Below are 72,089 nucleotides of genomic sequence, written 5' to 3'. Positions count from 1 at the left end.
ACCTATGTATAGGTTCTATGTATATATGTAAGACTTTATTCCCTTTCCCTCTTTCCCTTTCCTTTTCTCAATATTCAACTTGCAACAGTTTCAATAAAAACATGTCGATAGTTTTCTATTTCTGCTCGTCTGTCTTTGCTCTCTGACCTTCCAGTGAAATTACTACACTACTTCATTGTACAAAGGGGAACACTTAAAACAATTATCTCAGAAATGCTTCTATTTATTTTCCCTTTTAAAATGTTCAGCCTTTCAATGTTACAATTATGTAGACAAATGTTTCTGTTGTACCAGAAGACAAAAAGGAATAAAGAGAGGAGGGGAAGCCCCAAGAACCACACAACCACTTAAAAACTACTTAAGGCATTATGTACACTCTATTCTAGATTCATTTTAGACATCGGACTACAGCCTGCTTTCAGGCACACATCAGTAGCTCTAACAAAGACTTTGACTTTGCTCAGATGTTAAGGGCAAAATTTGCTACTGTGAGTGAATTGTTTGGTATGTAACAGGCACAGTCATCAAGGAGGATAAGTGGTGTAATTGTAACCCTGACCCATACAACAGTGTTATGTTATTCATTTAGCTGCATTGTAGAACCCGCTGCAGACTGGTTATGTACCAGGAGAGCCGGGTACCACGCCTTGCTTCGTCTAAAATGGGTCAGACTCTTCCTGTAGCTATGCAAGAATGAAGAACATGTGTTTGTTTTGTTTTCTGATTATTGATTGTTTGGGTTGAGGGTTTTTTTCCTGTGGAAGGGCCCAACGAGCTTTTGTAACACGTTTGATGGATGACAAATTGGCATGCATGCAGTGTTTTCTAGTGAGAGCAAAAGCAAAAAGGCAGTGTAGGGAATGAAATTGTGGGTCATTTCTAGCATCCAGCCTTTGCTGTTGGTAAAATACAGGTCTGACCCCTCCGACAGTCATACTGTGACTACATTTGGGCCTGGGTGGGATAAAAGCTGTGAAGTGTGGCAGAAAAGAAACAGGGAGCCTAAATGCATCTAGTACTTGACAGTGTGGAGAAATAACAAGCTGCAGGCTTTTATGCTGGAAGTTACTGGCATGAGGATAGAAATACAGTTGGACTCGGTGATGCTTATGGATCTCTTCCAACTTGAGATATTCTATGATAAGAAAGGACCGTGTTTTCGCTGTATGGGTGATCTAATAGTGGAACAAGTTGCACAGGGATGCTGTGGTGTCTCCTTCCTTGGAGGTACTCTCAACCTGCCCTGAAATTGGCCCCACTTTGAGCAGTGGGTTGGAAGACATGACCTTCAGCCATCCCGTCCAAATTAGATTGTTTTGAAATTCCCCAAATGATGTAAAATGACCTCAAACTAAACTTCACTGTCATGGTAATGGAATTTTCTACTGTTTGTTTATGTTCCTGAAAAAGAGCATGTGGTAGTCAGATCTGATGCCATCCAGTCCATAACAGATCAGACATAATCAAGTTTTAGTCAGAGGTTAGAATAAACCCTTAATCAGAATGGAGTATTAAAAATTTATTTGCTCTTGGTTTTGGTTTTAGCTGAGGATTGAGTCCCTATGTGTATGTGGAGTTAAACGTTGTCATTTACTCTGCTGTTTCTTGCGGTCTGTGCGGTTATACTCAAAAGGTGTGTATAGTTTCATTTTCTGGGAGAATTCTGAACCCTAAAGGAGAAGTACATGCAGCTGCATATCAGGTGGAGGTAGTGACTTGTCAATAAAATACTTTATTGCAGTATTTCTATATTATAAAACGTCATTGACTTTGATATTGACCAACTATGTCCTAGTTTTGACAGACAGACAGTATTGCTATCGATTTTGTAATCAGAACAAAATTACAAAATCTCTGAAGCATTCTGAACCTGATTAACATGGGTATCTACAGACTAGAATTAGCACAAAAGGTTACTCTTAAGAGCTCTGAGATACTGAAACTACCTTGATTGCCTGAGATCATGGGAACTACCAATGCTGCTTTAAAATTCCATTTAACAATTTATAGAGAAATTCTATGGTTGCCTATGGAGTACAATAATAATAATTTAATTACATTTCTAGTATATTAGATTTGAAATGACTTCTCAGTCTTTTTGAATGTGCCCTGTAATAATTGGCAATAGTAATACAAACACTTTACTGTGTTCTGTTACAAGCCGCCGTCAGAGATTTTCTGTGTTCCTTGCAGAGGTAGCGAATTAAACTATCAAAGCACAAAAGGTACAGTTCAGACATAACATCAATAGCTGAGTTAAGTTTCTAGATATTAAACTGCTAAATTTTTTTTCTGCTAAAAGTGTGAGAGAATGGAAATACAGATGTTTAAAATAACATATGGCTTTTCCAGTGGAATATTCTGACTGATAGTCAGATTTTTTTTGCACGGGAAGATTTTTAGATTGAATGTGACTGTATTTTTAAAAAACACCCCACCAAGTGAAAAGTAAGATAGAAAAAAAAACCAGTAATGTTTCAAAACAAGGTGGTCTCAATAAGGGAAGACACCAGGATGAGGCTCATCAGTGCAGGATAATAAAATAAATTAAAAGGACAGGCTTAAGCTTAGGAAGAGTCTGAAGAATCACTATTTATGATTTGAATCCTTCACTCGATGATGATAGAGCTCCATTTATGACACCATATAGCTATTTTATTTGACAAAGTGTCTAAATGGCACTAGCTGAAGGAGAAATGGTTTTGAAAGCTCCAAGTTGCTGTGTGGTACCATTTGGCTTTGAAGCTGGCCCTTGCTTTGTGTGGGGGCTTGGAGCAGATGCCCTCCAGGGTTCTCTTCCAAACTAAATCGCTCTATAATTCTGTGTTTTCCATTCAGAAGGTATCTTGAAAGTGGCATTTCTGAGGGATATATCTCTTGGTCTGGATTGTTTATAGGAGGCTGTCCAAAAAGAAATGGATTTAAAGACCAAAATCTCTTGGAAATGTGCAGACAATTTCTACATTTGGGTTAAGCTTACTGTTGTTGTGATCATATCTGATGATCCAATGATTCTGTTTGCCTCTATTGATTATCTATTATCTTCTACATGGCCCTTTATGCATGGAAAAGGTCTCCCATCTTACCACTTCTCTTTCTTTTTATTGAAGTTCCTTGTAAAGAGCTATTTTCTCCACAGCCCCCATAGTGATAGGAAAAAGACTAATAGAAGAGAATAACAGGTTTGTGGTGTTTTTTCTTCCTTCCATTACACTTTGTAGTGTATCTTTTCTTCCTTTAGTCTGACTTTTCAAAACTGTCAGCTTAATGGAGAAGAATGTGGTCTTGTCTTGCTCAGCAATAAGACTTGGAACAATGCACTCACCAGCCTGACATCCTCTGCCCCAGCTCAGGTCTCTCAAATGCCTAAAATCCCCACTTTTCTTCAAAGCTTCTGCTGTTCTTACTACATACCAAACCCAAACATCTAATAATTAGGAGAGTCTTCTCACTCTCGTCAATGCTCCAAGGGCTGCATCTCTCCTGACTATTGATGAATTTGGGTACCAGGATTTCCTTCTTCAACAGCATGTCAAAGTGCTTTAAAACAGAAGCTTTCAACATCAGAATGACTTATATAAGTCTGTTTTGGAGGAATAAAGCTTATCTTGACACTTAAATAATAAAAAATAATTTTGATAAATGTACAGAGCAGAGAACTGTTATATATCCGGGCGGCAGCAGCCACTTCTTGGTCCACTGAGAACATGAACAGTATTTCCATGTTAATAACAAATCAGTGTTCTATAGGAATGTATTTTCCACATCAGCTATTACAATGTGTGTCTAGTAGTTCAATGGGGTAAAAATTGGGATAAATGGGACTAAAACAGAGAAAATGCACAGAGGAATTTGTTATTCTTGAACCAAATACCATATACTGTTAAACTGTTAGTTCTGGGAAGTATTTCTAGCTAGAATTACAGAGCTTGTCTTGCTATCTTTGGTGATTGTCAGATTGCAGGAAAAATTAATGCTCTGGTCTTTGTTGCCGGTAATGACTTCTGTTTGTTTCTTAGCTTCTTTTTTTTTTTGAGAAATAATAAATCTTTGAAAAAACTTTTTTTGTCAGTTATGCAGAAATCAGGGAAATAGGAAGGAAACTGAAGTCTTGAGACACAAAAGTTAGGAGTTGCCATAGCTGACTGGACGGTGGCTAACATATTAATAAAGTTAATTCTTAAAATCATGTCCTACTTTAAAACCAAAATAACCGAGTAACATTCAGTGAACCACCAGCATGTGATGAATCCTTTTTATAAGCGTTGCTGAAATGTGAAGAGAATGATTTCTCAGAGCTCATAAAGAAGGGATGTAAAAAGCAAACAACAATAAGTTAGCAGAGACACAGTAGATCTAAGGTGTCTACACCTGGAGGCAAAACCAAAAAGATGGACAGTCCTGCCACTCTCCCATCCTCTGCACAAAATGTTATTGCCTGGTTAGTTGTCCTACTCCTAGCTTTCCTATTTAAGCTACTCAAAGTGTTTTTCATCTCCCTTGTTTCAAACTACATTGAAAATAGCTCTGCTAAGTTATTGAATTTGAAAACAATTTCAGCCATATGTAGTTCCTGGATAAAAATTATTGAAAGGCAAAGTTTGTGGAAAATGGGCAATTTAAAAGAGTGTTATGGGTGCAAATAGGGATGAACCATCCTACTGACACTTCCAGTAGATGCTTCTGGAGGTTGCCGGTGTTTGCTTTGCTGCCTCTCTTGGAGTTTCCTCTAGCACGGATTCCTCTAGGACAGATGCTAGAAGAGCTCAAACCCAGAGAGCAGCAATCCAGGAAAGCCCCTCTCTCTTCCAGCATCAGCTTCTGAAACTGGCTCTAAGTCTGGAAAAGTTTTTGGAAGTGACTTCTGGTTTGACCTCTAGAGTAGCTTCAGGAGATGCAGCTTGATTTCTTTCTGGGGCCATTTCTAAAGCCACCTCCGGGCTGCCTCTGGAACAGTTTCTCATGTAATTCCTCAGATAATTTCTGGGCCTGGTTCAGGAGCTATGCCCAGAGCCACTACTTGCTTCTCATAAAACATGGAAGAATTTCTGTAACTGTTTCTAGACTAGTATCTAGAACCATTCTTCAAACATTATGTTAAAAGAATTGTTATTTAAAATTGCTGTTTTGGGAACAATTGTTTTTCTGCAGAAGCCCATGAAGTACAAATTACTTGTGTTATTTTACACATTTGAATTTCTATTATTTCATACGGTGAATTTCTGCTATTTCATATTACATCAGACCCAGGCATAGGCGGCCAAAGAACTGATGATGGGGGGGGGGCGGGGCAGAACTGGTGGCAAGCTGCTAAAGTGAATAGTAACCTGGAGTTCTCAAATTTAGGAATTTATCTAGGAATTTAACATATCGAAGATAAATGTTTTGATAATTAAACTCTTTTGCAAAAAAATTAGAAAATTATTGTTCTAGAATTGAATGACATTTTTCTTTACTTTTATAAAGATTAATTCTGACTGAAAGCAAAAAGCCTTGGTGCTGTCTGTACATTGAGAGTAGCATTCCACACTTTATGTTCTGCTGAGGTGGCTGCAAGTGGCTACAACTTACCATTGCAAATTCCATCAATTTTACGAAACTCCTGTTGTCAAAACAATTCAGACTCTCCTGTGGTCATCAGGTAATTGAGACTATAGTAAACTGGCAGCAATTGCTAAATTAATTTGTGAAACAGTTATAAGTAACAAATAGGTGGGAGAAAATCACAATCTGATTATAGATATTGCAGAAGTAAGAAACCAAATTAAATTCATTGGATAAATTATTCATTGCGAATCACTTTCTCGGTACTACAGCTAACACCCCAGGGGAAAATATACTGTAAAGCTTCAAAAAGGAGTTAGACCACCTTCCTTTGATTTCTAATAAAAAGTTTTAGATGACTGCAGGTGCCTTGGATACCTCCTTGAAACTATTCCAATTTCAGTTCAGCATGGCAAAGGCAGCAGAATTGAGGGTTAGGGAATGATATAGAAAGGTGTGTCTGGGAATCAGATCACTTGATTCTTCTGGCGCTCTACCACTGGCTTCACTTCTGATTTTTGGCAAATTTACAAATCTTATTGCTTAAATTGTCTTTTAAAAATCAGACTACAAAATAAACAGGAAATATTACTAAAGTTCTTAGAAAAGACAAGTCTTGGCTTCTTAGAGATGTGAAAATGGAAGAAATGTATTATGGGCTCCTTATCCAGACATGATTGTTAAAGTCGACCATGGACAGAGGAGGATGGAACAAAAAGTGAGATGTTTGTGCTTCCTCACACTGTTGTGCTGAAGCTTTTGGCTCAGCTTCACAGGCATTCATCACACAGATCGTTCTAATTCAGTTCACAGTTTCAGGATTGTGTATTTTATTTTTTGTTTCTTTAATTAAATGCTTAAGCAGCCTTCAGAATCAAGGCCACAAAGGGCTTCTAGGACTGGGGCCTTGATTTATTGTTTCTCATTGGAAATGTCAAGCATATATTTCAAATTAACATGGGGGAAAATAAATATGAAGACTCATTTTTAAAAATATGAAGACACATTTTAAAACATCCAGTTATAAACTCAGGTGCAATATGTTTCTTTAAAATTTGGTCCATTTTTTTCATAGCATAAGCTGCCCTTAATACTTCTGTCCTTCTGTCATATTTTGGTTTCATCTAAACAAAATAAAAGCAACTACATGCTGAAGTACAGACTGATTAATAAATTCACACCTTTTTTGAATTAGTCTCATCTGACAAGAAATCTAAGATGAATGTAAATTTCCCTAACAAATTTTTTTTTTTTTCCTGATCCTAAGTACAAATTCCTTTTAAAATCTACCCTGGGATTTTAGCACGGCAAGGTGGAGACAGCCATTGAGTAATTTTTCTGGAGAGTTACCTGATGATAAGAATTGTCTTTTAAAAGACATGTTGAATATGATAAGAATTAACATTGTGATTCACCTTACTTTAGTATCTTAGATCACTGGATTGAGGATGATACCAAGACGTGAGAATCAAGTTGTCAAAGGAACTTTTGCTTTCTTTCATTGCTTTCAACTACAGCTAGTAGAACAATTATCATCAAATAATGGATTAGCTGGACTTCTGTGGTATTTTTAAATACGTAGTTGAACAAATATTTAAGTTATTCATTTTGCTACAGAGATGAATTGATAAGTTAACAAATGTGCTTCTGAATAATGTATGTTTTAACGCAATGGGTTTGGGCGGAGTGGGGCGGGAGTACTGGACTGATTCATCCAAATAACTCAAGCAGCTATGCTAACAGGATATATAGGACAAGTTGGTAAACGTTTTATTAAAGTATCCGCTTGCAGAGTTTGCGCAAGGAATGCTATAATTACCCATGACAATTTTGGCATGACATCTGCAAAAGTCTGTCTCCTCTTGTTTCAGCTGAAGTATCAGCTGCAAAGTGTAAACTCAAAATAATTTCATACTGTAAAACAGTGAGTCAGTCTTCTCCAATATTGTATTCTGACTCCGTATATAACTCTGCTTATAGGAGGACTAGAATTTCCTCAGTTTTCTAGACTATCTGCCATACATGCAGCTTGCAGCAGCATGCCTCTCCTACAGACGTGTCCTTGGGCTGAAGAGCATTCTCAGCAATGACACCCAGTTCACCGTCTCCTGTGAGCCTTGCCTGTGGGTTGGATACTGTTTCCCTCTATATTTTGGACTTCTAGATTACTTAAGCTGTTTGTGATTTGAGTGTACATACTCCTAATTGCAGCAAATGGACCTTGTAATTTGTAATCAGGTTACTGTGGAAGTTCAATCTACCATATTTTTAAAACCACCTACCTGGAAGCTTATGATTAGCTTCTTAGGCCTCTTTTCTCATTTTTTTTCTTCCTCCCTGCATGCAGTTTGTTTCACACACTTACATATGGTAATTCTGTAATTTATGACACAGATAATGGGGTGAGACGTATGTAACTTGCTACCCCAGTTTTCCTCTGAAGATCATGCAGAGCTGTTGGCTACTCTTCAGAGATGCTCTGGTTGTAGGTGTGGAGTTGGTCTCGCACCAGACTGGACTGGACTTTCAATTGGTCTTATTTCTCATCCTGATGCCTTTGGACATGTTCATCTGCCCCATTCACCGCTCCTGCAGGGACAGTAGCAGTATCCTTAATCTTTTCTGTTAGCTTCTGATTTCCATGCTTGTCTTCGATGCACAGAGACGTAAGGAGTCAGTCTGCATGGAGCTGACCGGACTAAACACGTCTCGCATGTGGCTAGCGTGTGCAGAGGGTTATCACTGATGAATCAAGCAGCCATTTTAGGCCTGAGCTCTTTCTCCATATCATTTGCTTTCATTTTTAAACTTCTGTGTCTTTGCTCGTGGACAAGGCTCACTCAACTTAAGTTGGTGTGACTTGAAAGGCAAGGGCAGTGCTCAACTTTCCTCTTCCTCCTCGGAAAGGGAGAGAGGCCAGCTCCCTCGGGAGGATGCTGGCCTGATGTCAGCAAGCTGTTTTCACTTCTCTTTCCTACTGGTGAGATACGTGGTCAGCTTCTCAGCGGATGATAATCGGTGCACTTTCACAGATCTCTGAAAAACATGGCTTTTAATGGCATTTAGGCGCTTCTTGGAGTTTTCAAGTGTTGATTTTAGAAACTAAGCAGGAATTTTGTGTGAAGAACCTCCTTTCACCACCACAAACCTCCCATTAAACTCATGTTCAGGTCAAAGACCCCCAGTGCAATTCTGGGGTTTCTTGGCTGAGTTTTGTTAATTTCTCAACAATGGGGGAGAGGGTTGGGCCCCTTTTTCCTTTTTTTTTTTTTTTCTTTCTTTCTTTCTTTCTGGGCACCTCTGCGTACCTGCAGAATTTAAGTAGCTGTTGTGTGCACTGTCTGGCTAAATTACAGCAGCATTGTGGAGCTCCCTAGGGGTGAGCCCAGCCTGGGTCCCCAGTCCAGTCTGGTTCCAATCCCCATTTTATGTCCGACACTGGCTACGATACCTATTCACTCCCGTGTCTCTTCCCGATGCCAGCAGTTGCCAAAGACCTTTAGGAAGAAAACTGCATGTGTCTGCATCAGAGTCATCTAGCTGATTGATCATGGAGCTTTTTAAATCCTGTTATATCACTCTAGACCCTTGTAACTGGATTGGAATATAGATGGAAATTTCACAGAACCCTTTTAATAGAAAGTTGTCACATACTTCGTAGATCAGATTTTTCTGTTCATTCTCTATACCTCTTTTAAATGTTTAAGTAGCATTTATCTTTTTTTTAAAAAGTACGTTTACAACTGATTTATACAAGGCAAGTATTCTCACTTAAATCTAGGATTTAAGGAACAATTCTCAAAGCCTGTCAGAGACACTCAGGAATAATACTTTCAGTTGAAGGATCATGTGAAAACAAATTGCTCATGTCTGCTGTCCTGGACCCAAGGTTAATTACTGTAATGTAGAACAGACTGAGGAAAATGTTGTGAACAGATCTCCTCAATTAACCCCTTGTCTAGAAAGGAAGCATTCCGCAATAAGCGGTGGACCATCTAGTCATTTAAATAGCAGGTGTTTCATGGCAATGGAGCTTTGGGAGGGAGTGTGAAATAATGTTCCAAGGAATGCCATAAATAAATAGAGAAAATGGTGAAATTGAGGGTTAACCAAAATCCTGCAGCATAAGACAGATGGATAACAGAAAATAGCACAGGCCAGATATTTATAGGACAGCCTTTGATTTTCTGTGTACAGTTTTGCATACTCAAACACTATCCCTTGCATGTGATCGATTATCTGGGAGTGTATAAAGTTACCTGCCAGCAATAGTTGTCTAAAATGCATCTCGGAGCACCTTAGAGGAATATTCTATCACACAGAGTAATTAAACTGTGGAACTAACTGGCACAGAAATTCATTGAAGGCAAAAATTGGGGCAAATAAATGGATAACAGGACTGTCAGGAGTTATAACTGATGGTGAAGAAAGACTTTAGAAGGAATACTAAACTCTCAGTTTGAGAATTAAGCCTTCCCCTTCACAGCTGGAGATGTGATGTGGGGCAGACTATCAGACATCTATCTCTTCTTGAGGTTGGTTCTCTGACCACTGTTGGAGATGGGATGGTCAGAGGATTGTCACGTGTCATCCTGTGCAATGATCCCCGTGCATAACTAGAGGTGGTTCCCATCCACTTTGAAAACAGGCTATTTATTAAGGCCTGTCTAGGTACAGTATTTTTTCACTTTTTCCCTATCTTATGAGATGTCCCTTTCTGTACTTGCACAGCTATGGAGTATAAACTCTTCTCATTTTGCAACATTGCCAAAACCCAGACTGAAAATAAGGATAACATTCTTAGTTGCCTGCAGCGGAGGATATAAGGGAGAAGGAGTTATTATATCTGTTATTGTCAGAGTGACTCAATTGGCAACAATATTGCTTCCAAACTGGTAGGTTTTGGGTTTCTATGCCATATCACAGATGATGCTGAACTGCAGAATTGGGGATTGTTTCTGAGAAGAAACTGAGAGAGGGGAAGAGAGGAATTAACTGATCATGAAAAATGCATGTTTCCCTTAGTAGGTAGCACACGTCGTCTTCCTTAAGTCCAGAGTTGGTATTCCAGATGTGTATTCTTCTTCACTCATCTGTTTAGTCTTTTATTTAGAAACCTCCCTCATTTACACCACCCATATTCTTCCCTCCTCCATTCAGTTCAATACTGAAATTCAGGGAAAAGTACAGATTTAAAAGCGTTGGCCTTAAGCTACGCTTTTAAACCTTTGCAAGCGGAAATAACTGGGTCAGTTTTCAAACACAGGAACCTGCTGGTAAATTTGTATCATGTGTTTGCTTTGAAATCCTGAAATTAGACAGTGTAGTTAAAAACCTTAATGTTGGCCCAAAAGTCAGGTTTTGTCAGTCCTTTGTGGATTTTTTTTAACAACTTGACTTTAGGATATTAATTTATTTCAGCACATACACTGTAGAGAAAGGAAAAGCAGTCTTTTGAAATTTGAAAAGTGTATGCCAATCTACTTCTACAGTTTTGCATTGTCAAAACTCTGTATTTAAACCCCAGCAATCTTCTTTCAGAATTTCACATTTTTTTGTGTAATTATTTTAGCAGCACCAAGCACTTGCATATTGGGATGTGATGAACGGTGAATATTAGTGCCAAATATGCCAGCTTCAGGACCTGAAAGTCCGGGATTATTTTTGCTGCCTATCAATCAACTGACCAGGTGAATTGTGCATGCCTTATGAATCACGAGGAGGAATGTGTAGCAACTGGTTTAATTCATGCAAAGTCTAGTCTGGAAGACAGAAGCACGAGTGAAGTCTGTACTGGTTGGAACCACGGTGTGTATCATTGCCCATAAGCAAAAACTGGGAGATGACTTCCTAAACCCCTTTAAGACTTAAGCTTTTACCTTCAGCCTTGGAATATTATTATTTTTTCAGACTGACAGCCAAATAAATGCTAAGGATAAGCTTGCTGAGTTCAGAGCTCTACCTGCTGAGCTGCTCAGCACAGCCCCAGGCATAAGCTGGGCGGGTGTCGTGTGTCTCTGCTCCTTTAAACAAAAACAAATTTGTTGTCAACAGACCTGAGATTTGACAAGTGACATGTGTGACGTTTTGTCCACGCTCCTCCCAGGCGCCACATTATTTTCTCTCTGCTGTTCTCGCACCATTCCTTAGGGCTGGTGGTACCCATAGACTTTGCTGGGGAAAATAGTCTATTTTTTAGAGTAGCAAGAGTCACCCTAGGACCATTTCCTTCCTATTTTTCACGTATTTATAACCAAGCAAAGGATGCTTTAGCTTAGCCCTCTTTGGGCAAGCCCAGCCGGACGGCTCCTCTGCCAAGAGCAGTGCAATGTGAAAGTGCTCATCGTGGTCCTTCTGGAGGTCCTTCTTCATGTGCAGGGTGTCACCTTGAAGTGTGATGAGCTGCAAGCAGCACATGACCTGTGCCTCCTGGTGTTTTATTGACTATTCTTAAACTCTTTTTTGGTTCTGTTTTTTGATGTGAAAGTAACATGTTAAATGCTGAGGCAGTGATTTTGTTCATTAGTTTGGAGTTCCATCTGCTTGGGCTTGCTGCTTGGGGTGGTTTGGTTCTAACCAAAATCTGTGATAGTAACCAACTAAAGCATGATTGTTTTAAACTTCCTGAGGTCAAGGAAAATTATATTAGGTCAGGATATTCCATAACTTTTTAAACAAGACTTTTTTTTTTGTCTTGTTGAGACATCAGGTACAATTTCTTTAACTGAAAACCCTCCCAGTTAAGGAAGATAATGAGAATCAAGCACTATATGCTCATATGATGCTATAGCACAAGATGCTATAATGCCTTTTCAGTAACTGTTGGGTTCTGAGAGCTACTTCTATACAAATGATAATGGCAATTAAAGAACAGATACTTTTTGTCTTTCTCTCTTGGAAAAATTCCTATGGTAGTGCTCAGGAACAGATTTCAGGTTTTCTCTGAAAAATGTATGTATATTGTAAGGCAGCTGGTGTAGAAGGCAAGCCTGATACTTATACTGACGAAATTAATATTAATATGAGAGATGTTCATTTTCATCTTTGAAAATCTTGAAGATCTGGAGCAGGTAGTTTTTTCATATATATGCACACACACAGTTTGTTATGAGAAAAATCAGAATATTTTCAGAGGAAACTGTTATTATTTTCCTGGGGAAAAAAAAATCATTCTGCTGAAAAGCAATTATTTATTGGGAAAAGCAAACCAGTTTGATGGGGAATTGACCACCTATCAAAAATTGATCAGCTTTGCCAGCCTGGCTGAGAGAAAGAATTAGCTAGAGAAAGATAGGAAGCAGGAAAAGAAGGGGCATAGAGGCAAAGGAGAGATGCTTATCAACACATTTCATTCCTTATCAGAATCACTGCTTTGCAGCCACTTTACCTAAATAAGGATCAGTTTAGTTACAGACCCTTTCCTCCTCTTTGGGTGACTAAATTTGTGCTATAACTTGACTGCAGTGACACCTTGGCACCTGTACTCTGCTATGGCTTGCCATGTGTTTTCTCCACTGTGTTAGAGCCATGGGAAAACACTGAAGTAGGTCAGGGTTGGTGGGGTTTTTTGTTTTTCTTTTTTAACTTCACCTGTTTTAAAAGGTAGTGTAGCAAATGTTTGATTTGATTGAGTTTCTCAGAAAATTCTGCTTAGCTAAGTCATTTCTTTTAAGCCATTAACTACGGTTGTCATGTATACTTGCCACTAAACAAGGCTTCAGCTGCCAATCCCCAGCTAATTTATGGTACAGAAATTTCTTGTTCCAAGAAAGGCACATATTTCTTTGAAAGAAATGATTTGTATTACACGCTTTTCTGATTTCTCTCCTTGTTGCTTATATTTGGCTGGTGATTTTTATTTTTTTATATATCCAGTGAGACAAAATAATACTTGCCTTGGTGGGGAAAGGTCAGCAGATTTCCAAGAAGTGTGATATAGAAAACAAAGTTGCATTGTTCAGGGCTTTGAGAAAACGGTCTGTTTGCTCATGGGACCAAGCCTTGGCAGTTCGGGATGGCAGCCCTCCCCAGAGGGACGGAGATGGGGATCCCTGTCCTAGTGCAAAAAGCAGAAGGAGTCTGATGCCGCTTGACCTCTGGGAACAAAAACAATAGGCAGAAGTAACCAGCAGGAAATGTCACGTTCTTATTTCTCCACTTGAAGGGTGGAGGGGCTTCGGAGCAAAGAGCCTGCTCCTCCTGCCCGGGGTTGCCATCCCGCTGCCCTTTCTCCACCAGCACCCTCCTGCCGGTAGCGCCTAAATATGTCTGCAAACCCGTGAGGAACCCGAGCGCTCCCATTTGGGCAGACTGATTTCTAACTTTGCCAAGCACACAAGTCAGAGGCAAAACTAATTCACGTCACTATGTTGCAGAGTCTTCCCTAATGAATCCCCCTCCTCTTCAAATTAACCTTAAATGAAGCGAGTAACATATTTTGCAGATGGATCGTTAGCAGTGCTATTTGGCACGCAGGAGTCGGATACTGTATTGCCTCACCATTTCAATTGGAATTACCCAAAGCTGTAGCACAGAAAGAAAAATTAAGCCATTGGCACCAGCAGCTTCTCCGTATCACAGCCAGCGATTGAACCAGCGCCATTGATGTTGTTTTGCTTCGTGGCCGCGTCGCTGAAGCATCCCCTGTTCACTTCATACCTGCACGCTTAATAAAAGCAGAGGTTCTTGCACAGTAACGGAGGGACAGAAAGACTGACAGAGGTTTTGGCATTAACTCCACCTTTTCTTCCCTTCTGATTGTTTAGGACAAGCCATTGCAGCACACGGAGGTAATATTTCAGTCAGCCTGCATGGAGGTAGCTTGAATGCCGAGAAGCATGAAGACTCAGCAGCTTGGATTTCAGCATGTGGTTGCTGCCCAAAGAAATAGCCTGTGCTGCTCCTCTGTTTAAATATTAAGAAACTAATTTTGCTGCTGGCAGGCACAGTTCCTCAGGACGAGTTGTGGCAGGGACCTGTTGACACTTTGAGTGTTGTGAAGAAGTAAAGAGCTGTTCAGAGCTGGCAAGAGGTTTTCAAAAGAGCTCAGCTGCTGTTTAGAGATCCAAATACCACGGCTCGATTTGGGATAGCTCCTTCCTCCTCGGTGGGGAATCCACCCCTTGAGAAGACTGGCAAGTGTTGAGGACTTCTGAAGCTGTGAACACCGAGGAGGGGTATAAGCACACATAAGACAACGGGTGTTGTCTGAGCCAAGGCAGAGGGTGGGCACACGGCGCACAGTCACCTAGAGCAGCCCACCTCAGTATTGCGGGTGCTAGGTAGGAGGGCTTTTTTTAAAGCTGCTTTTCAGACTGCCTTTTGGTTTTAGCAGTGAAAACCAAAGTGTTACATGAGCAAGACAACTGTAAGGACTTCGTTCCCTGTGCTGCCTCTGTCCAAAGTCTGCTTGTGTTCTTTGCATCATCCAAAGTTACATGTTAAAAACAACAGCAAATAACAAAAACTGTACCCAAGAGAACAGTTTTGTTATTGCCAGGAAAAATGAAGTGCTTTTATCAATCTATTAAAAAAGATAAAAGGGTATTTTTTGAAATAATACAGTAAAAGACAAAAAAAGTCTCCTTTGTCCCTAAATGAAGAAGTGAACATTGTCAATAGGAACGTGCACGTTGTTCAGAAAAATAAAGTGGGATGTTGTTCCTTGTCTGGAAACAAAAATCAGTGTCTGGAGGCAGGAAAAGGGTGGGGGGAAAGACTTTGAACTGGGAGTGGGAGGACAAACTGATATGTCACAAAAATGAAATCAAAGGTATACTTGCAGGAAGGGAGAGGAGTGCAGGGAGGAGAGAAGCCGCAGAGTCGAAAGGCAAATAGCGTGGTACGGAAAGTCGGGGAGAGACATTGACACTTGTAGATGCATTTCTGGCCGGGAGTTGCACTAGTCTCTTCAAAATGTCAAAAGCAGGTGTTACCTTTTGAAACGCAAGCTAATGCAGGCACCCAGCACAACCTCTCCCGGGTGCTAGAACAGTACGGGGTTTGCTCTTCCCGAGGTCACTACTGCCGCACGCATTGTGTAGCCACGGCTCCTGCCAGGTAGAAGACCTATGTTTAAAACAGGAAGGACAGGTATATTGATAACATCAGGAGGAAATTTTCTGCTTCAGCTGGAACTTTTTAACGTCTTCAGTAATTTTTATTTATTATTTAATCAGTACTGCAGACCAAAAAAAAGTGTAGTGCCCAAATACAACTTTTTCCAAATATGGTTATGAATATACATACACATAGATGTGGAAAACCACGTTTTTAAAAAGAAATTAAAATGAACCTATGAAGAACATTGTCATGGTAGATGAAAAAGACATGCTCCCTTCTGAGCTAGATGCAAGAGAGTTCAAGTCCTTTATTGAAAAAGAGAGTGGAGATTGCCAATCCCTGCATGATACATACACAAAAATCTCATTTATGCTCCAGGCACCGGAACTTGGTTAGCTTTAAGATGTGTTAATCCTTTCTAAGTAAAAGGAGTTACACCCCTAAAACTGTTGCAGGGTCATCTTCCTCCCCATGCATACTGTAAGTCTGATTAGAAAATGCTGCTGGCTCAGAGCAGTATGTGCCCATTTTTCCTTGTGTGTAAGTGCCGTGTTGAACTTATTTTCCTCCAGTGAAAATGACTTGCCATAGAGCAGGAAAATGAAGAATTAGCTTGTAGGTGTTGCTCATTAGAGATGCCCTAATAAAACAGAAGGGCTTGAGAAGTAATTAAGCTAGACCTGTTTGGAAAGGGAAGTCTGAAAACTCCCCCAGAAGAAGGAAAGGTGAGAGATTTTTTTTTCTTTCTTTTGTCACTTGTTACTGTGGTCTACATTTATTGGGACCTTATTATTTTTGACGTTTGGAGCCCATACAGATTTGATTTGACCTTCTAGTTAGGTGAAAGTCCCATCTATATTCATGTAAGGAAAGATCTCATGTCTGTGGAAAAATCAAAATTGTTCTCACACTGCTGTTAACAGCAAAAGAATCTCTTGAGGAGGTTAATTTAGTGCTGAGAAGCAAAGAAAATTACAGAATATAGGGATGATTTTAGGCATTTTATCTGTTCTGCTGATAAGATTAAAAAATTACTATATGGAATCAGTTGTTTTAAGTACTGGGACTGTTTCAGAACCTCCTCCACTCCTGTATGAATAACTCCTAGCTTCCACATTTTTACCTCGTACGTTTTGAAGCGTTCCTAAAGTCTGATCAAGGGACTGTGAATAGGCACCACAGAAATTTGCAGACATAACCCAGGCGGATGAAGTATTTCTACAATTGGAAGCAAAAGAATGTCTAAGAATGGGCAACATTCCATACTCAAAATTAGCTAATTTAATTGAACTGAGCCTTAGTAATTATTACCATTAAGCCAAGTGCTTGTGGGAGATGCTACATTGTATAAAGTTAAAAATGATTACTGTACTTAGTTATTCATACATGTGAATCTGGTCCTCAGCACAGATGGGATACAAAGAGATACTTGCATTTGTGCCAAATTAGAAAAAGTGGCATTTACGCTGATGAAAGATAAGTTCCAGATACAGTGATTCTGTGGAATTTAAAATCCACTTATTCTACCCTGTGCACTGAGATTAAAATGGGAGTTGCAATTATGCGTCTCTGTTTTAATAACTGGAAAATATATACCGAAACAGATTGTTATTTAGCCCAGAAGAGGAGCATATACCAAAAGATATACCAAAGAGAGTCCTTCACTGTTTTAATTAAGAGTTTTTTAAATAGCAGGGCGGGAATTCTGAGCGTTAATGCGTCTGCCCTGCAAATACTTGTGCAGACAGGATTACTCTGTAAGATTCCCGACTTCGGCACACTTCTGTTAGATCTATGTCTAGGTGTAAGTAGAGAGCTACACGCAATATTTTCTGAGCTGTTTTTCAAAGCAGATTTGGTTTGGCTTCTGTGTCATTTTCTTTTCTGTTTAACTCCGTACAGCTTCAAGGATGATCTAGTCCTTTAGTTCCCTGCCTGATTTGAGTCTGTGGTATCTGCTCGCACCCATCGGTGGAGACCTTGGACCGTAGGGGTGATATTTGCTGGATGTCACTGTGCTGCACAAGAGGAATCATAGCAACCGTCAGAAAGTCCAACAGCCACGTTGCAGGCACCGCGATTTCCAGATTACAGATGGTGTAGGCATGCGACACAGTTTTAATTAGCAGTGTAGCAGCAACAGTATAGAGCTCAGGCTTCTTGGGTGACTCTGACGCACTCTCCCCGAAGATGGTTGCTGCTGTGGCCACTCTGCTAGCAGAACTCACGCTGGTGTTCTTTTAAAGTAACCTCAGGTCCGTCTATTTAATCTGCAGCCATAGCAGCTGGTGCAGTGCAGACACACACTTAGCCCAAAGCTATAGAGAGTTGTCCTTTGAAAATAATTACCAATTAAAAAAAAAAATTCTCTAAAATGCAATGATCTAGCAGCAAGTGTCATTCCACAAGAGCACCAAAAAGCCACTGTATGACACAAAGCAACAATGAAGTCTTTAGTGCAGTCTTACAAACAGAGAAAAATCTGGAAGCCAGGACACCTCTATTCTTCCTAACTTTGTTAATGATTTGTTTGACCTTGGATAATTCACTACATGTTTGTTACTGTGGTTGGCTGTCTCTAAATAATAATATATACAGGAATATTTACTTCTGATATAGATTTCAAGGCCTGATTAAGCATTTTAAAGCTATACATAATCTTCCAAATAAGGTAATATAGCTTTTGTTATTATTACATCTCTGGTTGTGATTAACGCTTGATTAGCATTGCTCCCGTTCAACCTTATTTAGAGTTTTCATCTGTTTTACTCTGCTCATTATTTTGGATATTTTCCTAGCATTAGACATCTGATATGATTTTTAACGGCTTTAGTAAGCAAACTCTTACCCTGCTTGTATTTTCATACCATTCGTATAACTATCAGCACAAGTTAAACTATTCTCCCACCCACAAGAGAATAGACCAAATAATCCACACAATTCAGATTTATTTAATAATCACAAATAGTTTAGCTTATGAATATTTCATACTGCCTCACTTTCACCAAGAATACAGTCGTGCTGAATGGCTACATCATCAGATTATGCAGAGAACAATGGAAAACATATGCTCTATGTAGCTTTTCTTAGCAATTTGTTGAAGTGAGAACACCTGGCATGGTTAGAAATAGGATGCAAAGTTTCCATTTGTTATTTGCACTCTTGAAATTTAAAGTTGCATCCCAACTATAGTAATGTTTTTAACTTTGGAAAAATATATTTTAAAAAATATCTCAAAGACTTATTTTTTTAATTAATGAAAATGTATTAATTTCCACTTGTGGTAAAAATGCACTTTGCATTCCTTAATGAGCTGTGTGGGTAGCATTCAGAAAAGAAAACAAAAGCAATATCTTGCTTTTGCAATATTTTGCTGCCTTTCAAGTCTTTTTAGTTGCTATTTATATTGCCTAAATCATGGATGAGAGAGTGGCAACACACTGAAAGCAGTACTCCATTAACTGATAGATAGGAAAATCTGCCTATAGTTCTCCCCAAGCACGGGGTTGTGCATCGATACTGCATGTGATACAGGCTCCCTGTTTTCATGGAAATGGAAGTGGGTCCACTTCTAAATGGCACCAATAATCTCAATTTCTAGCGGTAAACTAAACATAAATAAAAGCTCTGCCAGTGATATCAGTAAGACTCAGCATGCACGTGGAAGTTATGCAGACAACTGATGAACCAGGACCAAAATTAATCATTTGCTAAAATAAGATTAAGTATTCAGAGCAGATTTTACTTAAGGAGGGTAGGTGGTAAATTGTCAGGCTGATCTAGCGTTGTGAGAAATAGTTTACAAAAGCATGGTCAAGTACAATAGCTAGTAAGAAACCCATTATCAGGTTTAATAGCTTAAGTGTGGGTGATCTCGGCTGGTATCATGCTGCTGGAATCTGAAGTGTTCATGCTACAAGCAGAAAATCTGTTACTTCAGGGAGAATATTTGTGTGTGCGTGTGTTATAATGGTAAAATGTAAATGTAACATGCACTTTGGGTTAATAATTCTGGGCATTCTGAAGATACAGGGGAAGAACTTGAAAAAAACACTTTGAAACATTAATCGTTAAAAAATAGTCTCAGATGGTAATATTATTCTTCTTAAAGTTAAACCACGGGAGCTCTGAGTACTATGCCTCAATGTATTCTTCTAAAGATGGGTAATTGGAAAGGATTGCTTTGCATAATGTTTTTCATCTAATAAGTTGCATCAAGGGTTGATTGAGAACATGGTAATGCAGAAAAGGGACTCGATAAGCCAGACCATGTAAAATTAAATGGCCACACTTGACACCCAGCCTAGCTTGACATAGCCCAGCACAAGAATCCTCTCCTCTCCTATCAGACCTTTGGTTTTCTCTTTAGGCCTGGCGTCCTCTCTCTCAAGAGCTTAATAAAACGACGTTGCAGAAAAAGAAGAGAAGGTCCCTGTGAGGAGCCACCCAACCTGTCACCGTCAGACCTGTCCTGCTGCCAGCGCCGCCCTTCCAGCAGGATCTGGAAACTGCCGACTCGGGCAGCACCGCTCTGCCCTGAGCGCTCTTGGACAAAAAATCATCAAGTTAACAAGTGGACGGGCTCACCTATGCTTCCTTGCCACCGGTAAAACCAATTTGAATCTGCTTGTTTGCTGGTTTAGTTTCGGCGATTTTCTTTATTTGATGAGAGCTCTCTGACCTGGAAACCTTTAGTGGGCAGTGACTAACCCCCAGCAGACAAGGAAAGAGAGTATTCTAGCAAAAATGATAGGAACAAGCTATTTCATATCCATTATAGAAACCATTATAGTGCTACTATGCCTAGTGATGGCACATCCCGAGATACAATCAAATATAATAACATATTGCTCATGCTTTTGCATAGCCAGTATGACTCTTGGCATCCCTTAAAACAGTATTTCTGGCAATAAGCAGTGCCAGGAGGTTACGGATCGTTAAATATCTTTCATGAACAGAGGATTTTCTAGGATAATGACAATAACTAACTGATTTCAATGTAGAGCAAATTCAGTAAAACTGATTAAATACAGATTGCCAGACTGTTTTCTGCTTTACAACTGGGCAACGCTTTAACAGTGACAAATGCATTTTGTTTTTCACCGTTACAAAATGACATGAAATCTGCTACTAATTTTGTTAAGAAGTGCTCCAAATAAAAAAAATAGCACAGTTTTCCTCAAACCGTTTCTGCCTTATAACCTTGGGAAAGTATTTTCATGAAGTGAAGAATACATTGGTAGCTTGTGGTTAAAAACTTTCTCTTTTTTGTTCGTTTTTGTCTTGGGGAGGAGAAACAGCGCAAGCTACAACCAATACTTTGTTTTTATGAGTAAACTATGGTAAGTAGATTTGTAGCATACTTAGACTGGTTGGCAGTATGTGGGATTGTTCCTTTAACCAAGGCAGACATGAAGCACAGCAAGACGGGGGATAAGGATTTATTTTTTCTGTACATATTTACCAAGTTTAGCCCAAACTACCCATCCAGGTTCTCCAGATTCATGTGTGTGTGTTTGATTCTGGGTTTGCTTTGAATGCAAGAAGAATATTTTTCCTGCCATAATTCTTAGTCTCCTCTTGGCTTCCCTCTTCCTTCTTCATAGATGTCTCTGACTCACATGTATTGGTGTGAATCCAAGGTAGTGTATGCGTTTCAACTAGAGTAATTCTACATTTATCAATTCATATTTTTATCAACATGATACCATGCAACAAAGGATATTACTAGGGTAAACTATAGGTTCAGAAGTTTCAGAAATTATATTCTCAGCAATCATAATCAAAATCTTCAGAAACCCCTTGAAAAAAGAAAAGAAGCTCTTATTTGCTCCAAAGCAAATACACCAATAAACTTCTGTTTCTATCCTGCTCTCACATGTGCCTTGATTTATTACACCATTTCCTTGCTACTTACTACAGGAATAGGCTGAGGACCTTAGGTGTACAAGCCGTAGCTTGTATGCAAACTTTGTTAAATTGATGATTTGAATGTAAAATTCCGTCTCCATTTTAATGCCACTGGCACCAGTGAAATTTAATTAAATTTTTTTATTGGATTTTTAATAAGGACAAGTTTTGCTCCTCAGTTTTACTTAAACAGAAAACATCAGAAAGGCTTCAAAGACCATGATGAATAACAGACAGGCAAAGAGAAAAACAAATTCTGAAGAGTTCAATAAAATGATCAGATAGAGAAGAAGAGTCAGAGAAGCAATTAATAATTATTACAGCATTATTTAATTATCATTTTTATCATTAAATGTCATCATCTGTCTCATATCTTTAATTAAAACTTAATTTTGTTTTTCTCTTTTACACTTGCACACACATGCAATTAACCAGCTGAAGAAAATTATCGTGGTTTACTTTATCTCATAAGGATGTTGCATTGTTTTGTATTTGAATATTTAAGCAGTATCTTTTAAAGAACTGGAACTTGTTAAATACTTATTTCCTCTCTCTTACCTCTCAACATATACCACGGGACTGTTGTTCTACATAACTAAGTTGCAGAAGTGTTGTATAAGCCAACAGTACCAGAAGTTAGCTGAGTATACATGCAGTTTTTCACCCAAGTAAAGTAAATTTTCTTGGTCTGCTTATTCTATTCTGCAGGCAATACAGAGATTCCTCAACCTTTTCTTAAGGCTTTGGTGCAGAAAAGGAGGGAACTATGTTAAAATGAAAATACCTTTGAAATGAGACTGTGGTTTCACTTTTTTTTTCTGTGTGGGTAAAGTGTGATGCAGTGAGATTTAAATAAGCCTTTGCTCTTTCACTGTTCCAGAAGTCTTGGTAGAGTTTATCATTTCAAAAAAGAGAAAATTCAGGAGACTAGTGATTCCCTTGCCAAAATGACATTTCATTGTTAAAAGGAACAACTGAAAAGCTTGCTCTGAGGAAGATCTTACAGTCTGTTTGATATAATGGAGGGTATTATTTTCTTTTGCTACTGAAGTATGCAACAAGAAACATTTTCAGAGTAATAATGTCACCAAAATTCTTAGGAGATTATAGGGTGCTTTTTTTCCTCTTTTTTTTTTTTTCCTTTTCTTTTTTTACTTTAAACAGTGAGTCTGCCTCTTGCGAAAAATCTTACTAAAATAGTTAAGGAAAAACTTCATATACTCTATTTTTTCTCTCTGTGAAGACGGAAGGAAACGTTTTCTTTGATGAATCCATGCAGCTGATGCGAGATCAGAGAACAGTCCATGGCTATTTTTCATACCTGTTTATTATTTAATTTGGCTGTGCAGAATCTGAATCCATACAACAAATTCTGGCAAAGACAGAGCTTGGCCCCATGCTTGGACCCACCAGCCAGAGCTTTTGTCTTCGGGAGGTGGCAGCACGGAGGTCCTGCCCAGTGGCGATGTGATGGGGAAGAGAGAAAGGGCTTTTCTGCCTGGTGCAGCTTCGGTGCAGGGAAGCTCCAGGCTGTCCTGTGCCTACGATGGGACCCTTTATGGGAACAGAAGCGCTAATCGATAATGTCAGCGGCGGGAGGCTGAGCCCAGCCGCTGCTCCAGTGCTGCAGGGGCTCCGGGCAGTGCACGTACACCGAAAAGCAGGTAGACCTCCACGTGGAACAAGTGAGAATGACTGGGGGGAAAAAAGCCCCAAATAAACTTCCTTCCTTTGTCCAGAGATTGCTGTAAGTATTGTATGTGGCATTAAGTACTCCATCAAAACTGAAATCGTTGTGCCAGGACTCGCGGATCTAAGTGGTCTGAGGAAATAACACGATTCCCTCAAGTGTGTGGGGGTGTTTGCGCTCAGTGGAAGAAAACCGAGGCAATGCTCTGCTAGTGCTAGATTAATCTGGGGAAGAGAGGAAAAAATGTACTGTATTGAAAATAGTTTTCTGTCTCTCTCATTTTACTTTTAAGACGTGTTCTGAGTTTATGCAGAATTTAGGGTTTATTGAAGACTGTTTCGCATACTTGTGTCCAAGGGATGTTACCCCGACACTAATGGCAGTAAGCTTCCCATTTTCAACTGTAAAGTCAGTGGAACTATGCAGGCACTTAAATTTAGACACCTGTTTAAGTATTTGCAGGACAGAGTTTTAAGGTATATATATGGGTTATGACCATGTAAACAAATATACTTTTTTTTTTTTATTGCTAGCATAAAGCCGTATTTCATTGCCTTGTATGTTTTCTTCTGCCGACATGAGAGCAATGTGTAAAGCTAAGCTGTTATTTAAGAGAGGTTAAATAACAAAGAGCAAAATATTAACCAAGTAATGCCTTCACTCAGGTAATAAAGAGCCTGCCATTCTTCACTTCTGTCCTTTTAAGAGTTGCTATTTGATGGTTCAGCAGTAAAAACAATGCTAGTTTTCAGGTTTTGTTGTTTAGTTTTGGGTTTTTTAAGACTCTGATTTATACCCTTGCCTGACATGGGGGAAAAAAAAGGGAGTTATTCTTTACATCTTTTGCGATGTTCAGACAAGCATCAAAGGGGAAATTCAGTGCACACGCAACTTGAGCAAGCACACGGGAATGTAAAGTTATTATGTCACAACAAAGGTCAAAATCCCCTTGTTTGTGAGGCTGAGAAGGAAAAATTACACATAGGCTTCTGGTAAAAGGAAGGTGAGTGAAGATCAGAGCAGCTGGAGTAAAAATTTTTTTTTTTTTGTAATAAACTTTGTACATGGATGGGTCCTTGACCACTGAAATCTGTATTAGCCCCGTTTGGGAAGCAGATTTTAATGCCATGAGTATTTTAGGATTTGGCAACATTTGTCAGTTTTGAACTCTGCTGGAAAGTATTTATTCTTTCATTTTTCCATTTATTATTAGTAGCACTGTTGTTGCTTCTGAGGACTGATAGTTTCGAAGTAAAGACGAACAAGTAAACCTCGAAGTAAAGCTCAAGCTCTTGGAGGCAACCACACCGTTGGCTGACAAAGGCATGCGGCTGTACCCGGTAAATGCTGTTGCTTCCTCAGTTGCACCGGGCACATTTAGTCGGTGGCATTTGGGCTGTTGCAAGGACTGGAGAACAGACACTTGCTTAGAAAAGAAAGAGCATATGTTTTTAGAGATAAAGTAACTCTCCTTCTGTGATGTACTTGTTGCTTAATTGAAACTTTGGGGTTCTTCTGCTTTTCAAGTAGGGATTCAGCCGGGATCATCATACGCTCAGCCGTGGTTTACCTGAACTGGCAAGCCTGTACAGTCTGGCCATTGCAAACTTTTCAGAAACTGTTTTCAAATTATTTCTGGCATGCTTGACCAGGATATGTCCTCCCTAACTGTGCTGTTATCAATTCCAACTGTTCTCCCTTTCGAAGCACAAAAAGATACGGACAGCTTGAAACTGTCAGCGAAGGCTAAGATTTTTTTCTTTTCTTTTCCTCGCCTGAAGAGCAGGAATTCACTTTGGATTTGAAATCGTTCCCCAACAAGCGGTATTCATATTACTGCAGGTTGATTCAGAAGTATTTTATATTTTGCCTTACATTATCAGGTTTTAAGCCTGATTCTGGAAGCCTTTATACATTTTTCTGATTAGGCCATCCAAAATCACTTTTGTTCAGACTGAAGTCAGACTGCACATAAATAAATGAGTATTGCTGAGCAAAACAGAGGAATTTGAGATCTGTCTCATACCTACTTCAGGTTTGAAATCCTGGCCTTGGTGAAGTCAATGGCAAAATGTTCACTGAATTCACTGAAATCGGCATTTTACAGGATTCCTCAGTAGAATTACACTGGGCCTGTGTATATAAAAGGAAAGTTTTCACCTGTTCATGATTTGGGGAGAAACCTGAGCCCAAACGCACACTGAGAATGATATTAAGGGAGCTGCTGCACAAGGTTATGCCTGAAACAACTTCTTAATATAAGCCCTGTATTCTTCTGCTAAAAATTCTCTTTTGGGGGGCAGCTTAGCATCTAACGAAAAGGGAAACAAAAATCACCTGTAGAGACTTCCCAGGCTTCTCCTGACTAGACACTGCATTCACGTCTCTTGGAGGGACAGCAAAACATTATTCAGCCGAACTATTTCTGATTTTTCACCACTTGCTCTGTATAAGCATCTTTAATGAAGATGAAAGAAAAGAAACTGGTTCATACAAGAGCTCCTGGATCCATCCTAGAGGTTTTTCTCAGAAAACTGGCAGAAGGAGCTCCATGAGGATTTTATATAAATTCTGGCAATCCCTGGCTGCTATATTTCCCCCCTCATGGAGGTGCTATTCAAAGCAGCTTGGGAGCAGAGGGCTCCTTCCAAACTCCTGGTTCTCTGCCAGACACATCTCAGCTGAATCAGTGGTTCTGGCACGCTGCTTACATGACTGTAAGGAAATTACCGGGGCTGTTTTAATGGGAAGCTTTCTGCCGTTCACCGGAGAAAGGAAACTCGGCATCCTGCGGCATTGAGGTATGGAGTTGCTAGAGTTCCCCTTTCCTGTTTTCTTTCTCCTTACATCTCACTTGATCCCGCACACATGGCTCCAGTGCCATTTTGTAAATTCTTCTCTAATAACATGTAACTGAAAATGGGAAGGGAGGTCAAGAAGAAAATTAGAGCTAAAGGAATTAAGTTGAATTATTGTAAGCACTAGAGGCTTCCTCCGAAGTATTAAAAACACATAAAAATTATATTATTTTAACTTTATCTGTAGTAATGTGGCATGTCCTTTCATTGCCATCCTCGTAGTACAATGATATTAGCAACTGAGATAATATTTGAAATATTTATGACAGAGAGGTTGCCTGAATATGTTGCATTTATGTAATAAAGGGCTCCGTTTGACGTGGATTGATGCGCACGTGTATTTTGTATATTGGATGTTTTTGTAAATATTTCCTTGCTCATTCTACGTGCTGCTTTATGCAATTTTTAATGGAACAATCAAAAATGTTTACAAATCTGCCTCTGAAATGGCAACTTTGATGTCTTAATTTTCCCATGAAGTATGGTTGGCCTTCATTAGAATTCAGGATTTTAAGACTCTTGGATATAATACCTCTATCATTTACATGGAAATTAAAGCTAATAAACAAAATCTTTACTATACGGTCTCTTTTAGAACAGTGGGTTTTGTTTGGCTTTTTTAAAATTTGAATATTTCTGTGTAGCACAGCGGATGTGCTGTGGTAGAACTGTATAATGAAAAGTCAATTTGATTATGTGCTGCAGATGTGCAGAACAGTTTGAAAGAAATTGTAGAAGAAACAATAAAGATTTCATAGACTGGTAGAGCCTGGAGCTAAAGTTTTACTTCTTACTTTCATGGAGGTGATTTGTTTTGGAATAGTGATCACTGCAAGGTTACAAAATAGAAGCGAGGAAGAGTTGCACCTCTGGCTCGGCAGCTTAAGTGAGTCAAAAGCTACAGGGGCTAGTACTTGCAACCTAAAAACATGTAGCTTGATGTGTAGGGATTAATTCCTTTTGGTCAAGGCTTTCACAGAAATAAACTAAAAAAAAAAAAGGCAAGTACTATTACCAGTGATTGGCACCTTTGGCACCTTTATTGTATTATAGGGATGAATATAGTCCCTGAGCTGTGAACTTGCCCCTTTACAGCCATTCAGTCTAACGAAAGGAACAAATCCCTTGTGTGGGTTTCTCAGCTAAATAACATTTTGGTTAGCAAAGTGTTAATTGTATCAGTTGTACCAGGACGAGGTCATGAAAACTGTTAATAATTTTTGTGGAGTACTGAGTACCTCACGTTATAATTACTTCTTTAGTAGTTTGGAGATTCTGGCACTCGAGAAGATTAAAGGCGAGCTGGGTTATGTCCTCGTTTTAAACATGCAGCATGGAAGGTAGAAGCGTGAAAAATACCTCACTTAACCTCCCAGTATACCCAACCTTTCAAGCCAATAAATTAGATTTTGCCTAGATAACTTTCAGTAATACTGGATCAGGAGATTTTGTTATAATGTGTCTTATTGCAGAACTATAACAAGCACGTTAGGGATTATGAGGACTATCTGACCCTCCCCAAGGACTGCAAATACAGGGTGACTCGGAAGCTCAAAGGCCACAGAGGACTAGCAGATCATCCATCTTTACCTTACTTCTAGTACCATTTCTAAAAAATGGAGTGATATTTTTAAGAAAGATTATCATAACACATTTCATGTAGTTGGGCATATGAGTCTGCCAGAGAATGTGGCGAAGTGGGAAGGGGTAAACCGATTCCATGCTGACTTGATTTATTTTCTTAAATTTTTAAATTTTTTTTTACTTCTGGCAAAATAACACGGAAAAGCATTGTTCCGTGGTAGCTGAAAAAGTTTGTTCAACATGAAATATTTGTTATTGTGTTACTTTTCTTTGAAAAATTAGTTAATTCAAAGAAAAGCACCTGTAATTTTGAAATGAAAAGTCAAAACACTTCAGTTAGAAGACGTCAAAATGAAACATCCCCTCTGAAAATTCATTTTCCTGTCAAAATGATTTTCTGTATCATGTATGTGAGTGATTTTGATTGCTCTAAGCTTGTGTTTTCTAATTATTTATTATTACTACTACTATCATTTTCAATGATTAGTCAGCCCATCATTTCTTCCAACAAAATACTTAAGAATTCAGAATTGCCTTTGAGGATACTTTAAAAAAAAAATACCTAATCTCTAGATTAGAGTTGTTTTTGCCATTCATAGAGCCACTTAAATCTTCATCAGTAAAGCTAAAAGCTCTCCACTCTCAAATTTCTTTCCATGTGTTAGTGCATATCAGCAATGGTGTCACATCTTGTCTTTCTCCTAAATTCAGCTTCTAATACTATAAATGATGTTACTAATTTATTTAATTTCTTGATCAGCTCTGTGGCCTTCACTCAATGCTTTCTAGCACTCATGCTCTCTTCAGTCGTGGACATCAGAACAAGACAAAGTATTCCAGCTGTTGAAAATACCAACATTTACAAGTAGAAGTACCATCAACATAAGGAATGACATTCTCTTTTACTTGACATTCCTCTTGTCTATAAAAATCAAGATTTTAAAATGTACCATTTTATCCATAGTTTACATTTAGCTGTACTCTTACCAAAAAGAAATCCTGTATTTTTAACAAGATCTGAGTCCCAAGAAATGATGTGACTTGGTGTTAATTGTATTTAGTCTTTTCATTCTTCATTGCTGCAGTCCAAGGTTAGATGCAGTAATTAACTGAACTACAGCTAGATGATTTCATCAGGGAAATCCCAAGAATTTGTGATCAGTCTGTTTTCCAATATTTAATAAAAATTTAAAATAGCGGTTAAGAAAGCTCCTCAGTCTCTTCATTTAAGACTTTTGAGTGTATCTATTTAAATTAGAATGCTTTATTTAAGTAATTGTTGTCCTGTCATGTTGCTTTGTTGTTGATATTTCTACTTCAACCACATTACAACATAAATACTCCTTATTCCAAGCCCTACTCCATATTACAGAACATATATTTATGAATACATTGTTTTTTCTTCCTCACCATTTACATTATTAACAAACAAACAAAAAACCAACAGCTAAATAAAGAAAAATAAAAAATCATGGTACGACATCTAAGTTAACATTTGCTATTATTTTCTCTAGGGTTTTTCCATTATGATTTTGTCAGCTGGCCTTATTCAAAGAGAAGAAACAATTTTAGAGGTAAGATGATAACTTTTCACTGGAAAAACCCAGTAAATATTGTCTGAATATTTAGAGATTTCAAAACTAGATTTGAGTGGAGGCTGGCATATATCAACATAGAACTTCACCAAATCAGGAAAGCTGTGGCTGTAGCTTTCAATTGTTCTGTGATCCTAATAAGCAATTCTGAAATTTCTGTAGATTGCAAACAGGAAGGGACAGGATGCAACTATATTTTTTTTTATCTTGATCTTTGATTAAATAGCCCTCTTTCTAACATTACACAAAATTCTCAGGGCTATGGAGATAATAATTTTATTATAAGCCATGAAAGATATTTCAAATTTTTAAAAAAAGCAAACCAAAGAAACAAACCAAAAAAAAACCCAAGTAACTTCTTGCCTGATTGTACAACAATTAAATTTTGAGAGGTTTGGGGTTTTTTTTAGTTGATCATCTGACTTTAGTATGAAACAGATCTTTGGTTTGATAAACCATGAAGGCTTTTTTGTTACTGTTACATTCTAACACGACAAAGCCTACTTGCAAGCGGGATTAATGAATGGATTTGCTGACAAAACTGGCAGTATCATTTCCCCTGGAGTTCTTCTGATCTATAGTCATGTCATTGTGGTTACTTCTATGGCATCACATCACTGTGGTTATGGTTCTTCTGTTTAAGTGGGACCAGGAGCTCTGCTACTAATGGATGGTTCCTGAAAGCATTGTCTTTTAAGAGTAGAGAAAATTATTTAGAAATGTACCAAGACTAAAGAAAAGTAACTTGAAATGCAAAGTGTAACACCCATGAACTTCGGCTATTAGACTTGTAGGCACCAGGAATGGAAAGTACTTTGACTCCAAAGGGCATACAGTAGCTCATCCTTTTTCTTGGTCTTGTTTAAGTCCGTAAGAGCTCCTCCAGAGTCCTCACGCGTTTAAGTTCCTCTGTTCTGAGTGAAGGTGAGAGAATGTTTAAACTGGGTTTTATGTCTGTACATTCATTAACCTGTTCAGTAAAGTCACATGATATTTGCCTGGGGGTCTCCATCAAACTTCCACAGTAGTTAAGCCTGCTTGTTTATAATGCTGAGCTGGAGATAAGTGTGTATATACTGACATACCCCAGAATGGGATGCCCCCTTCATCCTAGTCTGTATAAACAAACATCGAAGTAGAACTTTTGGGGCAGGATTTCATCCCACAGGAACCTTGTGGTTTGGGCTCTCTCTGAGGCGTGGGAGGTGTGTATTTAAACCTCAGAAATAAACAGGGATTGAACCTGCACCATGTGCTGAGTGCCAGGTCTTCATGGGAGAACAGCCAGCTCTCACGGACTGGCTTTAGTTTCAGAGCAGAGATTACTGTAACTTTTTTGTTGGGAAGCCTGAATCCCTTGCTCTGATAACTTGATGCACATACTAGGGACTCTGATTAAGGAGACAAATCAGCTAGAAACACTGAATTTTTTTTCACTTTAGTATTACCTAGAATTGAGATTTTATATTGTATTTACTTGTAGCCTCTTACTTCTAATTTTGTGCCTAACCTCCTAATTTTAAGAGTTTTCTCTGATGTAATGCAAACATTTGTTTGATCGTGAGACCAAGTTGAGACGGGATGGAACCAATGAGCTCCAGAGGCTTTACCTCTTCACAGAGATGCAACATGAGCTAAAGCAGGGTGTGCGGGGTCCCCCACGAGCATCACCAATGTGGGTAGGAAGGCAGGCGCTGGGGGGGTTCAGGTGTGGGCGCTGGTGTTCCCGGGGGGATCTGCCTTGCGGGCACAAAGGAGCTTCTCTGCCCTCCACCAAAGAACGACTAAGCTGCAGGCAGTCCCCGCCGGGCGCAGTAAGAAATGAATAGCTGTAGGCAATATTCTGAGAGGCTTTTTCGTATTGATGAGTACAAGACAAAAGTACCCCTTTGGGTTTTCCTGGGTCTATGCACAGAATAACGTATTTCTCAGGAAGAGTAGGAGTTTTAAAGTCTCTTCCCTGAATCCACTGTTCAGCTTCATGAACTTCACCTTTCAGGCTCGTTGTATCTTCACATATTACACTGGTCACACACCTAATATTCTGAATTTTTCCGACTGTTTTCTTGCATGTGGCTTAACAGTGGACACAGCTGAACCTCCCTCAATAAGGCTTTAATTATAACCAGTGGGGTTTCTCTCTTTATAGTTGCTTCTGTTTCCTTAATAGATGGCATTATTAAATTAGATTTTACTCCATTTTTTTCAATTATAGATAAGTTTTCCTAAGAAACAGGTTAACTAGCAAATGAGGACATTAATATTTGCTGTGATCATGCATGAAAACAACCTTTTTCACAACCAAGATTTTGAAAAGGATTCATGTAATGGCTTGTTTTCTTCATTAATATAAACTTGAGCTAGTTCATTTCTTCTATTATGAGGAAAGAAAATTACTTATATGGTAGTTTTCTCACTGAAGCAGTTAACTATCAGAGTTAAAACAGTTCTACAGATGACTTGACTTTATCTTGTACGAATGCTTAAGAAGGCTGTGCATTTCAAACTCATGCACAGCAAATGTTTTCCTTACTTAAAATTAAGAAAAGGAAATACATCCCACTTTCTTCTCTTTCCTCTCCCAGCACTTTTTTAGACGGAAGCTAAATGCTAATTATTTTATTTTGTATGTCTTTCTATCGGTGTACTATACAGGCAAAATAAGCAAAGAAAGGAGATATTTCAGCAGTAAAAATAACATTTTTAAAATTAGGTTTTATACATTGAAATATGAGACCTTATTTATAGCTGACGGGAGTAGTTTGGGGTGAGGGGAAACTGGGGATGGAAGTTAATGTATGAATTCCAGCAACGCCACAGAAAATGCCAGCCCTCACTGATGTGAGGCATGCAGTCTGTCAAATAAGGGAAGTAATGTTCATCTTCCTTTCTCCGATGGCTAATTGGTGACTCACAAACACACAACAAAATGTCATGTTCAGATTGTTTGTATGACTCAATGATTTCAGTAGCTCATCTGACTTTGCACTTGAAGGGGCTTTGGGTCATTTTATCTGCTCAGAGAGGAGAGGGGCGATCACACTCTTCCTTACTGACCTAAGACACAAATGGCCGTGAGCCATTTCTTGAAACTAGAAAGCCACGATAGATCTAAGGAGTAGATTCTTGGTTCTGAATCTCCAGAACTGCTGTTTCTTTAGCTGAGCTAATTACTTTCTGCTATCCTTCCTTGGCTAGTGACATTTGATACAAAGACAACATTGGCCTGAAGAAAATTATGCAGTAGATCTATAGTACATATACATGTATATAAAATATATATATACTTAAGCCTTCTCATGAGAATTATCTCAGACTCATACTTTTCATGCAAATTTTCCCTTTTCGTGACATGACATCATCCCAAAACATGTTACTCCTTTTTTGTAAGAGAGACCCAGGGAGCTATGACAATTTACTAATTGCAGCCATGGTCTTGAGGCACGGAACGCCATCCGTTCCCATGCAGATAAACAGAAGATGCGGAATTCAGCATTTCCCCAAATCAGCCTCCTTGACCCTGCAATGAGTAATTGATGCAAGCTCCAATAATACTGCTATTTCACCAAACCACTGAATGTTGCCAGCCTACAATACGCTGTCTGCATTCTTTGAGGGGGTAGGTATAGCAAGAGGTTAATCACATCATATTTCATTGTCAGAAAATATTTTAGCAATGCCTTTTCATAAGTAGGGCGTCAGTTAAAAGCAGATTACCAAACCATGAATTTTAAACAGTGAAACAGAAGAACTGTGTAAGGGTCAGGTTGTGGGTTTTTTTCCCACTCCCCAAACCATGAAATTAAGAGCCTTATTCCAATTAGTTTAGAAAATGGCTGTCTCTGAGAAAAATAAATGTAGAATATCCATTAAACTTGTCACGTTGTTTTACGTATTCTGACAGCAGCTTCAGGACCATTTTTTTACCAAATATTTTCTCCCTCAATATTGTGCAGTTTTGCCCTGAAGTGCATAAATAGCAAATGCGTCACATCACGTGCTACATAACACGCATGAGTATGTGTGTCTTGCATATTTAACTATCAAAGGTTTTACTCTTTTATATACTGATTCCACATTAAATTACACACCAAGATGATTTTGTGGGGGGAGAAAGAGGAAGAAAATTACTTTTTTTTTTTAGTGGTGAATTGGAAATAAGACATTATGTGTAATTTATCTCCCTTTCAAATGAACTAAACATATTTCAAGATATAAAAGCTTTACAGATGGCTTTTGTTAAAAAGCTGAAAATAATTTTAATTCATCATTCCTCATCTGCCTTAAGATGAGTTTTGTGTTGTACTAATGGTAGCCAAAAGAGTTTTTCTGAAAATGGGTGCGGGGAGGGGGAGTATTTCAGCTTGGCAGAATGTATGCCCAAGTTGACTAATAGAAAACATCATTTAACAGCAGAAAAACCAAAGTATGTGCAATAAAATCTTAAGCTTTTATGATGGGCATAATGCTGGAGTAATGGGACGCTTGCACTAATGCTGCCTTTCTTATTCAGGCTGGAACAATTATATCTATAGCTCGTTCCATAATAATAGAACATAAGACCAAATTTTGTGGTTTTGGTTTTTTCTCCTTCCTAGCAAATGATAGAAGAACAAAAGCAATAATCAATACTAGAGAAGAATATGCTACCGTAACCTATCCTAATGCATCACATTAGGTGTGTCTCAAATACATATAAAATCACGATAATATAATATCTTGCATTCATCATCCTCTTGAAAGATTTATTTAAATTAATTTCCCACAATTATTTTTCTTCTTCATGAACCCATATTCAACTACTTTTGAGTTCAGGTTGTGATCTTTATTTTTTATTTGAAAACAGAACCATAGTGATGAAGATGACACATTGAAATGTTGAAATCTGAAGTTTCCTGGTTTTGCAGAAAAGTAAAGCTTCTGGAACAGAAAATCTACTGAAAAGAAAAAAAAAAGAGGTTGTGAACTGGTAGAAATTGAAAGGAAAAATCAATTAATTTAATTTCTTTTTTATGAGGTTTGCTTTGGACATTTTCTTTTTTTGGAACATAGAATCTGCAGTTATCCCAAACTGGAAACAGGGAGACTTAACAGAAAATAGACTTAAATAAGAGAAGTCTGTGGGTATTTTTCCCAACGCTAGTGCATAACTTCATTTATTTATTTATTTAAAACAAACAAAACTGTCACATGAGCTGGTTTATTGTTGCTTGATTGGTGGTAACTTTATCATCATTCATGTACCCTTAATCAAAATTCTTCCCTGCACATCTCAGTGATCTCAATAGCCTTCTGCACATACCAGGGAGGCTGACTGTCAGTGTCAAGATCATCTGTGTAGTTTTAAGAAATACATTTTATCCTCAGGCACTTAACAGCGCATTGATTGTGCAGAAGCAGCTTTCCCTGGCAACGCTATGCGTATGCTTTGTTTCATGCTGTAATTAGGAAGTTCTTGCCTTTTACCAACAGAGCAGAAAATGAGGTGTTACCTCTCCCCTACCCGCCCCAAGTTCCGAAGGAAGGACGTAGTTCTCTGAGTGCTTGGAGTTACGGAAGTTTGATTTCCTGTGGGTTTGTGCTTCACTATTCAACTCTCTGGGAAGTGATAAGAGTTGAGCTCTCATGGAAACCTTCTTACTGTGGTGGGACTAAGAGGGGAATCTCTTATTTACCAACCTGCCCATTGGAACTAGCGTGACCATAATATCTTAAAGGATCCTCAGAAACATTTGGTTGTAACTAATTAATTGAACAAATTAATGGCAAATTTGGTTGTAATTAGCTGAGAGATTATAAAGGGAGGGCGACAGAAAGAAGGCCTAGCCTGGACATGAGCCAACAATGCATGCTCGCAGCCCAGAAGGCCACCCGTATCCTGGGCTGCATCCAAAGAAGTGTGGCCGTGCAGGTCAAGGGAGGTGATTCTCCCCCTCTTCTCTTGTGAGACCCCACATGGAGTACTGTGTCCGGCTGTGGGGCCCCCAACATAAGACGGACATGGACCTGTTGGAGCAAGTCCAGAAGAGGGCCGCAAAGATGATCAGAGGGATGGAACACCTCTCTTATGAGGAGAGGCTGAGAGAATTGGGGTTGTTCAGCCTGGAGCAGAGAAGGCTCCTTATTGCAGCCTCCCAGTACTTAAAGGGGGCCTACAGGAAAGATGGGGAGAGACTTTTTAGCAGGGCCTGTAGCGATAGGATGAGTGGTGATGGTTTTAAACTAAAAGAGGGCAGATTTCAACTAAATATAAGGAAGAAATTTTTGATAATGAGGGTGGTGAAACCCTGGCACAGGTTACCCAGAGAGGTGGTAGATGCTCCATCCCTGGAAACATCCCAGGTCAGGTTGGATGGGGCTCTGAGCAACCTGATCTAGTTGAAGATGTCCCTGCTCACTGCAGGGGAGTTCGACTCAATGATCTTAAAAGGTCCCTTCCAACCTAAACTATTCTACGATTCTAATTGGTACTTACTAGTTATGTTTAGGGACCTGAGATAAAAACAGAACATGTCAATTTGAATCTTTCCCTGATTACGTTAGCTTTGCACACCACAGTGTGAAGTTCATTAAGTCTCTATAGATTCAGCAAAAAACATATGGCAAGAAAGGAGCTTAAGCACATGCTTAAAGTTGAGCATCTGCTTAGTCATTTTCAGAATCAAGGGTTTATGTTGAGGAATGAGGAATCACTGAAAAATTATGTATGAATTGCTCTTTTAGATTTCTTTCTCCCATGTTTTAGGTTAACTTTGTTTTGATTGAGATTGATTTCTTGGATTTTCTGCTAATTTTGAAGATCTGGGTTTCCATTTTGAAAAAAGCAGTGGTTCTTTGAACAAACTGTATTAGCACAATAGGGGTTTTTTTAATATATATATATTAGGAAAAATATATTCTAATAAGATTAATTTTTCCTTCCTGCTAAAGCTCTAAAACTTTCATCATAGAATCTACAGATCAGGTGTATTTCATTCTTTATTGAGCAATTTAAGGAGAAATGCATTAATATTATTCAGAAAGCAATCATAGACATGCTTTATAGCTCTTTTATACTAGTATCAAATGAATTCCCTGACAAGTTAAACATGGTAGCCTTTAATCATAGGAAACTGCAAGGCACTTCAGCTGCATAAATTAGGGACAATTAACTAAAAAACAAAATGAGTTACACACATGCAGCTCATTATTTTTAATTTGAAATTTTATTTATGCTGGAGTCAGTTTCTCTCTGATACAGCAGATGCCAGGTAAAAAAAAAGAAGGAATAAAATATTGGCTCTGAAGTCAGAGTAGTGTTCTGCAGACAAGCAGGACTGGAGCAAGTATACGTTTTGATACTAACATCAAAGATGAGAAATGCTATGTTTCCTCAGGTGATTTGTCCCCAGTGTCTCTTGATGAATGCAGAAGCATGCAGTTGCAAGCCAACATGTGATGCTTTTGGCGCATGTCATAAAATCGCTTTATCTTCCCCACCTCCTCTCACTTTGTGATCATCTGTTCTGATGGCTCCTCCATACCCTAGAGTACTTCTGGATGGAAACTCTCTGTAGTCATCTTTCACTCAGGCGTCAAAGCTGTAAAGATACTTTTGGTTTACCAAGTCTGAGCCTTGGTACCTGAGCACTGGTGCAGGGCAGACCAGATTACAGCCCTTGTTGGTGGGTGGCACTCATGGGGCCCCATCTGGGGTGGCCCTGCTCCTGCTCCTGGAGAGAATTGCTGAGTATGGCCACTGTCCCAGCTCATCTCCTCATCACTCCACCAACTAGTATCAGCATGAAGAGACAGTCTGAATTCTTGGTCTGACAGACCTTCTTCTGCAATGACACATGAAGTTTCCCATGTCTGAATGTCCCCTCTCTTTCTGCCAAGCCTGCGAGCTGCCGGCAAGAGCCAATGTCCAGCACCAGTCTCGGCCCAACGGCCCTGCAAGATGGTGCGGAACCAGCCCCTGAGGCTCTCTGCTGGCTGGACTCCTTGTAAATCTTTTGGGACACCACACCGGGATCTACAGAATTAATTCTGTGGGGCAAACCTATAAGGACACTTACCTAGTGTTTAGCAAGATGTTGAATTTAAAGACCATTTTACCCTGAAAAGCAGAGAGTATGAAAACAGCATTTTATTACTCGGTAGAGCTAGATCCGCTTGCCTTAGAAACTAGTCTCTCAGCAGCATATGCCCAAGGTCGTACACTAAAGCACAAGCACGCAGACTTCTGCAGTGGAACACAGCAAATACCAATTGAAAGCAAATAAATAAAGAGCTTGATCAAAATTCTTCCCACTGCCCATTTTCGAGCAGGCTCGTACTGTCGGCAGAAGAAACGCTGTGCAGGGGAACCTGCGTGAGGTGTCTCCATTAGCAGGTAAGCACCAAACGTCTCTGCGATACCCATGGTTGCTGGTGCAGTCTTATTCATTCATCAGTTAATTGGTTCAGTCTAGATTTCCCTCAAAAATTCTTTGGGAGTGCAACTGAGGGATCGTTGGTGGTGGTTCTAGGGAACGCGGCTAAGGAAACAAGAGCGAGCGGTCGGGGGAACGGCAAGGGGCGAGCGCCTTGGCTGGGCTCCTCCTGTGAGGTCCACCAGCCCCAGCTGTGTGGTGGGAAGGGGAGGCGGGAGCAGGGCAGCGGAGGGCTGGCATCTGCAAGCATCTTTGGAAAAAGTCAGACTGAATGAATCATCCCCCTGACACCCAGTGAGACCATGATGACCTAATCAGTTATTTCTTGTTTTCATTTCTGTGAGATTATTTTTGCAGCTTATGGAGGGGATGCCTTGTGTAAAAGACCTCCAAATCCATTCTGTGGATAACTTCCACCTCTGTGGCACATGCTTATCAGGGCATTTGCTCTAAAATATTCGCAATTTGAACATGGTGTCTGATCAGAAAATTAAGAGGAGTGACTTAAAGATGGTTTGATTTTTTTTCTGTACATGAGATTTGGAAGGGAGATAATTTCCATCTAAAAAAAACGTATTTCAACTCTCATTCAAATAACTTACTAAAGTAACCACGCCCTTCTCTCTTTCTAGGGCTTCCCTAAGGACAGCAGTTTGCAAGAACAAGCAGTTTCTATGCCACTAATGTTACTTATTCCAATTTTATCAGCTCCTGTATATTTCTGGAAGTGTCTCATTCTGTTAGCGTTTTCAGAATTTATATCACTGTAGAGAATTGTTTTGCCATTACATAAGAATTTTTTAAGCTCTCAGAGGAAAAAAAAGAAATGTCATTCAGGATCGATATGAAAATTTAAGACTCAATATCTTTGAGAAGTTAAGAAAAATTTCAATGCATTCTATTTTAATTTTTCCCTTTTTTTTTAAACTACTTTTTTAAAAAATTGGAAGGTTCTTTTGCCTAGAATCACATTAGTTTCAGTTTGACAATATTGAGATGTGGAAGATTTGTCAAAACTGTCACAGTTTTATGAACAGTTTCAATTTTCATACACTATCATGTTAGCTAAAAATAGTTAATTGAAAAAATCTGTTGTCTGTAATTTTGATGCTTTTTTCCATCAGCTCCAAAATTGGATAGAGAAATCACAGCCCAGACAGGCTGTCCCAGCCCCCTGGTGAAGTGCAAGGTTACCATCTCCAGGCTTTCAACCTCGGGACTTTCAAATAAGCAGTAAATCAGTTTGCTGGGCTTTTTTTAATGTTTTAAAATATTCATTACAAATCCTCCGTTAGCTGAACTGTTTTCAAGAAATGTTTCCTGACTATGTATCGTAGCATGAGTTCAGAGAGTACCCATAAGAAAAAAATAAAAATTAAGGACGCTTATTTTCTAGGAATGTCTTTCTAGTCCATATCTCAAAAATCAAGGAATCTTCCAGTGGAACTGTCCTTCTCTATGTGTTGCAGCGTGCAAATAATATTGCAAAACTGAAACCGAGCTGCTATGAATTATTCAGAGCACCAGAAGCAGCAGCTGTTATTTGTATTTGTCTCTAATTTTGAAGGGTGGAGAATTGGAGGCCTTCATTGACAACAGAGGGGAAGAGGAGGAGACGGTGGGAATGAATTGCTGCCTAACACCTCAGATGCTTCAACATCTGCAAGGCTGTGTTTAATTTGGTAGTCTAGACTGTGGTCCCTTCCGTTAGCAACAAGGGCAACAAATGGGTTGTGAGAAAGTCTGCTTCTTCCGACAGGTAGAGAAAGAGCCCATTTTGAGTGGCAGAACAAATACTGGTTTAAAAATTATTAAAGCCACGCAGAAAAAATATCTTTATAGCCATGAAACAGCTCTAGGGAGAGAGATAGAATTTAGAGATGTATGCAGAGTACAACAATTATACAATACAATGTACAATAATACAACAATTATATTACTTAAAAATACTCAATTTCTTTTTTTCTTTTTTTTTCTGAGTGAAAATATTTTGAGATGGGATGATTGGACTATTCCGTATTATTTATATACATACTGTTCACAAAGTGTCTGGCTTCTGCAGATCTGCCTTTTCTCCTTCCATTGCTGCAACGTAACTCAATTTAAAAAAATTAAATTATGCAAGTAACTCAAAATCAATGTGACAGTGGCCTGTTAAAGAGGAGATGGGAGTTTCCATGAGTTTAGTTACTATTAGAAAGATCAAGTTTTGCAGAGTAAGTATGAATGTACCTTGAGGAAGGAAACAAAATTGATGAAAGATGACTGCAGTTACTCACGAGTATATAGTAGGTGGAACGTGGTATGTTGTAGGCCTAATCCTCCTATACAGTACTGTACTGCTACTACAGTACAGCACAAAGGAGTATGCAAAACTTTTTAATCAGTATCGCAGGGACAGCTGTATACTCAGTAGAAACTCCGATTGTGTATTTCCACTAGAGCATTACTTAAGCAATGATTCACTCTAACGCAGAGCAGAAAAATTTCTTTGGGTACGAAGAAATCAATATCAGCAAACAAAATGTTAAATAGTTCAGCACTTACTCTGAAGCTTAAGCACTATTTACTCTCCTGGGATAAACCCCAAGGTCCTTTACTCAGGCAAACTCTCTTTGATACCAATGGTGTTTGCTTGAATGAAGACAGAATTAAGCAGCTCAGGATCTGGGTCATGAGATTTAGCTCACCAACCTGTAAAGACATTTAGCAAGGATTACACAAGCACAGAACTCACACAAAGACCCCATTTCACTAAAATCAGTTTTAGATAGGAAAAGACTTTTGATAGGAAATTCAATTTTTTTTTTTCCTGGAGAGCAAGAAAGAAAATGACAAAAAATACAAAGTTATGATAAATTAACTTACAGACTATAAACTGATGTGCAGCTCTGCAAACAGGAACAGAAGAACAGAGGAGGGCCATCTTTTAGATACTGTTTGTTTGCACAGTAAAATTAGGCACCTAAATAGGATGTGCATACAGATAAAAATAAAAGTACTGGCACTTTTTTTAGAAAGTATTGTGGGATCAAACCCAAATCCAGGCAGCAAGAATCTCTAACGTAGTTAATTTATATTTACAGAAAGAGAGGAGAGAATTAGCAAAAATGAGTTGTCCATGGCTATTCTCCCGTTTGGAAAGTGGAAACGAGCCCGTTTTGGAAGGCCGAGCTGGACCGGGTGCAGAAAGGAAGGTGCTGCGTACCACTTCATGGCACTGAGGGCAGGAAACCGAACCGAAACGCAGCTACACAGTCGGTTTATTTTTCATTATTATTTATTTATTATTTTAATGGCATTGAATACCTGGGACAGGGTGAAGGCCTGTCCCACTTTAAGCTCTGTGGGGAAGCTTCTCCAACCCCGTGGTTCTCACCCCCGGGGGCTCCGACGCTGCCGGAGCGGAGCCGCCGCCCCGACCCTCCGGGACGGGCGGATCCTTCGCACCCCTGGTGACTGCCCAAAATGTTTGCTATCCCTCGCTACAAACTGATTTCCATTAAACACAGCTGAGATCTTCCACATATTAAGCTCTACTTAACAGGAGCTGTAACGGATGGTTTTCTAATAAAACAGCCAGGGACGAGACACAGCGGCGAGCCCAGCTGTGGCGGGCAGCGGCAGAGGAGCAGCACGAGGGGCACGAGGTGGCTGCTTCTCCCCCGCCTCCATTTTCCCCGGACCCGAACAGGGTGTTAGCCCATCAAAGGAAAGCTGCCTCCCTTTCCCCTGGCAGTCCCCAGCACAGGCAGCTCGCTGTCAGGCTGATATTAGTCAGTTAATCCAGGCCTCGCAGCTGACCCGCCCAGTCTATTAATCCAGTTTCCGTTAAAAGGTGCCTGTCCGCGGCTGCTCGGCCCTCGCGCGTTAACCGCCCGTCAGGGCCGCCGGCGCCACAGAAACTTTTCAGCGCGGAGAGCTGCAGTCAAGGCTCTGAATGGCCTGAAATGTTTCTGAGGTGTCTCAGCTTGAGGTTTTCTACCAATTTATGGCCTCTCCGCAATGAATTCCAGCCGTTTGGGGAGAGACAGAAGACTCCAGCGAGCACTCCTTGCCAACGTGCTGCTTGACTTGCTCAGCCGCAGTACTCCAGTAAGTAGTTTTTAAAATAAATTGCTGAGAGTTAGATTATTCTTCTGGGAAGCGGAAGCACAAGGGTGGCTTTCCTAAAGGGACACCTTGAAACGGGGGCAACTCGCGGCCTTTCCCCCTTTTCTCTACCAGAGAGTAAGGTACTGCTGCTCCCACCGCTCAGCTCACCACCTCGCGCCGCGAGGTACAGTTTGCGTTTCTGGAACGCTCCCGCCAGCGGGGAAGGACGAGTAGGTACGGACTCCCCTTACAGCACGTTTCAGCATCCCACGGCAAAAAGGTCTGCAGTGGTGGCAAGTGAGAGCCCTGCAAAGCTGGTCCAAGTCTCAGCTTCAGGACGGAATATCCCAAATAGTAGACGGAAAACCTCTTGCCATGCGAGTGCGTCGGAGGACAGCCGTTTGCAGAGGCAAGAGTGGAAAAGCTGGGACTCTGTTAGTCCTCTAAAAGACTTTCCTTTTCTCTCTTTGTTCCTCCCTGTCCAGGAAAGAGTGGCTGAGGATCACATCAAGGTAGGAATCCAGAGGGCAATACAGGTAAAATCTAAGTTAACAGAAAAGAACAGAAGCCATATGGCTATATAAACACAGGAGCCATCTCAACCCTATTTACAGTGACAGCACACAACAAATAGGAAGAACAGTGCAATAAATTTTCTTACTGTGATATTCTAAGACATTAATTAAAAAGCATTCAGGTACTGAGTTCGTACTCACTGAGGTTGCCTTCATTACAAAAAGGAAAAGAAACCACCACGTGTTTTTCCAATTTGGTGGTTAGGGTTCTTTTAAGCAAATATGTTAAGTACCCTTTAACATGTATATGCATCAGCTAGGGAAGCGGGAAGCAAACGATAGAAGTAGCAAGAAAAAAGAAAGACTAAGGTGAGTGTGTATTTTTTCATACAGAAAGTATTGACAAGTTTATACTGGACCATTCTGCATATTCAGCAGCCTTTAGGCACATGAGTAATCTGAATAAATTTACTTGTGCTCACAAGTTCGTCCAATCTTTGCAGTTCCCAAGAAAAAGCATGTTTAAAATCAGACATTACATCAGAATATGGGAAAACCATTTTTTTAATTGTTTCAGTGGAGAAAAATGGCTTTTTGTATTTACAGAGAAGTACATTCTGTTCCCTTTTTTCCCTGCCTTGCTTCCCTGGCTTTTAAGCCACTTCCACTTTGCGGTGAAAAACTGGAGACTCCCTTCATAGTTATATAAATGATTTTGACTTCCCCACCCCCACCCCCCCCGAATTTTTTTCTTGGAAAACTTTTTTTGATGTCTGTTATATCATGATGTCCCTGTGCATCTCTAATTGCACACTTTATCATCCAGATCACAAAGCTGTAAAGAAAATCGAGGAGACCCTTACCTGCAGCATGCGGGAGAGATCAGGTGACTGAAGTGGAAGCAGATCAGTGAGCATAAACACCGGAGTCTGCCCTGTCAATACCTAGCACCAACCAAAGCAAGCAAAGGAAATGGAAATGAGCTGTGAAGCCAAATGATAAAATGCTTCTCTGCTTACTTTAAACAGCCTGTTTCCAGTTATCCTTACAGCCTCGGTTAGATTCATTGTTCAGTGTCCCTCAGTCAATATTCTATTTATCATTCAACAACCAGAGTGGTTACAATCCTTCATCCTTGATAAAAGAGTAGAAATTATTGATCTAATTTGGAGCAGGGATCAGAACTTGGTTCACTACCTTCCTGTTAACTCTGTTGCCTACTGTAAATTACTTGAGGAAAAGTCTGTTTGCTGTATTGTTTGTACCCATTTAGTTCTGTTTTCAATGCTGCCTGAAATTGCTCTCTCCCAAAAGACATAGAGCATCATCAAGGCATTCACGGATTAGATCTCCTTCAGCTGAAATCAGTCTATGCAATTCTGATCATGGTTATTTTTCAGAACAGATTTGTGTATGTGTCTGGGTATTTTGAGAAGTACATTGTTGATTACTAAAGCAATCAAGTCCAGACAGTGATTTTGTGATTCACTTCAGTGACGTGATATAAATACCGTATATGAGCTTTTCAGTTTCGTTTATAACCCTGAACACCCACTCAGCTGTCTTGCTGAGATTTGTTCTGTTGCCTCCAATTCTATGTTTATCAGCTCTTTAAGCTGAAACTAAAAAAACCCATGCACAAAGTAGGTATTTTTGGAGGAAGAGTCTGATGGCTCCTTTTGCACAGAAACATCTTACTTTCTCCTCGGTTGATTTTATAAATTACTGTCCACACTGAACCAGACTGTTTATCACTCTCATCCTCAGCAGCGCTTTCTCAACCTGTCAATAGCTATACGCTGCCTTCCCAATTTGTTTAGCCCAAGATGTAAGATGGACAGAGACTGCCACGCTTATAAATCCTGATTTCATTAGTGATGAGTGTCTGGCCAGAAGTCCCTGCAGTAGATGCTCTGCTCTCCATCTCCCGTACAGCCTAACTAGGTCTCCAACGGTACAAAGAGCATCGGATGTCCGGGGCCCACTGAAGCATGATAATAAGACTCTTATAAGAAAGTGGTCCCTGCGAGGCCTCATTACAGGCATTTCTAGGGCTAAGTTACTGCTTCAGAGGGTGGAAAAGGCATCTTTACAACAACTTCCCAAAACAAAGTGGATCATTTCTATCTGGATCTGTCTTTCGTTTCCCTCATAATAGTAGCAGAGTAAGACTTGCTAATTGGTACATAATGCAGTTTGTCATGCATTTTTGTTATGCTGTCATTATTTTTACCATCCGTATGAACCCATCTTAACACTGAGGCATAACTGTCTCCAATTAACTGATGAAAAATGACATCTGTGTAAATGTGCAGTGTAAAATTGTCCTCATCTGTCTGAATACAGTATTTTTCCTTGGTAGCTTGCTTTCACAGACAAACTAAAATTGAGAGATAAAAATAAATAAAACGGCAACACTGTTGTTTTCACTAAGCAGATAGATGGCTTTGTGTAGCTTGTATTTCAGTAGGGGTGGGAAAGATAGATGCTACCTATCCTGTTATCTGAAAAATAATATACCTACATTGCAGAAAAAAACTCCAACAGGAAAAAAACATCTACAAGTAAAATGAAACCTAGTCGTGGTGTTTTCTCAAGCTTTTTCAAAACCAGAAGAATTTAAAAAGTGGTATCTGACAATTTCAGTTTATCTACCTTCATAGTCAGAGGTGTGTGTATCTACATTTATATAAAATATATTTATATCTATTTATAATGATACAAAATAAAGAGGTAACTGTTTATTGTCAGTGTCTCTGATTAGTCTAGCTTAATGTCTATGTAAGGCCAGAATAGACCTTGGATTTAGGGGTCACATACTTTTAATGGATTTCAATCGAAGTACATATAGACAGAGAGAAAATGTAGAACAGAAAAAAAATGAAGAGGCTGAAAAGGAGATGCGGAAATTCAAGTTCCTTCCCCCAGCTGCTCTTACTGGGGGGGCTAGCAAGTCCCCTTGACCCATGTTACTAAAGAACCAGTGGTGAGCCTCGGGCTTTGTGCAGACCCCAAGCAGCCGCAGACGCGGAGCACGCAGGTGCCATCGCAGGACCGGGCAGGGCGCAGCGGCGCCCAGCAGCGGCACGAGCCCCCTTGCAAGGGCCGTGAGAGCTTTAAAGTTTAAGGTTTGACAGTGGAGTGAAGATGCCTCCAGCCGTATGCAGCAGCACAGCAGGATTTTTCAGGACTGCAATATGGGACTTGGCTGGCAGGTGTGCTCCTCTGCATGCGTGCTAAACCAGACAGCAATATGCATTTAAACATAAACGTTCCTCCTGTCCATTTTCACCTTGTCCAAACTCAAGATCAAGGTGGCCTAAACTCTGGAGAAGAATTTTCTTCTGCCTCCTTTTGTATTTACAAATAAAATGGCCTGACGAGAAGCCAAATTTATCTGCAACTAAAATACCATCTGCTAATGTGTGAAAAAATTACCTAGTCATATGGATTCAGGGTTAAAATGATAAATTTAATTATCAGAAGTAAAAGAGCAATTCACATTTGGAAAAAGCAAATTTCAGTAGAACTCAATATTTAAATTTATGCCATTTCTTGAAAGTTCTATAGGCACTCTGGGTTTCCTCCAAAATGCAAAACATCATTTGGTGCAAAACTGTTGAGATGCTGTATTTATGAAGCATAACAAAATGTAGCTTATCACACACCTCATTGTGGCTCCTAATACACGTGGGAAGGTTTCCTGTAATTACACCATTCATACTTTTGTGTCCTTTATCAGGGTCTGCCTACATCGCCATATAACTTATTTTAGATTACCCAAACTCATTTTGTCAAATCAAATTCAGGGTGGTTTTTTTCCTTTTATTCCAATAAGAAGATATGTGCTGCATATGGTCCAATATTATGGTTGGTCTGAGTTGATTAGAATTCTTTTTCTAGTTATTCTATTACATGAAAAATATCACTTATATTTTTCCCATCATGGTTTCTTTAGAGAGGCATAATGCTAGGATGACAAATAATTTCTCTATGAGAAGATTAAGAAAAAGTTGCTTCTATACTTAACAGATGTTCTTCTCTTTTCCGATTAGCATCCGTATCACTCTGAAGTTGAACATTTCCTTTTATTTCTCTCTGTGAAAGTTTCTTTAGAGTTTTAATGAATTTTCCAGCCATCACTTCTTCGGGTTCCTCAGACTTTATTCTCAGCCATCCTGATTCAGTGCCGCCGTGCGCCAACGAAGCACTCGCTGTTACATAACGTAATGCAGCTCTGTAACTCTTTTGTTCCCTCAATGTATGGTCAAACTATTCAGCAATGCATAGCTTTACCTTGCTACATGCTGAGATATGTTCTAGTTTAAGGACATTTTTCTAACTAAAGAAAAAGTATTCTTTTGTCCTGCTGCAGTATTTTTAGGCACTTTCTCCTCCAACTCAGTATTCACTGAAGTCCTCTAAGATTTCTCTATCACTTCATCCATGCCAGTTCAGATGAAACATTAGTGCTTCTTCAAAGGCACTGAAAAGCGTTGTTTTGTTTTTCTCAGAGAAAGAAGATCTGCCATAAAGGTCAGCCACTCTAGAGTTCTACCAGGGAGCAAGCTTGTAGATTAAAAACACTCTCTAATAAGTTGCTTTTTCATAAATTCATTGTTTGAATTCACTATTGGGAGAAAATGATTGCAATGAAATTTGATGCAAGCGAAGGCACAGGCAGAACCATGGAGCCATAGCCTCGTGACTAACTTTCCTTTGCCCTGCCTAGAGCACCTGTACCTAACGTTGGAGGGATTTCTGGGTTTCCTGCCATACAAAATGTCAACAGATGACACCAGTTTCCAAAAAATATTTTATTACTTGGATGCTGATTTCCACCATTTTTTGGATTCTGGATACGGGGTCATGCAGAGTTATGTCTAAGTGGACTTGCGTTTAATTTTTGGAAATAAATACACTGTTTGATCACTCTGGTATATACCACCTGACCTGTTTGCTCGAGTCTCATCCATGACACTAGCTCATGCAGTCACACTCTGGGACAGGCAGGCTTTGTTGTTGATTTTGTTTGTTTTGTTTTTTAGTTGTATTGATGAATGCTCTTGAGTTTTTCCAACTGATGTGAGTGTCCAGATTCCTCAGATTTTTAAATTCAAGGCATAACCTGGCATAAATTGCGACCCATTCATTTGTAACTGAAAAAGTAACCTCTATATTGGGAAGAGAGGGGAAAGAAGGGTAGGGAGGTTGGTGGCAGATGTGTTTATGAGAGATCATTCTTTGGAATATCAAAAAGACTTTTTATACAAGCTTTTCTGGTTTTTACCTTCCTTGTATCCCTTGTTTTTAATTTTCAACCACTGTCCCTCAAATTTCCGTAATACAGTTCATCGCTAGTCTCCTTTGCCCAACTTAAAAGAAAACTATTTAAAAACATCGAGTATTTGAGAATAAGCTATTGTCAGGGAAAATAAAGAAAAAATGAAAACCCTCTGGCTATCTTTCTTTTTGCTGGCATCACTCCTTACTGGTTCAAAAAGCTACATTATTTAAGCTTTCTATAGCCATCTTCCACACTTCTGGAGAATTTCACCTCTCATGGGTTTTTCTCCTTTTCTTTTTTTACTGGGGTATTCTCATATTTCTCTATCAGTTTGGTATCTACCTTGCTAATCACTCGGAGTCTGACACGTGTTTTGTTCGATATTTCAGCTCTAAGTGATCAGCATAACCACGTACTTCCAACTGTTTCCCGTGGTCCTTTGTAAACAACCGGCAGGATTTTCCCCAGAAGATGGATTATGCCCTTTATCTTTAGTAAGAGTTCTAATTTATATCCAAGTAACTGAGAGCCCATGATCTCTTCCTGTATCACACACTGTTTAATTTAAGATCAATACTTGCGCATCTAACATTTAATACATGCTTATAACCTTGTTTGGATTTGGTCCCTGAAAGATATTTTGATTGTTTAATTTCTTGGTGTTCCTCCTAGGGTGGTATAGATGGTATAGCTCACTGTTCAATTGCTCTTGAGGGAAAAATCATTATTTTCCCAACTTTTGTTTTATTTTTGTAAATTAAATAATATAGAGCCACTTCAAACATGAAGAATCTTCAGCTTTTGGCTTTATGAGAAGTCATTGAAGTTCCCATGAGATCTACTGCCTGACAGAAGGTAAAATAGAGAAGTTGTTTCCTTTGAGTGGTGAGTGCCCAAACCAACATGCATCTTTGCCACTTATTAAACTAGATGAATAATACAGTGGTAACTCAGCCTTTCCTTTTTTTTTCCTTAGCTTTGTAAAATATTAGTAAGGGGCTTCTAATAGCAAAAATGGGCATTTATTGGGCCAGTTATTCAAATTAATGTTGTCAGTGGATATCACTAGGCATAGAGTGAATCAGAAGATAGCAAGCCTGTTGGCATGGCCATTGTGCTGATAAACTTATATGCACCTCAAATGTCTTGCAGAAAAGGGGAACAGTCAGTCTGAGGCAGTTCCTAAAGACATCAGCAAGAGTCTCAGCTTGTGTGTCAAAACTCGTAGTTTTGGAATGTCAATGGAAAACGTCACAGGTAATTTAGCACTAGCTCTTGTATAAACCTATGTATGCTGAGAATAAACGTTACTTTAGATACACATGCTCTGCATTGGTTAGACTCAGAAGAGTTAAAACAGAGAAGTATGTCAAAATTGATTTTGCCATTAGAGGGGTTGGTTGTTTAGTAAAGAGCTGAAAAAAGTCTTTTTTCTTCTTCTACAATACTTGAACATTTTTACCAAGTGAAGTTGAAATTTGGTCTAAACATCCACAAAATTGCCTGTTCCCCCCTTTCCAAAGGACTATTCAATCTTTGGGAGAGATTTAGTAATAAAGGAGCTCATATTAAACAGGGCTAAAAATTCTCCACAGGTAAAAGCTGCATCTTTTGAAGAGTCACACTGAATTTGCAGCAGAGACTTATTTCATTTGGGGTCAATCCTATATTTTGCTGGGTTTGCGCAAGAATAAAATCATGCAAATAGTATACTGCAGAGCCCTAAAGAAACTCACTAACTAGCTCCTTTTCCTATCACCTGTGCCAGCTTTGCAACGCCTCTATAAACTTGCACCTCTACTTTGCACAGAATTGAATGGTTTCAGAAGTCTTTTACACTGTGACGGCATATTTGGGCAAAATTTCCCATCACAGTTACAGCATCAATGATCAGACTATAATTGGTTGCGATCTTATGCTCTCAGTAATTGTGTCTTCTCTAGCTTGAAGGTGGATAAAACTTCTATTAGACTCTGAAGGACTCAGACTTCAACTCAAGTCTTTCTAACTGAAAAATATGGAAAAGTGGAAGAAGCGAATACGCTCAGCAGGAGCAATATTGCCTTTGAACAGAAATGCTTAATACTTTCAGTTTATATTAAGGTCTCGGTCTTTGTTGCCAGTGTATGGCACAGGCATTGGCTTTAGACGCGGTGGAAGGATTTCTTTTCCCAGATGGAAAAACATGATTAGAAATTTTCTGTGATCTTTTCTGCTACACCCATTCTTTCCAAGAAGGATTCCAACAGAGAGAAACTTGTTCTGTTCTCAGTCCTTACTCAGTCTCTGTCCCAGTGCCTCAGATTTCCTGGGCAATGTGCCCTCTCAGAAGCGTGCTGCTTTAGAAACACCTCTGCAACTTCATCTTAACTTCATCCTGTGATTCTTTTTTGTCTATGAGGCTATACTGCTTCTGAAATGAATGAATCCTTGCTCTTCACTTTATAGTGTTTCTTTTTATTCCTGTTGTAGGTTTGACAGGCTGCAGAATTTCCATTAATAAATGTGAGGGTACAGCAAGGTCCTGAAATGCATATAGTCAGTACAAGGAAATGCAAACAAATTAACATTACAATAATCTTTCAAATGTCGTTTGATCTCCAGCAAAGTAAAGGATATAAAGTATCCCTCAGTAATTTCTGCATGAAGCCAACAGCCCACTGCTTACCTGCTGTGAGCAAACGCCTACACCAATGTCCTCTGCTTGCATACCAAAAGCATCCAGTGTAATTAATGTACTGTTGCTTACCCAGTATCACACATTTCCTGCCTTGGATGTTTCACAGTAGGACTCGGCTCCTGTCTCCTGTGGCAGGACTGTTCTGTATGAAGAGCAGAACAAGGCTTCACAGACTCATCAACAGTTTATTACAACTGCTGATGTTTTGATCAATACATAAATGCTGGGCTTCTCCAGAAATCATAAAGACAGGTGCCTTTGGTTCTGTGTAAAATGTTGTGGACCTCACACATGTGAGCATTTGCAGGATTGAGTCTGTGGATAGTATCCTTCATTCTAGCTGCCTATCCATCTGCTTTCAGAGAGCTCTAGCAGACATTATACATAAGTATTAGCTTCTTTTATTGGGGGGGGGGGGCTGATGTGAGTCCTACTATCCAACACCTTTTGTTGCTTATTTGATTTTTTTTTAAATTCAAAACATATATACACCAAACTGCTCACTTTTTTTGCTTTCAGTACTGCAAACAGCATAGAACTGTTTCAGTACAAGACTCTGATTTCATTGTCTTTGCTGTATCCGTTAATGCTGTCAGCTTTTCTCTCCCCTGCCAGTAACACAGACTAAGTTAATGTTTCCCACTAAGCATGCCCACCAATTCTTGTGGGGAAAGGTGACATGAATCCTTCTATTGAAGTAAGTGAAGAAATTTTTTCCTTTGGTGCAAACAGAATTTGATTAGTTCAGGATCTGAATAACTTACTGATGTCAAATGGTTGACTGGTGATTCTTGTGTGCAAGACAGAAGAAAATTACATATATGAAGACATTTCAGCATACAAAAGAATAAAGGACTAGAAAATTAAAAGATAGATCATCAGTCTTTTTGGTGCTGTTACTGAAACATTACATTTCATGTCACTTTTCCACCTCTAGATTGGAATTAAAAGTAAGAAGGACTAAAATCTTATCTCATGTTTGTCCCTCTACGCAGTTCTTAGGAAGGAAGCAGCTTGCATAGAAAAGCAGAAGAGAAAAAGAGAAAGATTTAATTCAAAGATATCTGAATGTGATAACGTTCACAATGCTGCAATGATGAAAAAAGCTTGCCCTCTTCCTCCCAAAGTAGTGTCGTTGCTTAGAAAAGAAAGAGAACGGGTACAGCAGAATTACCGTGAAGCAGGTAGCCTCTCATTCAGGTCGAGTTTCTGTGCTCACCTGTTTAAAGAATCTGTGCAAAGTAATTGGAGATTAAAAGTGGAACAAAATAAAATTGGAATTATAATTTTAATGATATTTGAAAGGCATTTCTGAATTCACATGTCTATCAACAAATCCAAAGGATATTTCAATAAATATCTACAAGCTGCTGTTTCCAACTATTCTATTAACTGAAGGTGTATCAGTGCTTTCTTGGTTTCATGGTCTGGAGTTCAGTTACTTTGGCCCCACTATGTTTCTAAAGTGTTCAGATCAAGCTAAATGGCTTCACATTGTTCAAGATCTTTCCAATTTTCTATTGTAGAGGAACAGATAGAACATATGCCAAGTGCAAGAAATGGTAGGATCAAGTGTTGAGTTTCAATCTCAAGTTTCAATCTGTTTCACATCTTGTCATCTGATTTACAGTATCTTTGTATCTGTTGAAAGAAGTGGTTAAGCAGCCTTTATTATAAGGCTTTATGCTGGCAATAATGCTAACAGTCCAAAATAATATAATTATCTGAAAAAGAAGCTTGAAACTGTCTCTGAAATCAGACACAACAGAGACTCCTTGTCCTGGCACTCAGCGAAGTAAGGAGGTAATAAGGAAACCTATGCATTAAATGATGCTTTTCAGGCACTAAGACGACAGCACGTCTTTGTGTATTTTGATTATTTTGCATGCTATTGGAAGAGTACAATAAAAGAAGAAAGTTTGGTTCCTCTTTTTCATATAAACACTAATAAGATGCAGAATATTTTGTGAAGGATAGCTCTGTCAGATGTGATGCTTGGATTTACAGAGAATCTCTTGATTTATTTTTTTCCTGTCAATGCATTCTTTAATAAGGAAAGATTGTTGTGAGGGTCCTGGCGTATCACCTGCTGCTTTTGTTAAATGAATGTCCAAAATAAACCTACGATTCTTTACCTAATCAATAAACTAAATCACCAGCTTTCCAATTTGGGCTCTGTCATAGACCAGGACTAAAGGATTTGAATAAACCCCTTCACGTCCTGCTTCCCCAGACACCCTTCCTGTCCCCTCCAGGTACTTCTTGCATGTCACTGCCATGGTATCTGAGTCTACTGGTTTGCAGCATAACTGTAATGTCTGTAATTTCCTCACTACACCAGAGTTCACTGGATGGTTTTTGTAGCTCTTCCCCTATCTTTACATGTTGCCATACTCCTCCATTGGACTGTTTTCCACACTGTCCTAGTTGAATGCCACGTGGACCCCAAAAAGCCTCAACAGTAGAGCTAGAGGTGAACCAGAAGAGGAATTCTTCCTTACTGGACTGAAAATGGCTTCAAGGGATGTTTCTCAGAGCCATGTCATATCTTAGACTGGCTATTCCTGTCATGCTTTTACTATTCAAGGGCCCTACCAAAGGCTCACTTCATCCTGGGTAGTTGAAATTTTTAACACTAATTTAAATTTAAAAATCACTGAGGTTTAAGTACAAGTTTCTTAGTCTATAACAATGTTTACTATATATTAGGAAGAGAGAAAGTACATTTTTAGCCCTCATAAAGAGGCAGTTGTTTAGATTTCAGGGATGCTAATTTTCCCTTTACTCATGCTTTCTTCTTCTCAGATAAGTATGTGGGGGCAAATGTAACTTTTATTCTGTCATCTTATTTTAATCAAGTTAATTCTCTTCTGTTTGTTTCTCCTTCAGTAAGTCTTTAATTTAGGCACAACATTTGGCAAGTGACTAAGGGTTTTGACCCTCTGGAATATCTCTGACTCGGAGACCTGTGCATGGGATTCCCATTAATGTCAGCTAGAACTGCACACACAGAGCAAGGCAATGTCTCTGACCCTTCAGAGAGAAAGAGGCTTAGCTGATAAGAGGGGAAAAAAAAAAAAAGAAAAAAGTTATCTGCATGAAAGAGCAAGGAAATTAATCAAAAGGAAAACTAGGAAAGGAGTTTTTACAAAAAAATAAAAGCAAAACTATGGAATGGACAGTCTAGATCATAGTGATGCACAAAAAGGTGGGATCTAATTCAGACACAAGATAAGACAAGATGGGAGTGAATTTTAATAAAGAAAAGCAGTTGTTATAGAAAGGACATTTAGCTGATCTCAAGAAACTATTTAAGGTTTTAAAATTAGTTCAATAGAAAGAAAACTATCAAAGGCCTTGGAGTAGCGTGTATGACACATGTAATGACAGTTACTGCAAAGACTGTGAGCCATCTTCTTTTATATGAGTTACTAGAATATTAGTAATGGTTTCAAGGTTTAGTAATGGTTTTAACAGGGAGATGAATGTACTGGGTCTTTTATCTCCAAGGCAAAAGGCAGACAGATTAGCTAGCTGTTACTCTGTGTGAAATGGTAAGATCTTTCCTATAGGCATCTTGAATTACTGTTTCCTATACTTCATTAAATTGTCTTGCAAGTACTTGCGTATTTTCTTTCAAGATTTTGCAAAATATTGTGAATCTGAGCAGCACAGACAAACCTAAGAAATCTTGGGAAATCATAAATTGTGATTATTATTATTTTATGCAGCAGTCCCTAAGGATTCTTTTGTTATCAGGGAGGTACACAATCTATGTGTGATTTTGTGGCATCCTCACTTGGAGACTGTGAATCAATAATGCAGAGCTGAGACAGGACCTTCAGCAGGAGAGGTGTAAAGGAATCATTTTTTGGTGACATAAGTAAGCACTGACTGAATTCATCATCTTTGTCTCTCAGACGCATCTAAAACAATTCTTGCTGCTAGAGAGTTAATCTGCTACATCTTTCCCACTCTCAAACAGAAAACTACTTAATCCTAGAGTTTATAATACAAGGGAAATCAAGAAATAGATGCAGTGGAGTCACTACCACTGGAAGTGTTCAAAACACGTGTAGATGTGAGCCTTGAGGACATGGTTAAGTGGGCATGGTGGTGTTGGGTTAACGGTTGGACTTGATGATCTTAAAGGTCTTTTCCAATCTTAATGATTCTGTAATTCTAGAATACTTTAGCAGACTTGCCACCTTCATAGCTTAGTCCATCATTTTAGCCTAACGGCTTATCACAAAAGATAACAGTAGTACGGAAAGCCACACCATCAAGAGAATTGCAAGGCATCTTTGTTTTTGAGTCCAGCTGTTTCCATTCTGATGTCAAAGCCTTTTTTTAAGTCTTCCCGAACTCTGCAGATACAGCAGTGAACTATGTTCCGTACAAACTTTTAGTTTTTCCATCTTGTTTTTGCCCCATGCCCAACCTCCCACTATCTTAGCCTTTAGTCCTTTAATGCTTGCAATTTTCAATATAGTTATCCCTTCCCCTTGTAATTTATGGTGCTTGAGGGCCTAAACAATGTAAACTGGAAGTAGGATTTACATTACAAAAGGTTTAGTGGAACTATATGTATCCTGGAAGAGTGAGGCATGTGCTGCTGAGTCCATTCGCTCAGGCAGTGGCTGGTAGACCAGCATATCCCAGCACTTTCTGCTGGCCCCCAAAGGGAGAGAGTCTGTTCCTCTCCAAGATATTGAAGATTCATGCTGATGTTTTCCCTGGGCGGGGGGGGGGGGGGGTGTCTTTCGCTTGCTGTTGTAGCAGCTTTATGTGTGACATTATTTCAGTTGTAGGTAACGCAGTCCAGGAGGCTGACAGTCATCATTAGGATTCAACACTGTGCTCCTCTTGACCAAGCATTCACTCTCCAAGGTAAAGAACTCCAGGTAGAGAAGGTGGGGTAGAATGCCTTACTGCACTGAAAACATTAGGAACTGGGAGGGTTTCATACATAAAATATCATGGCCTTTGTAGCTCAATGCACCTTTTCCGTTTGGTACCCAATAGGGCCAAGAAGCAAGTGCGGTGCTGTGTGACTGGACTGTAATTATTGAAGTCCCCAGACACTGGGGACATCGTTATGCAAAGGTAAGTCCTTTTGCTTTTTGCCTACTTGTGATAAGAATAGCTTCTATCAAGATTTCAAACTATAGTTTGGAGATGTCTCAGTATCATCTGTTGCATGCTAACCAGGTTGTGTAAAAACTAAACCGCACCGTTTTGTGCAGACCCTCTTTATATACAGACATACGTGGGGCAGAAGACACTGTTTCCCCATCCACCTCAGATGGTCAGTCAGGGACTAGTGCAACGAACGTGTTCAGTCTTAGCTTGGAGTGAGCATCCATACTGGGTTAACGCTGGGAAGGAACTGCGGGCAGATACGCGCCGGCCAGCACTGCAGGGCGCGTGGCAGGAGGAGCACAGGAGGCACACGGGCAGGGCAGCACGTTCTCTCCAGAAAAATTTTCTTGTGGGAAGAGCCCACAAGCCAGAGGCACAAATCTGTACCTTTCTGAGTTCAGAAACTTAGCAGTTCTGTGCTCCTCGGCCAGCTTTCAACTGCCATGAATGTGTCAATATCTACAACGTGTATTCAAACACAGATGGAAATTCATAGGTTTATACAGCTTGTTCCCGCCTGGCCTTCAAGGAATGCACTGTCACATCAGGCTAACGAGATACTGGTCATAGGTTCAGGTCATTCTATAAGAAAGACAAGAATATGTTTGAAGAAATTGGTACTTGTGCATATTCAGTACCCAGGCTATAAATTTGCATGTGACCTCCTCACATCACTGTTCTGGTCAAAGTTTGTGCTTCACACTAATTGATCTTTTATTGCACAATTAAAATGAAAAACAGTGGAGCAGCCATCTCTACTGCTTTCCACTAAACATATGCATCACTGGTAATATACAATGTTGTTCTTTTCTTCATGAAAAAATATTTTTATTCATGTATTATTGCGATTAAACCATATTAAAGTGAATAAGCCATGCTCTTCCAGGCATATCTCACTTCAAAGCAAAATCACTTTAAAAATTCAAGTTCTGAAATATTCTGGGAAAGGGAAACTGTATACTTTTATTGCCAATTCAAATGGGTAAAAAGTAGATCCCATCAATCTTTGATTTTCTTTAATAATTCATGAAATTTCGTGAATCAGCAGGTAATTGGTTCTTACAGACAAGCCTCTGAGCATTTTTTCTAGTATTCAAGAGTTCCACGGATTTATGCCACTGCATATAACAGTTAATGCCTTTAAACAGGGACATTAAAAAATTCCCACTTACATACAAATGACCTTTTAAACAGCACCTATGATTGATTTGCAGTAGGTAACATAACGTCCCCTTACTTCCTGGTATTTAATTTACCTGACAGAACCATCTCGCCCAGGTGTTCTCAGGGGATTTTGAGCAAGCTATTCTCAGGATTATTGTGTATCAAATTACCATAATTTGTAGTGAAATAGTAAATTAGAGGTGCTGAGTGGCTAACTGTTAATTTGGCTATTCCTAGCTGACTTGAAAACTTGTCAGTCATTCTCATACCTACATTTTGGGCCGAAAGTGGGGAGTGGTGAAGTGAGTGGAGAGAAAATGGTATCTAGTTGTTAAACCATTTGATAATTTCCCCATCATCTTTCTTTACTTTGGCCTGCTCACAGCTTGTACTGAAAAGGGGCAGGCTGCCTCCAGGCAAGGGGGGACCGAGCCTCCGTGCTCCCCAGCTCCATTCCTTTCAGTCTTAAAACATCTGTATCTTCAGAGGAGCGATGGCACCCCGCATCTTAATCACCTTGTTGGTTAGACAGCTCAGGGTGAGATTATTTATCCACCCGTTGGGGTCTGTATTCTAGCGACAACCCCGGGCCTGCCCCGCGGGGACGATAAGCCCGTTCTGCAGGGCAAAAGCAGGAGCGATCGCACCGCTGAGGTCTGATCTGCGGCCAGTGCTCCCCCAGGACGTTCTCCTCAGCAGGTCTTCTGCCGTCTCTTAAGCACAGAGCTCACCCTGCAGTGAACGCCGTCTCACCGCTGCCTCTATTAACGTGATATCTCTTCATTACCCACTTTGACAAAATTGCGATGAACTTACCGGTTTTAGATAGCTCTGTCAAATTTGATAGGGTACAAGTTTGGAGTAAGGAGTTTTTGGAAGTTACAAGGGGAGCGTGTATGTACATTTACATTACAACTATAAAAAAAAAACCTCATGTCTTTACAAAAATAAGGTAAAATATATTTCTTCATTTTGGTCACAAAGTTGAGCAGGCTAATATGTATTATAAAATAACCATGGTTAAGGAGCCGAAGCAGTTTAATTGAACAATTTCAGGTCTTTAGGTTCACCAGATGTGTACTACTAAACCAGATTAAAAACCAGACTCCCTGGCTTAGTTTTGGTGATCTACCTTGTTCTTCCTTGTTCTTCTTCATTGTTGAAGCAAAAATGACAGTAGCAATTATAGAAAATAGCAACAACAAATTGGGGAAAAAAACAAGCATAGTGTTAAGACCAAGAGGTATAAAATACCCTGGAGAAAACTTGAAATAAATGTAATTAAAATTACCTTTTCCTCTTGAAAAATTATTTTCAGTGAAGCACAGCCCATTGAAGTAGTTTTATTACAGAAGAGTCTTCATGATAAATCCTGTCTTATAGGTTCATTGATTCAACCAAAAATACCATCTTAATGAAAATGCTAATTCTTCATTTAGGTAAAGCAAGGCACAGAGGTCTTTGGTAAAACTCCCAAGCCAGCAGGCACCACGACCCCCAAGTTCTGCACCAGACTTCATTCCCACAGCCAAGACCTATGTACCACTATAATATACGTCCCGTTCCTCTTCGGTGCACTTTGTTAGCTGTGATGTAGCTGGTCTAACAGAACCGAGGATGGAGGTTCGCTTCATAAGAACTAATCTTTGCACAAAGGCTGGGGTTGGAAAGAGTGCCTGTATTTCATATCTAATATTCTTCACAGCCTTGACTCTAGAATTTATGTATTCACAACAGTGTCAAATACTATTACTAATGAAACCCGAGGCATGCTGTTAGAAAGGTACATATCACAGAGGGCATGACAGCATAACTGAGGATACGTTTTCAGTTCGGCATATTGCAGAACTGAAATTCTCTCCGCAGAGAACAACTTGCAGTCACAAAATGTATCACCAGAAAATGAACCGGAGGCACAAATCAAAGCACCTGTACTAGTACCTACATGTATAGTATCTTCAGTGAGAGAACCTTTCCTCTTGAAAATTTGACCTCAGCTGTAGTTCCTCATCAGCACCAATCTCAACAACTGCATTTAGGGCACATGCCTCCTTTTCTTGATGAGACATCAGCAACAGATTTATTCATTTCTAAATGAGCTTTTAGATTATACCTTCCTGTCTGTATACACATTTACTGCAGAAGAACTTAAAAGGTTGTGTAAATATGTGCACTATTGAGTAGGTCTATGCAGCATGAATTAATCCGCTTGCAGCTCATGGCAGGAGGGTTTATATGTGGTTGTGGGATTGTGGCGTGGAAGTCACTTCTGTGAAAACTGATTGATTTGAATGCAGATTCACTTATGGGTCAGGCACTTCCATGTGTACCAGTTAGTAAAGCTATAAAAAAATTAAATATTAATTTATAATCTAATATAATAATACAGATTTATAATGTAGACCCAAACCAGTCACAATATTATCAATTCCCATCACTGTCTCCAGACCTGAACTGAGAACCTGAAAATAGTTGCAAGCTCATTCTGAACATTTCAATATAAAATGAGATACTAACATAAGCAGTTCTGGATCCAGACGTGTATAGATTTTTCTTTAGCAGAACTAAGCTGGTTTTAATCTTGGGAGGCTGTCTTCAGGAAGCTGGTAGGGAATTTCTTTTTTATAGGACTAGGGTATTTTACCTAGATTGGTATACTGCATCTAGTATCCAACCCTGCAAACACAGAAGCATGACTTTGAAATCAGTGGATGTACTCAGGCAAGTAAAATTACTCTCTGATTGTACTGCTGGTAGGATCAGATTCCTAATTAATGAATGTGGTCTTGGTGTTTAGTAAATTAAGATAGAACAGAAGATTGCTGTTGATATTATTATGTCAGGGAGTTTTGCAATTAGTGTTCAAATTTTCATTTTAGTACTTCATTCAGCTCCTCCTTCCCATGCTAACGATTAAGTTCCCTAGCCACAAAACATCCATTACATTGTGCATGTTGTCTGCAGCATTGATATACAGTCCCATCAGCTGCTGTATAAGCTCTTACTTCACCTTCATTTACTAATATAGTCTTTACTATTGAATACTCATGCAGGCAAAGTAGAAAAACAGTCCTCATCAACATTTCATGCATAGTATAAACAAAACTGAGGAAAACTGACTCATCCATGCCCACTTAAAAGATTAGTGTTGTACAACCATTCTTAATTGCCTTTTAATCTTATCTTTGAATGCCTTTCCAACCTGACTGTATCCAATGTCTTCCATCCTGTAATACAAACTCTTGCTTTTCTGCTGAGCAATCAGACACTTACTTCATCAGCAATGAACTTGTCAGTGAAAGTGAGATAACAAACCTATGCCTTGCTATATACAATAGAAGTCAAAGAGCTTCTCATGGCACCGGACTGCTACACAGACCTTATAAACTATTTATGGTTCTCACATCCCTGCATTCTTTATTTCATTGCCAGCAGGACCTTGTTGTGGTGCCTTCACTAATCACAACGTGGTTAGAAGCCCAGAAGATATTTGCCAAACTCTGTTACCTCATAGATTCAGGAGACCCCACACTGGTCCCACATGCATTTTCTCTTGCTTCCTTCTTCCACAGTTTCCCCACTGTCACAAGCACAAAACTCCCTTTATCTCCATGCAACACGTTATCTTAGATCCAGGATTGATCTCCTGCCAAAACCAGTGAGGAAATGCAGAGGAAAAATATTTTGCATTTGGTGGCCAGACAGTCTCCTCTCTTTGTGACAGACATGAAAGTTGAACACTGGTTTCCATGCTCTTTAGATGAGCATGCTGATATTAGACTGTCCTGTGCTAGGCTTTCTCTTCTTTTCGCATTCACAGAGAAGCTTAGAAGGGACGTGGTTTTATTCTAAGATGAAAGAAGACTTTTTTCTTCCTGTACAAAAAGGAAATACTTTTCATCGTGGGATTGAATATAGGCATGATGTGAAGAGGGATGTCAGTGGGATGAGAAGAGCATCCTTCCATCATGTGGCTGAGGATATGAGCCACAAAGAACCGTGCTAATGGGATGGGGAAGTCCAACTCTTCTCAAATCTCGCCCATTCAGCTCCAATTGTGCACTGCCAAGCATCAGAAGACACTGCCAGATCATTACAATGTCAAGGTGAAAATTCACAGTGGAAAACACAAAACTGTCCAATCCTGTGAACAGACCTTTCAAAGTATAAAGGATTTCACCAAGTGAGAAGGAGCTAATGTGATGGAAATAGTAAATTATAGGCCTATAGTATCATGCTTGCATTTAACTGAAGTATACTGGAATTGCAAAAGATACCATTTGAAACATACTTAGCAGTGTAGGGCATAGATTCTATTAATAGCATTAAAGGAATATAAATGTATTTACCCAAATGCCACAAATCTTACTAGGCATGTATAGAATGTGCTGGTTTTGCACAAGGATTGAAATTAATAGGCATGACCTTTTTCTGACTTGCCTTTCATCCTCATAAATTCAGCATGTTTGCAAAACAGGCTCAGCGGGATTTGTTTGTGATTTTTTTTACATCAAACACAACAAAATGTACAATCTTTTTTTTTGTCCTAGCAGTCTCTTAAATAACAAATATTGTACCAAGCTGTATCCTCATGGCAGTATTAGAAGGTTAGCATCTAGATTTATTTACAAGCAAGCATCCATCCTTGGATTAGCTTTACCAGCAGAGAGTCTGGACTTTATTCATAGTAATAGTGATGCTTAGAGTCAAAATAGGGAAAGCTTATTCAGAATGAATAGATGGTATTAATTACACTGCATTCAGAATGCATGCAGCAAGGGCTCCCTGTTAAGTGGTTGACTTTCAGCTTCCAGTATCCCTTGGTCAAACATATGCACAGGTATGATGAGAAATCCTGCATCCTGCCAGGCACTCATTTAATTCAAAATTTTCTATTCAATAGAGGCCAATGATATTATTTCACAGAGAGATGCAGCAGCTCCACTAAGGAAAATGATCTGTTCCTTTGGAGAGTATTTTCCTAGCCCCCGGCAACCAGCTAGTAACTAATGTTCTTGATCTCGGTGATTTTGCATCTTTTGTATTCTTTTCGTATTTGAGGTTCAGGTTATCCATTTGTACACCTAGTCCTTTCAGGAATAGTGGTAACCTCTGTGCCTGCATGTGAATATTACAGTTTGAACTATATGGATTGTGTCACGTATACCCCATTTCACGTGTTTTTAAGATAAGCTTTTCCCTATCACTAAATACTGTTTGTTATATTGTATGTAAGGGGCAAATAGACTGAGTTTCCCTAAATTTCTGAGTATTTCGTATAGCTCTTCAAATGCCCCAGAAGTTTTCTAAGCATTTGGTGTCATTAGAAACAAAATAACCAATGCTGCTTCTTCCACCTATGTCAGCAGAAATACCTCTGAAACCATGTTTTTCTGGTTTTCTTTTTCTAGGCATTGATTTTCCAGCAAGCGACAATGGGGGTCCAGAGTAAAATTGGTCTCCTCCATACAAATGATACTAAAATACAAAGCTGCAGTTTTCTTTAGAGCTTGGGATGTATAGACCAAGTAAAGTCATCATGAAAATACTTCCAACAGGATACTGGCAGCTTGGAGCCGTGTGACGCTCTGCTCTGCTGTCTTCTCTCACCCAGAGTCCTGCCCAGAGTGAGACTGTGTGTAGAAGAAGGTGTGGATGACAGTGGCATCACTGGACCCTTGAGGGAGTAGTTGAGGGAGAAAACAGTTTTAAAAACCACCGGAAGATCCTTACTTCAGGGTTAACTTAATTTTCTGATAAAGAAGTTGTGACCTTTTCAAATATTCTGAATTATAGTTTGGGTCTCACAGGTCTCTGCTATTAGCAATGGCATAAACCACTATCTAAGGATTCTGTTGCACCACAGTATTAACAGATTTCAGAGGTGTAACTTGCGAAATACTTCAGCCTGTGAAATACTTCAGAGGAACAAGCTTCCTTAAAAACATCTTCTTGTTGTACAAAACCAAACCTTACACATTTAAGAATGTCCAAGGCATGCAGCCTCATTAGAGGATAGGTTTTCTTTTTAAGTACAGCTTTGGCACATTGTAGCTACAACAAACACCAAACAGCATCATGGGGGGAAAAGGGGGAATAAATAGTACCAGTAAGCGGACATAAGTTAATATTGGAGCTTTGAACACAGAAATAGTTGTGAAAAGCCTCCACTGACTTCATCAGTAAAGAAATTAAAACTTTGACAAGGCATCAGTGGCCAGAAGATCATTGTCCTGACTTATTATCCACCATGAGTTCCTGATAGACTAAGAGAAAAGTTCAAATGTTTGCCAGACCAAGTGTGAACTTTTAACTTGGTAAAAATTTCCCAAATGGGTTTTCATTAATTGCTTGATTTTCAAGTCAGGATGTTGTACCTTTTTTTGTATTAATTACTGTGCGTGGTAGCCTTTCATTGCCTAACTACCTTATTTTGAATATTTCTTGCAAATGCTTTGTCCCATGAGACTTCTGTAAGGAGGCAAAGAAGCCATGAAAATAGGTTAATAAGAGGTCACATGAACCTTTCAGCACTTCATGAAAGCCTGACAAAGCTTTTGGCCCATGGAGATCTTGCTGTTGAGACGATGATGCTAACTCGCAATAAAAGACAGCAAAACCACAATGTTTATGAGGTTTTTAAAGCAGATCCAAAGGTAATGATGAACTGTATGGGTATCATTCCTACGTGCTGAGATTTTCATTTCCCCCTAAATGACTTATTTTCTAAACCTGTGACATTACTACAAAATTGCTTCTTGTGTTAGAATAACATTATGATGAGTTCCAAAAAGTAACTTCGCTAAAGTTACGAAATACCAGCCAACACGATCTCATTTTGGTCTTTCTCCCTCTTGTGGAAAAATGCCACAATTAATTGTATGACTGTGCTACTTTTTTCACAGGGTGTTTGCCTTTTTCAGTACCTGGATTGAGACGATGTTCAAGCCTATGGGCTCCGCAGCAAAGAAATCCATTTTCCATTGGAACTGTTGTTACACTTGCACTGAAGTTCTCAAGAGCAATATAAAGCAAGAACTGGCTGGTAGAAGGGGAAAAAAAAGTGTCAGGTTTGCCCAGTTCAGCTGTACTGGTGTGTCTGGATGTGCCTGTGCTCCTGCCACGGACTCCCTGCCTGTAGGCAGCCCGTCACTAACTGTGTTCTGCAGTTTCTCAGTTCCTAACCCAATTTGCTGGGCCCTAACTTGCAGAAATGCTGCCGTTTCACTCCTGCTATGGAAATCAAAGTGATCACTGAAGTAAGGACAATACCATGCCTCATGGGCACAAGACTATTTGTACAAACAACTGAACATTACCCTGCTGGGTTTTGTTATATGGATGCTGTTCCGCCAACATAGCTTGTATGTGTATTACATACTCTGAAGCAAAAAAAAAAAAAATCTTTTTTTTGTCAGTGAAAAAAAAGAAGTTTTTTTGAAAAAAAGGTAAAGAATGGTGGTTTGCAGCTTCTATTTTCCCATACAAGCTCTTTCGGATAGAGCTAGATTTTCACTTGCAAAAGTGCTGCAGGATGGTAAGAATTCAGCGTCCCTCAGTTGTTTGCTACATCCTTCCCTCAAGAAAAACCGCGCCAGATGAGTAAGCATCCCTGAATTGTTGCAACATAAAGGAATATGGATTTGCTCAAACTCCCTGCTGCAAATGTCTGGCTTAACCTCTTCCTTAAAGCCTTTTTCACCTGAAAGATTTAACCCAGGTGTAAGAATTGCCAACCTAGCTCACACAAAACCACGCTCTGAGGCCAGGTAGCATGTGCTGTTTGTAGCTCTTGTAGCCGAGAGCGGTGATGTGCCAAACAGCTGGTCCTCGAGCTGTGAGTGAGTCTTGATCTCCATAAATTTGTACCTGGGACAAATCAAGCATCAACAGGAGATTTTTCTTCAATCTACCCTGAAAGAAGACTCTAATCTCTAATTCCAAACGTGCACGTGCAATTTCGGCTCCACAAATTGCATGTTGCATTTTTTCTATTCAGCTACTTTCTCAAACTGGACCTCTTATACTAGCTACACATAATCTACTGCACTTAATGAAAAGAGAGTTAGCCAGTTTCTTTAAATTGCTCTTGGAAATGTGCTGCCACAGTGAACAACAATTGTTTTATCACAGAAAACATCAAACTGCAATCTCTCAGAATGTTCTGATTTCTACTTGATTTGTTTTCCTTTGAAGAGAGGTTTTAGAATAAATGCTTTATCAGTGAGAGAAAGTTCTGATCATAAACCTATTCAGCAGTAATGGAGAACAAAGACTGCAAGAAAAATTTATTCTAAAGAGATCATGCCTACGGAGTCAGTGGGTTTCTAGTTCCTTTCCTGTTAACAATAAAAGCCACGTAACAGTTGACAACCTTCACAAACTAATCTAACTACAGTCCTTCGGTCGTGCGTTCCTCACTACTTGTGTAGTGTGAGAGACTGAGAGACAGAACAAAGAATGCAAAACATTTAAATAAATGCAGATATTCATGCATATGCTGCTCAATACATGACATTTGATGAGTATCTGCTATTGAAATGAAGAGCAAATCAAGTATTGGATTTTAGTTAAGCTAGACTGCTTCTCAGTTATTTAAAGAAAAATGAATACAGCAGCTGCAAGGTAGTTCTCGCTCTGGAAATTGTGTAGTGGAATGGATTTATTTTTACATGATGCAGCTCACAGATTGAGGCTTAGGAAAGTAAGTTGCTACAATACCATATCTCCTCTTTTCTTTTTCTTTTCCTGGCTGTAAGCAGTGCCAGCTACCTTTTCCATATTTAAGTGTTACTTCTGAATTATGTGTTTAAGTGCTTAGCAGCTTGGGAAAATTTAAACAAGTTTTGCAGCACGTTATCAGAGCACTTCTCCAGCATTGCCTAGAGGAGATATTAAAAACAAAAAGTCAAACTCAATTCCAATTTACTTCTAAAGTAGATGTGTGAGTTTTATTGGTCTGTAGTTGTAATACAGTGGAGAGTTTTCTAGGAACCAGTTATATTTTGTTGTTTGTATTGCTTACTTTTTGTTCTCGTATATAGGGGAAAAAATATGCTTAATCTTACATCCACATAGAGATTACCTCTTCCAAGTTAACACTTAAATCTGTAACAGGAGAATCAACGGATGCATGCTAATTATAACTAGGTTTGCACAAGATTAGGGTTCTTTTACTGCTACTTATTTAATACTCAGTTTGTATTATTATTATTCATTTTACCAGCTTTTTTTTTATAATAATTTAAACGTTTTATTTCTCTGTCTGTTACAATATATGTAATATATGTTACAACATGATGTTTAAAAATTGTTTTGGGTAATTTGCACTGGTGGTGAAACAGCTCATGTCACCAATTCTAGGTATTTTGCTATACGAATTCCTATCAGTCTAATGCAGTAAGATGGGAAAGAAAAAGAGAAATGCTACAGCATGAACTGGCATTCTTCATACATGAAATTTACTGCCTTCTTGCTGGAAACTCCAGCACTGGTTTGGTTTTATATTTAAAGCTGAAATTTCATTTCTAACATTGCAATAAATTATTTCCAAGCATCATGGTATGTGTAAGAAATAGTCAAATTAGATTAGCTTCTTTTCTAGGTCTTAATCTTTTTCCGATACTACACAGTTTATTTATTGGGATCATAGGCAGCTGTTGAAAATGATGGTAGAGAAATGACATTTTTTATAATTTGCAGCAATTCAGATCATCTGAATTTTAAAAGCAGAATGGGAAATAATCTCTAAGTAGGTTAGATCAGAAAGCAATTACAAGATTTGCTCCATTCCATTACATTCAGGAAGCCACGTGAGATCAGCAGTAGCACTTCAGCTCAGTTAGGTGGTAAAAACATTAGAGGTAAATATATTTACCATCAGCTGCGTATGATGATAGAGCTGAGTGATAAAAGCCGTGCTTGGCCACAGGTGGTTTTAGCGAATAAGCTTCCTGGTGGCTCCCGAGATGGATTTCTCTGCTCTGTAGTTTGCTTCATCCTGGTCCACGTTTCAGAACAGCAAGGCTGAAAACGCTGGCACTTACCCCTGCAGCCGGCCGGGTGCCCCTTTCACATTTCGTTTAACTTAATGGTCGCTGTTCTTCTTTTGGAAGGGTTTCTAAATTTTAAGACGTTTCTTCCCACACGTCAGGTACTTACTAAATATGTCTAATAAAATGTCAAGGTGGCCTGCTCCTCCCTCCCGTGGGCCAGTATGGTCTCTACCTACTCGTGTAGCTTGAGACATGTGAGTATCCCTGCTGAGTTTAATGGAACCACTCAAACGCCTGAACTTACCTACCTAAGTGCTGTGCTGGCTCCACGCCAGGACAAGCTACCAACGTCCTAGAAAACAGGGGGAAAACATGTTGTTGCTGTTTTCTGGAAACCCCGTAGCTTTGTGAAGCCTCGTTTAAGGGGGGTCATCCCGCATTTCACGCTCTTTCTCCAGGTCACTGAGTTGCGTTTGGATCTCCCTGAGGACGAGGCAGCAGCACTGGATGTGACTCTTCAGTGCTGCAAGAACCATGGTACAAGGACAGGAATGTTTACTCACCGCAACCCCGTGTGTATCCGCGCTTCTGGCATTTCTGGTTTGATATGATGAAATTGTGTTAATGGATTTCTGTTAAATAGATGGTTAAAATCCTTCCTGATAGTTTGGAAAGAGAGGCAAAGAGTTGAAAGCTTTTAATGCAGCTGCTTGTTGATTTTTCAAGTAAAAGTCCCTGGAGGTGAAATTGAAATTCACATTTCCCCTACAGACCACTCATATAAACCCGAAGTTATTTTAACACACACACGCCCCGATTACCAATAATTCTGTAATACACTCGCGCACTCGATTACTATAATAATGCATCTTGCATGTTGTGTGGAGAAAGTAAGCAGCAGGATAAACTGAAGGAGGAGAGATAATAAGGGATGTGCCCAAGGACACAAGCCAGGAGTGGGATGGAGCCACGAGTAGATTCCACCATGCCTTCCTTCTGGTGCCCTGCCAGGCTCACCAGATGCACCTTCAGTTAGGATTTCACGCAAAAAAGTGGTGTTTGGTTGTGGTTTTTTTTTTTCCTGGGGCCTTTAAGTTACCTAGGGAAAATAAGAAAGAAGTGCCATAGCTTTGAAGAGCACAAGCTGGCACAGTCAGAGGGAGCTTGCCAGGGACTTCAGTGGTACAGTGCAGTTAAGCTCAGCTCACAGGCTCTTCCCATGGCAGCTGGATGATACTTCAAGTTCCCACTTCGCAAAGTGACTGCAGACAAAAGCTGAACAGAACTTTCAATTTGTACTTGATATGTTGCAAACTGTTTCAGAGACAGTGGTGTGAATCACAGTGCAAATTCTGCAAACAGGCGACCACTACTCTATGTCTCCTCAGGAAGAAAAAGGAGAGAAATTTTTAATTAATTGCCAACAACACGTTGTCACATTCTACAAAATTACAGTTCTAGAATATTGTTCTCGGTGGGACCTGCCATTTCAAAATTAAAAGCTAAACTACTAAAAAGCTGTCATCATGGTTATTTAGTTGCCTAATTGCTGCTTCTTTAATATGTACTCACACTGTTACAAGCCACTTTTGCCAAATGAAATTAGAAAGCATATATTACCAAAAAAGGTGATTTTAAGAGCACCGTTCTAATTACTCTCGCTCATTTTTCCAGTAACAAACACTGTAATTGGTATGGGCTTAGGTTTCCTGCAGGGCAGCCTAGAGTCAAACCTTGTGCACTTATATCTGAGCATAACCTTCCCGCTGCCCAGTCTCATCATTATGCAAAAAGGTGCTGAGAATAACAGAACTTGTATTTTGTTTCCCTGAAACATCATCTATCAGGCTATGTCCTTGGAGACCCAGGAATAATTGCAAACCCACTAACAAATAAAAGGAAGAGTTGTCTCACATTCTGTCTTTATCAACTTAATACCGAAAGCTTTGAGGGTGCAAAGTCTTTAAGTACCTATCCATATCGAGGGAATAAGGTTTATTGGCTGACTGTCACAGAGGTAACTGGATTTAATTTTATTTTCATTCCTGAGACTCGTGTCAGGCATATCTGGACCTTTGGGTAAATGTCCTTCCTTGCTATGAAATAAATACAAATAAATAAATTAATAATGGAAAGCTGACCTAAAAGCAGCACTTGAGTTTCAGCTCAGGCCACAGAACAAGACGATGGTCTGACTTAAATCCTATCTAATTTTTAACTGGGGTTTTCATGACTGTAATTTTTTCCTAACTGTCTGTGCACCAGTGTTACACCTTTTTACAATTCAGCACTTGTGTCAGTCATAGGACCTCTGCAGTAGGTGCTGTGCCCTCATTTATTTGTACTGTGCACTGTGCATCTATGATCTGAAGCAGTGGATCCTCTGCATAGCTTTCTTTTTCTTTTATTGAAATCATCCTTAATTTTCTTTTCCGCACCGTTTCTCCTGGAACACCACGTCTTTACAGATTATACAGGGGCGAGAAATTCATTGTCTAGTCAAGAGCTTTTAGCTCATAATTTTGTAAGACAGATAATTGCAGTTATGGCAGAGAGCAGCCTGTTTTTAATGCATATTTTTGTTGTCTGTTATAGGAATCTTAGACTATTGTTGAATTTGCAGGAAAAAAGTTTTACTTGGTAGCAACATAGTTTAATGGAATTTATTACACATGTATGAATTTTCCATCTACGAATTTCACTTTATTATCTAATTTCATAAAGTCCTTCACTTGGTTAATGACATTCAGTCTTTTTCAGACCTAATGAATAGCATACAATTAAGAGACACAGACCTCATTTCCAGTACTGTTCAAACAGAGGCAGAGAGATCCTTGCACCCCGCTCCAACGTGCATTGACACCATGGGAGGTACATGGAAGCACCAATATCAGACAGTGTCGGTTTGGGTTTGGGGGTTTTTGTCTTTTTTTTCACTAGAATTGTCCGTCACATCAGTTACATTCTTTCTTTGTTCCATATGTGCCCATAAATACTCTTGAGACTTTCTGCTGCACAAATTGCTGATTATGAATTAGCAAAAATGTGCTTCAGTGTAAAAGCAGTTGGAGGACGGTTCATGGAGGCCAGGGGAAGGCTTCTGTATTTAACTCAGGGAGCTCTCTAACAGGCTGCGGGGTTGGAAGCTTGTTGATTTGGTTTACGGCACGTGTACATGTGAAGGAGAGACTGAAGGAGAAGCAAGACACAGGCAAAGCACAAGCAAAGAAGCATTTGCTCAACTTGCCTGGTGATCTTCTCTTTTACTTCACTGTACTCTTAAGCTTTCATTGAGTTCAGTTGTCTCTAAATTATGATTATTTTTTTCATTAACTCTTACATGACATTTTTAAGGTGATCGTCCATCTATAAAAGCTTTGTAAAAATTTTTAAAAAGGAAAAAAGATAAATAATCAGGTACTTGTGAAAATCATTTTCACATCACGTGTGTTAAAGATCTAGCAGATTCCTTAATTCATTTTTTCTCCACATCTTCTTTCAGCCTTTCCTTTTGAATTTATTCAGATGGTTTTGAGGGGCTAGAGGACAGCTGTTTTCCTTCCCTTTTCATCCCACTTATGTTTTCCTTCTGTTGTCTTATAGCTGAAATTGAAAGGGAAGATCAGACAGATGTGGAAGATGGAAAACCTGAATATCTTTACATGTTCAGATGATGTGGGTTTTTTTAAAAAATACAGGAAACAAATAAAAATCACATATTTTGTGGATGTTATGACCATTATCTGAAATTAAATATATATATAAGTTTAGAGATATGTGTATCTCGATATGCTTTTAATCACTAGGTCTTCTTGGTGGTTTTCTGATGATTTCTGTTCAACAGCAGACAGTTCAGCTAATTATGATACATCAACACGTCAAATTACATGCAGGTGGTAATTCAGAGGGGTGCTAAAGTTCTGAAGATTATGTCACATCTGTGTGTGGACTTTTCTTGCCAATAATTCAAGGGGTTGAAAGGGAAAAGATTTCCGTTCAGTGAGGTTAAGGAAACGTTTCTGAGGGAGTCAACTAGGAGGAAAGAGGATGTAGCTCTGTCGCTTTGACATTGGTAAATTTTGCAACTCTTCTATTAAATTTTGTGTATTCAGGTAAAACAGCTGGACTCGATTAGGCAGCTTCATGGTGATAACTAACTATTACTGGCATGTGCCTGTGTGTGTGCGCGCAGACAGCAAGGGTTTATCACGACCCTTTTACTCAAAAGCGACAGCAGTGATGCAGATCAATACAAACGTGTTTCAGCTACTCCATTATCCCAGCATCTCAACTATCTGGCATTATATATACTACAGAAATAGTTGAAATGTGGTTTAGATGTTAATTGCAATTAAACACTTTGTAAAGAAGTGATTAATAGTAATTGTAATCTTTCCTGTAAAGCCTAGCACATTTGTTAGTGTCTCTAACTCTACAAGTTATATAAAAAAAACCTGAAGAACATGAATAAATAAAAGAACTAATTTACACTGAAGAGTGTGAAGCTGTTCAAATCTGTCTGCTGAAGCCCACCCACATGCATGCAAAGATCCTGGTTTCTGCTGGGTCTTGCGTTATCCCTCTTTCGTGGGTACAAAACTTACAATAGTCTTAATTATAGCAGAAACCTGTGTGTACCTTGGGCTCACCCACAGTATATGATGCCTCTTGCCCAGCCATTACTGGGTTTCAAGATAAACAAAGGATAACAATGTTTGGGGGACCAGAGCTCAAGAGGCAGAAATAGAGATGCTGAGGCATGTGGTGGCTGATTCTACAAAATGTAACAGGAAGAACTGGGATCACTGCACTGGCAAATTGTAGGGATATGCGGGGTAAATCCCTAGGAGCCAGGCGAAGGCAGTTCTGCTACTCACAGAGCAACTTGTTTTCTTTGTTGTGGTTTGGATGCTAAGACATTTGGACTGTGAGTGTGAGCCTTATGATGATGGATTCCCGGTCAGAGTACAAATGAAGTGATCAAAGGTGCTTGGTAAATTCATGTGTTCATTTATCATAAGGTTCTCCAATTTATCACACGGGTAAACAACAAGCTTTGAGTGATGACAAAGGTTTTATTACGAATTATCTCCGGTAAATAAACTTTTGGGGATGCTCCGTTATTTGAAAACTTCTACATCAAATGTGAATAAGCAAAACTTCCAGTTCTGGTGCATGAACTTTCCTTCCCTGGGCAATCTCTGCTCCCCGATAAACACCAAGATCTCACGGATCTGCTTTCCCTTTGTCACTGAACATGAAGGGCAAGACAGGCCGAAGGCTCATTCAGCTACAGTAGCATCCAACACCAACACAGCTTGCCGCGTAACGGCAGGGTAGGAGATCGCCAGGTAAGTGTGCACTAATACCAACGTTGTTTTCTTTGCTCCAGGTTCTTCTGGGGTGCTGAGGGGGAAAACAAGTACTTGGTGCAGGTAAAAAATCATTTAAGGCACCTTCAGACCACACTCATAATAGTCCCAAGGAGAAGTTCTGTCGCTGAAGCTTATGGTATTGAGTGGTACCTCACCTTATCCATTCCCTTGACGTGGCT

The sequence above is a fragment of the Phaethon aethereus genome (assembly GCF_964289735.1).
Source record: "Phaethon aethereus genome assembly, chromosome: 16".
NCBI lineage: Eukaryota > Metazoa > Chordata > Aves > Phaethontiformes > Phaethontidae > Phaethon > Phaethon aethereus.
This window is presented reverse-complemented; position numbering follows the sequence as displayed.